This window comes from Vigna unguiculata, chromosome 3, assembly GCF_037176805.1.
Source record: "Vigna unguiculata cultivar grain cowpea cultivar isolate G323 ecotype 2 chromosome 3, ASM3717680v1, whole genome shotgun sequence".
NCBI classification, from domain to species: domain Eukaryota; kingdom Viridiplantae; phylum Streptophyta; class Magnoliopsida; order Fabales; family Fabaceae; genus Vigna; species Vigna unguiculata.
The window spans coordinates 27,385,199-27,449,563 of NC_140794.1; the positions used below are offsets into that span (position 1 = coordinate 27,385,199).

At 31.4% G+C, this 64,365-nt stretch overlaps 3 protein-coding genes and 1 pseudogene across 4 annotated transcripts in view; all 4 read right to left on the bottom strand.

The window, feature by feature from the left end:
* The window catches only part of LOC114179036 (SEC12-like protein 2), a 7,961-nt gene extending 3,943 nt beyond the window's left edge, over positions 1–4,018 (bottom strand). Inside the window, exons 1-5 of one of the 2 annotated variants that reach the window (XM_028065228.2) lie at positions 3,550–4,018; positions 2,354–2,454; positions 1,023–1,176; positions 267–358; positions 7–106 (exon numbers count right to left, since the gene is read on the bottom strand). In XM_028065228.2, coding sequence (XP_027921029.1) covers positions 7–106; positions 267–358; positions 1,023–1,176; positions 2,354–2,454; positions 3,550–3,882 — 780 coding nt within the window. In that variant the 5' untranslated portion in view covers positions 3,883–4,018. The remainder of the gene's footprint in view (positions 1–6; positions 107–266; positions 359–1,022; positions 1,177–2,353; positions 2,455–3,549) is intronic. The other variant, XM_028065229.2, reaches the window with a different exon arrangement.
* A 21,062-nt stretch (positions 4,019–25,080) lies between these two features.
* Positions 25,081–26,561, bottom strand: LOC146887658 (uncharacterized; annotated as a pseudogene).
* Positions 26,562–27,821: 1,260 nt separating this feature from the next.
* LOC114175237 (putative sulfate transporter 3.3) lies at positions 27,822–47,109 on the bottom strand. Its single transcript, XM_028060007.2, has 14 exons — positions 46,833–47,109; positions 32,793–33,222; positions 32,258–32,306; positions 31,937–32,144; positions 31,685–31,856; positions 31,548–31,613; positions 29,971–30,084; positions 29,765–29,881; positions 29,542–29,668; positions 29,150–29,436; positions 28,737–28,927; positions 28,565–28,644; positions 28,403–28,479; positions 27,822–28,317 (listed from the first exon to the last, which is right to left on the bottom strand). Exons 2-14 carry the CDS (start codon positions 33,111–33,113, stop codon positions 28,135–28,137), a joined length of 1,992 nt encoding a protein of 663 aa, XP_027915808.1. The 5' UTR covers positions 33,114–33,222; positions 46,833–47,109; the 3' UTR covers positions 27,822–28,134.
* A 5,387-nt stretch (positions 47,110–52,496) lies between these two features.
* AST91 (sulfate transporter 91) lies at positions 52,497–60,568 on the bottom strand. The gene is made up of 13 exons (XM_028059689.2): positions 60,189–60,568; positions 60,016–60,064; positions 59,731–59,938; positions 59,485–59,656; positions 59,279–59,344; positions 54,466–54,579; positions 54,233–54,349; positions 53,958–54,084; positions 53,578–53,864; positions 53,269–53,459; positions 53,094–53,173; positions 52,934–53,010; positions 52,497–52,838 (listed from the first exon to the last, which is right to left on the bottom strand). The coding sequence occupies exons 1-13, from the start codon at positions 60,480–60,482 to the stop codon at positions 52,659–52,661; spliced, it is 1,962 nt and encodes a 653-aa protein (XP_027915490.1). The 5' UTR covers positions 60,483–60,568; the 3' UTR covers positions 52,497–52,658.
* Positions 60,569–64,365: the final 3,797 nt, after the last annotated feature.

The window sequence follows — 64,365 nt, forward strand, 5'->3', positions numbered from 1 at the left end:
GCTCACATTTTCATTTGGTAGAGAAGATAAGACCATTGATGAAGAAACGTCCCAAACCCTGCATGGGCCACCACTTCCCAAAGAGGCAAGTAATTTACCATCAGAACTGCAACACATGTAAAACCAAAGTGTAAGGCACAATCCTTTTAAAATAGTGGGGTTTAAAGAGATCATTGTCATCTGTCATTTTTCCTTTATGAATTATAAGTAAATGAATGAAAGAGTGACATATCTGTGAAATGCTTATGATTATATGCACATCAAACCTGAAATGTAAATCCTTCACAGAAGAATGAGCATTAGACTCGTTGAGAATGACTTCCATGCTAGGCCACTTGAAAACCCTTATATTGCCATCCTGTACTGCACCAAATTACAATATCATACAGCATTCCGTTCCTTGATCAACAAAGAAATTATCTACTAGTTAATACCTATTTTTCAGAAGAATTAAAGCACTGTAATTCTGAAATGAAGAAACTCTAAAGCATTTATATTATATGACACGCAAACACTGTAATAAAACAAGTTTCTCATCATTTAATATCAATTAGGAAAAAGTGAAAAACAAAGACAACATATCCCATCATACAATGAAATTGAAGAAAATTGGAGAAGCATTCGGCAAGGTTACATTTTAAGATTTTGACAGCTTTTGAACCAATGTTTGACAAATAAATTTGATATTTGTCATCCCTTCAAATGGTTCTCAGTAAACACAAACAACTCTTTGATTGAGAGAGCATATTTTCATTTCAACTTTGTAATACCATTTACTTACATCAAATTCTTCTTAATGAGAATTTCACGTTGGTATCCATTTGTATGAAGCACAGTAAAACAAGTTTGGAATTTGGATATTAATCCATTTGTATATATTCCTAAGTTGAAAATGAAGTGCGGAAATAATTAATTAGTGGAACTGTTTTCCAAAAACCATCTTTCTCCTTCACAATGCCAAAAAATAACATCAATCTTATGTTGTTTGTTTTGACTTAAGTAAATATAAAGGAAATCCATACCTCCCCACCAGCAGCCAGTGCAGTACCATCATTGTTGAATGCTAATGCTAATTGTTGTCCAACATCCTCCAACTGCGTGAGCACTTTATCTGACATCTTCAGACTCAACTTATGAATTTCAGAGCTCTTATTTTGATAATCCCAGTCAAACCATCTACATAAACGAGGCATAATGCTGATCATAGTGTTTTATATCTAGATGAAATTATAGAACAAATAAAATCAAAGCTTCTTGTTAGTCTAAAATATCAGTTCAGCATGTAGATTATCAAATGACAAAAATACCTTTACTTCCCTCTTTTTACTTTATTCTTGTGTTAACTTCATTAAATGAATCACTACTTTCATTTACTTAGTGAAAACACTAGGGAAATATTTGGACAATTTACAATGGCATACACCAAACATCGAGCTACCAATCCCCTAAGAATTTACAAAAATGAAAAGAAAATGATAATTTTATAGATATTTTTGTATATTGACACAACAATGTGCTTTTGTTATTTGCCTTTATTTTGTTCAGAAGTAAACAAAATTCCACAAAAAAGAAAACGAACTAGACAATAGAAACTCCCAAAACTTGGCAGTTCTTTCCATTAAAACTGTTGTCCGGAAAATATGGTATATTCACATGCTGATTTGTCAATCAAACTTTGTACTGATACTAACAGGAGCAAAATTCAAGTTGTCAAAGATTCTCTTGCATCGATTCTATGGTCTTAGACAAAACTACTAAAATACCATACAGTCTATTGGGTTTATCACCTTCCAGTTCAATATTCTGTAATATATAATAACAGATAATGTATTTATGTAAAAATTTCCATAGATAGAGTTGTAGAATTAAATGGTTGAATTACTTCAATCTATTTGAAGCTAAGTCCTTACATAGTTCTATAAACATGAGTTATGTTCACACCTTAGTCAAGTCCAAATTCATTGAGACTAAGAATAATCCTCATCATAGTTGATCAAGGTACAAAAGGTTATATGATATACATAGCTAAACTATATAGGGTTCACACACAGTTCATAACAATCTAGACATTGTAAAGCATGTAAAGCTGACAATTTCAAAATTGTCATTGTATTTCCTACCCTGTATTTCACACCACTTGGTTGGGAGGACGAAAATGAAAATTTATTTGCAAATGGTAAAGTATAGATGAAAGATGCTTTCATTTTCCAATTGATCAGCCAAGCATTACTTCTACATCATGTATGCTCGAACTAGGCCAGGTTCGCTCATCCAAAACATTTGACCCAGGGATTTACAACTAGAAATGAATTCCATATAGATATTAAGAAAAGAGGTGATGAGAAGCAAACACCTGCAAACCTTTGGCGTTTCCATTGCACAAATAAGGCCATCACCCTGGGAATGAAGTGCCATCCTATAAGGCAATTCGGAATCAGTTCCTAACTTAAACACCTGAAATATTTATAAGGTTACTCAAACAAGAGAGTTTAGTATTATAAACACATGAACCGCTTCATTGTACCATCTTAGACAAACAACAAAAATTTGATGCATCATTTGCTCTCAATTCTAACAAATCTATTTCTTCAAAACACAGCACAGAATATCAAAATCAAGCAACTAGAACAGATTCCTCACAGTCTAACAAAAAAACATAGCAGTAGTCCACATTGCATTGCATCACACGAAGAGATTGGTTGTACGCAATGAAGGTTTATTGTAATTCGAGCTGCCATGGAAGAGAGCACCAAAGTTTGGGTTGTCATCCATAATGCACTGACTCATAGTAGGTATTTGATTTATTGATACTTTAGGTAAAAGGATTCCTGTTGAATTTTGATTGGTTTTCTTGGTTTAAATGTTAAGATCAAATTATTGCTGTCCTTTTTTCACTGCATTCAAAATGGTCCACGCTGCCTACAATCCTTTTAGCAACACATTCCCAAATCGCCTCTACTTATATTATTAACTAATTTCAGACATTCATTACCCCTGATTTCAGAAATTAGCATCTCTCTCTCCAAAACAATGCAACCCAATGATCATACAAACTCAAGTAAGCTTTAAGAACCTTAGTTTATTATAATGGGTAGTAGATGATCACCACAATTTCAATTTTACAATATTTTACCAAAAAACAAGGACAAAGAAAGAGGCCCAAAATACGTTTTCGTTTTTGTTTCTTTTGTTCGTTCGGTGAAAAGTGCGCAGATGTGAAAATAGCCATACGAGAAAAAGGTATACAATGTTATAGAGTATTGTTAGAATAAAGAGATTTTCATCTTTTCTTCCCTGCAATTTTCAGATCAATGAGAAGTGCAATTATTGTCATCACATGACTTCTTAAGCTTTCATGAGAATCACATTAGGACAATTTTTTTTACACCTACAAATCCTCAACTACTGAATTTTATTGGTAGAGACATAACAATATTATTATAATGAGAAATAAACTGCGAGTTCAATGCATAATTCGAAATTTTCGCCACAAAAATCAAATTCATAAGAATCGCGTAATCGAGCGAGAAGCAAAAGGAATAGTCGTACCGGTTGGCTAGAGAGAGAATTGGATGCAATATCGAAATGCGCAATAACCAAAGCATTAGGAATACCGCTGCGACCAGCTCCACCGCCACCGGTGAACAGCAGGTAGTTCCCGGTGGTGACCGATGCAGGCTCCGACTCCGCCTTAGCCGCGGGCTCTGACTCCGGTTCGGTGGAGGGCGCAGAGTTGTGATCGGAGTTGGAGGAATCATCGGAATCATGGGCAGTTTGAATTTGGTGCGATTTGATAAGATGTTGAGGAATCCAAGCAACGGAGTAGAATGGAACGCCGTATTTCTTCAAGTTAGGAGGGTCTGGGATTTGTCTTTTCCCCATTCTCTCACTCTAACTTTTTTGTTTTGGATTCAACTGCGCGGTGCTTGTTTTGTCTGGAATTGGTCTGGGATTCAACTGGGGTCGCTCTGGTGTTTTGCCCTTTTTGCTCTCCTCATAAACAGGGTAACCCCTTTTTTTCAATCTTTCAAAAAACGTAAACATTAGCCCTTTTTGTCTGACTAAAGAAAAAAAACGCAGTGATTAGAAAATAATTAAGAGAAATAGGTCAAAACAAAGAGTGAAAATATATATTCTTTTAATGGAAAAAAATTAAAAAGATAATAATAATAAATATAATCTACTACAAAACTAAGAAAAACTACCATGTAAAATACAAAATTAACCCTGTCTATTGTTCTAATATGTGTCAAAAATTCTGGACTTTTAGTCATTTATTAATCATATTTAGTATTTTGAATATGTGTCCAAAAGTAATGACTATTTTAATATTAACGTTTATGTAGTTATTTATTTTGAAATTAAAATCTCTTCAAATTGAAATTTGTAATTGAAGACGAGAACACTGTGGATGAACTACTCTGATTGGACTTTGTCATTATAAATTTTTTTTTTTATTCTTGGATTCAATTTCCAAAATGGTTTTATAATACATTATGATTCAGTTTTTTTTTTATGTCAAATTATGGAAGGAGGAAGATTTATTTCTTTGCTCTTCATCAATTGGGTAAGATTTTTTTTCTTGGTTTCTGTTAGATCCTCTTTTACTACCTTTTTGTTTATCCTTGTTATTTTTTTTTTCGACATCTAACATTTTCATGTTCTTTGGTATTTTCTGGATTAAAGCTTGAACAATGATGATTACGTAGTTTTTTTACTTATTTTTGATCACCATAAGCTTAAAGGTAAGGTTTTTCTTCTTCAACTACATTTTTGTTTCTCTATTATTTTTTTGTTTCCATTTCTGTAATTTCGTTCATCACGTTCCTTCCTTATAGCCATGAAGGATGGATTGGCAATGCTTTTGCATTTCGGCCATCTACACTCATACCTCTTACCAGATCTAACTCCCTCATTGCAACCACATTCAAAAAATCCATGCTTTTTCAAATCCACTTTGTGATTCATCCACATACCGCCACTAAAGAACCCTTCAAACCCTCTTCCACTCTTTTCCATTCTAAACCCTACAAAACACTCTTGTCCATTGTTTTGTGTTATAAGGTAGAAAGTTGTTTTCAAATATTTATATACATATTTGGTTGTTGTTTCATTTCATGTTTGTTCTATTTTATAGGTTTTCTTACTCCCCTAACTTTCATTATTTTTGGGTTATGTTGTTTTTAGAGAGGAGGACCTAATTGTGTGTGCCAAACTCAGGAAAAACCAGGTAGAATAGTATGAAACTTTGTCTCGTTGTTCTTTATTCGCATATATATGAATTTGCCTTCTTTAACAAACCATCGTTGTTATGGTTGTTTTTTACTCCTTTTTTTCTCTTCTATAATTCATTGACCACTCTTTTATTTTTATGTCTCATTATTATCAATATACCATTTATTTATTATGTAGGGTGAAAAACCAAAGAACAAAAACTGTTTTTTTTTCAAAGCCTACGGGTAAGTGTTTCTTCATTCATGTTTGATTTTTATTTCATTCATATTTTATACATTGTTGTCTCATGTTTGTTTGTGTGTAGTTACAAAATCACCAACATGTATTTAGAATTTGGTAATTGCCTATATGTAAAAATTGAAATTTAACCAAAAATTTCAGTATGAGTGTTTCTTTGGAATGATTATGCACTCTGGCACTATGTACAATTCATGAGATTTTGGCATTAGGTTTTATTCTTCTATGAAAGTCATTTGTGCATGATGTATGTTACCTATATACTTTTCATACATAAAGAGATCAATTTTGATCTACATTGGTTTATTGTTGTGTTAAAAAAAAGGTTGATTATTAAAGACATATAACTTTTGTTGATTTGTATTAGAGTTGTGGTTTTAATGGTTTTAAATTATTCTTCTACATTTCTACTTTTGCTTCTTTTTTTACTGTGTGTTCTGAAACTTTTTTTTTTATGTTTTCTATGTGGGGCTTTATTGTTCATCAAAGACTAATACAATGGTATGGTGGTAACGAAAAGGTATGCTTTTAGCATTTTAAGTTTTAAACCTGGGCAGAACTTTAGACTTGGGCATTTCATTTAGGCAAAGCAAGAAGACAAGTCGATCTGGTGACATTTATATGGATTGGTTACTTATGTTCTATATTCCTTTAGTAGAATGTATAGAGCTTTAACTTGACAAAGTGTAATGTATAGAACTTTAAAGAAAGAATAATTAGTGGAATATATCCTTTTTGTAATGTTGACATGGCTCTTTTTGTACTCATTGCAATCAACCTTATTTATATTTTTGTAGGAAAAAATTTAGAGCAATGAGAAGAAGCTATAATGTCATACCTCAAGAATCCTATCGGCAATATCAACAAGGGGTTCTTCACATATGACAAATTTTTTGTATTATTGAATCTATACATTAAATTTGTTGTACTTTTATGAAAATTTAATCAATTTGTTCTATTGTTTGATTACCTGACAGATGGCATCAAGCTCTTCTTTCAAACTTACCCAGTCAGGATTAATGTGGACATGTTCTTCAAAATATGGTAGTTTTCTAGAAATGATTTTAAGCAATAACACTCCAAAGTTATAGACATCGGTTTCAGGATCAATATAGGGGTGGCAAGTCAAATTTCGGTGGCTCATGTCCGATGTGCTAGCTTGTGATGATACATTCTTGCCAAAAGTTATTTATGATATTTGATAACAATAAAATAGAGATGTTACTTTATACCTAACACATTAAAAGGAAAGAAGGAATAAAAATGTGCATACCTTATCAACAAAGTCATTTGTCAATAATATAGCAACTGAATTGAGATTTAAATGAGCCATTGGTGGATTCAGATCATGGTGCGCCCTTATATATGGTGCATTCATCAAAAGTATTAGTTTTGTTGAAATCTTTACAAGTTGTCTCCAACTCTGCCAAATTCAACTTGGGACCCCTACATTACAGACAATGACAAAACACAATCAACATATTAACATTAACTTTTGCTCTTTTTATCTATGGAAGCACATTTGGAACTTTTTACCATTTTGTTTGCTATAACCTCTTTTAGATACCCTAATCGTGATAATAAATATAAGCCCAAATAGCACTTAGCAGGAATTTTGAATTGAGATAACAACTTGAGGAAGAGATTAGACATAATCGATTCATAGTTTGACACTTCTGAAGGTATGTATATTGCATATTGGCAAAGCAAGAAGACAAGTTGGCCTTTGGCAATCATAATCTCAAGATCTTTCAACTCTTCTATTGCAACAACAATATGATCAAATAGAGGAGTTAAAGTTCTCAATATCTTTTCAACAATCTTGATGTCAGTCACTATCTGATCACAAGCTCGCATGGAATGCCAAAATTTGGATTTTTTTTAACAGTATTCTGCAATGTCTCTTGTTCAATAATTGAGAGAAGTTCATACTACCTTCGAATAGATTGCAACTTTACCTTCTTTATTTTCCAAAAGTTTCCATATACTTGTTTTAGAGTAACCCACGTTTGCTTTGAACTAATGACTTTTGGAATTTTTTGGAAAACAATTGCAGAAACACACTGATGCAGAAAAATTCGTGCCTTAGAACCTGTTTTTCACAATCTTATCAACTTCTTGAAACCCAAGAATGACATCCATCTTCACACACCAATCATCATAGCCTTTCTCATCAAATATGGAAACGTTCAAAGGTATGGTGCCCATAACAACCATGAAAGCACACTCACAACAATGATTCAACTCAATAACAATGGTGCTTTCTCCCTCTTCACAAGTCCTTATTCTACACACACTCTTTATACCAACTTGTTAGGAATAACTAAACAAAGACAGAGCACACACAAAAATAAATGGAGACTTTCTCATTCACTTGTAAAGAATACATAAGTACAAGTACTTACATGAAAAAAGAAAAAAAATAGTGTAATCGTATAATTTTGTTTACATCTTAACATAATCGTTTAACTCTAATTTTGGATTATTATACAATAAATTACAATAGTTGAGGTATTAGTTGCTTTGAAGCTCGAAGCTTTGTCATACTTTATATCTTTAAAAGTCATTTTAAAGAAATTAAGAGAACAAGGTATATAGATATTGTTTTTGGTCTTGACTCCAGACCTCCAGTCATTTTGGAACAATTTTTTTCATTTTCCTCAATCAAAAGGTTTAAGAAAATGATGATTAGTCTTTAGAACTATTTTTCCATTCCAACATAAACTGCCAATATTTCAACCTTGAAATTGATTTATGCCTTCGAAAATAAAAGTAAAACAGTAAACATTAAACATAATTCTAATATATATTTCCTTTATAATCTTTTCATCTCCATAATAAATAATTTGAAATGAACTTAATTAATTTTTAAATAATTTTTTATGAATTGAATGTTTGTAAATATTTAGACCTATATATAAAGATGATACACATCTTTTGTGTAAACTTTTACTTTTCTTATTTTACCTTTAATAATATAATTCTTACTTATTTGTTAAGGACAAATAGTTTCGGTTTTACTCTTTTTTTTTTTATCAATTGATTCAATGATTTTTTATTTCTTCATCTTATTTCTTAGTTTCAACCCTTACTTACATTTACTTTTTACTACTCTCATTATATTCGTTCTTTTTTAAGTTATATTTAGCTTCTTCTTTCTTTTTCTAAAATTCATTATTTACTATTGTTCACGCAAGTCTAAAATATGGGTAACATATTCAGAGAGAGAGAGGGACGGTGTAAGGCCCATTAAAAATATTTCCATTTCTCCCTGCCCTATATTTTAAGGGGTTGTCCTGGTAAGTGGGTCTAAGGGCTGGCCCAATAGATAAAACCATCATTCGTTGCCCTAAGCCTCACTTTTCGCTCATTTTCACATAACCTAGGTCTGCAGCCGTCAACCCCTCTACTAGGGTTTGTTCACTGTCACGTTGAGCTAAGGGAGATTGCTACTCCATGTAAGTATTCCTTCTTGTTTGTACTGGTCCCTCTTCACCCTATCGAAACTTCAGTTGAGAGCCTATACTAACTCCATCTCCTGGTTTTGTCCCACTTTGTTTTCAGCCCCATAGTTCGTCCTTAGAGCTGTTGTGCCCGTGGTCGTGCCGCCAGGATCTCTACTAAGCTTTTCTAGGTACGGGGAAGTTAGAGTTTTCGAGTCTTGAACAATTTTCTGGATGGTTTGATATTTGTTGGGTATTGCATGAACTGTATGTCTGTGATGAATGTGTGAACGATCTTGGACTGTTGCTTGGGTATGGATATATGACTGCTGCAGGAAAGGCAGTGGCGAGATCTGTTAATCTCGCCCAGGCTAGAGTAACTCGCCCAGGCGAGACTTGCAGGAGCAACCAGGGTTTCGCGAACCCTCGCCCAGGCGGAGGACTCTGGTTTTGAGCGAGGCCAGTCTCGCTCAGGCGAGAGCCACTCGCCTAAGCGAGGAGGAGTGAAGGCCTGGAACGCTGTTGTGGTCTAGCCTAGGCGAGGGATGCCACTGTTGGGTGAGAGGTTGTCTCACCCAGGCGAGCCAGGACTCGCCTAAGCGAGCCTGCGAGGAAATCCCAGCATTGGTCGCGATCTCGCCTAAGCGAGGGTCTATCGTCTAAGCGAGAATACCCCTCTCGCCTGAGCGAGGGCTTTTGGCTTGAGCGAGATATGCTGCAGGTTGGATGACTCTCTTAAATTGGTAATTTGATTATTGGTTATGATGTATTTTGTATGAGGTATGAAGTTTGTGGATTGAAAGGCATGGTATGATCTGTGTTATAAATTGTATAAATGATTATGCATGTTGGGAGGAGATTATATGTGGGGGAATTGTGAGCTTGGCATGATTTCTACATGAATTGTACATGAGGAGTTGGATACATATGTATGTGCGTGTGGTCACAAACCTGGCATGAGCAACAATGGATCTTGATGGTTGGTAAACCTTTGGTATGGTTTTGGTATGAGGAGAAACACTTTACTCATGATTGGGAATAACGAGTTGGTAATGATTCAACATATGAGAAATGAGGATTTGGTTATGGATTTTGGTTTGAAATCTTATGTGCAATGTATGTGTAAATTATTGGCTGTTTATGTATGTTGGTCCGTGTTAGTGCTTAATTCCTTGGAGTCTCTAGGTGAGACTTTCAGGGTTGCGCTTCAGTGGTCGGGACGTAATTCCATGGCCCCTGTTAGTGGGTGTCCATGGTGGTGCCCCATCTGTATAACTAGGTAAGGATTCAAGGTAAGGTTGCATCCTGACACTCTAAGGAGTTAGTTAGTCTCACCTAGAGCGGACTGACTCCTGTGGTGAGAGTAGCAGGAGGCCTGAAATTCATTAAGGGTTAACCTTGTGGTGAGGGAAAATTGATTCATTGTAACACTTGTAACACATAGCTCGGGGGTGAGCAGAGGTATCCACCACAGGTGCAAGCATCCGCTGAATTCGACCAGGTTATACGTATCCGGATGAGTCGAGTCGAGTCGTAGTTTATTGATTGACAAGTCATAACATACTTGTTTGTTGTATGGGTACTGGATGGTGAAAATATATTTGACTGTATGATGAAAATGTTGTCGGCTCTAGCTTACCTTGTTTGTTGTATGGTTGTATTGTATGTGGTTGTTCTTTCTTGCGATGATCATCAATTTGATTGATGGGAGCAGATGGGCGAGGTTCTCGTGGTCAGCAAGGAAATGGTGATTCTGCTACTTAGCCATCTGGGCTGGATTTATTTTCTTCATGATTTCTTTAGGGCTATGGCCCATGTATCGCTTTATGCATTACTACTCTACTCTCTTTGTTAGACTTGTATCTGGTTTCCCGTTGGCATCGTGGTGTGCCAGGTTGTAGGGGTTGTGTTAAGGGCCCCAAGACTACGCTACTGTACTATCATTGCGTGATGTTTCCTTTAATTTCGTTTAATAATTAAATGGGACGCTATAGACAGAAAATCAAAATTGAAAATGAGATCGAACTTTAGTGTAATTTAGGGAGAATTTAAAAACCATACATCACCATATTAAATGGCAGGGAAATGCATGCCAAATGTTGTCCAAATACAAGGATTGCAAACAAGAGAACATGAATGACACGTTAATGATGTGTTTGGATGAGGCAATTCAAGAGGGTGATTCATTTATTTGAAGAATTTGAAATTCTTTGCAATGAAATGCTTTGTTTTGATAGAGAAATTAAAAAGAATTTAAAATGCATGCATTTTTTTAAAGCATTTCGATTAGCTAAATTAGAAGAAATTCAAATACCCTAAAAAAGGTGGAATTTGAAATTCTTCTCACTCAACCTCACACTCTGGATTCAACCCCAAACAGACCCGACAAACCCGACAACCATGACAGGTTCGGTTGGCCAGATGATCCAGACGGATTGGACCGACCTGACGACATAAACGGGTCGAGTAGGCCCGACAACCCAAACAGTTCAAGTGGGCCCGAGGACCCAAACGGATCAGACGGGCTTGACGACCCAGATGGGTCCGATGACCTAGACGGTCAGCAGGCCCGACAACCCAAACGGACGGGATGACTTGATGACACATAAGGGTCAGACGGGCTTGACAACTCAAACAGGTTGGTCAAGCCCGACAACCCACAACCAAGACGGGTCAGCGGGTTTGATGGCCCAAGCAAGACGGGCGAGCCCGACGATCCACACGGGTTTGGCGAGCCAAACGTCCTATAGGTGTCAGGCGGGCCTGACGACCCAAATGTGTCTGGCAGGCCCAACAACCCGATCGACTCGTTGACCTAACAAGCCTGACCGACCCGTTTCCAAATTTATCATGAACTCAAAACATAATTAAGCCTAAAATAAATATTGATAAAATGAAATTTTATCTCACAAGAAATTCAATTATTTTATCCAAATAAGAAATTGAAATGTAAGGTATTTTAAGTTCTTTATCCAAACTAGTTATTTAGAAAATGAAGGGAATTTAATTGCAAGAAAATTCAAATACAATGCATTTCAATTTCTCAGTATTGTTGAAATGCTTCATCTAAACACAAATGAAGAAACTATTATTGTAAAATCCATAGGAAAAGACACAAAGCAATTACGAAAAAAGAAAGAAAGAAAAAAGTAAATACTTGCGATTTGTTGTACTTTGAAATTTTAATTAAAATTTTTACTAAAAATTATTTACATTTTATTTGATATTACTTCTGTAACTCACATTTTTCACTTTATAATTTAGTTGCTTTTACTAATTTAAAAGTTTTAACCTTCCATATAAAAATTTGTATTTTTTATTTTTAATAGTTTTATTAATTATTCATTATATTTGTTCTGGTACATTCAATAAGTCTCACATCGTTTAGGAGTTGAGATTAAACATAGTTTAAATACTTCTTCCTTCCTTTCTTCCTCCACCCTTTGAGACGTCTTTTAAGGATAAAACCGTAAAGGAGCTCCACGCCCTAAAGCGGATAATAACTCATAAATGCAGTCCACCTTTTAGGGACAAAATCGTGACGGGAACTCCATGCCCCAAAGTGAAACTTTAGTACAAGGATGTAGTAGAAGAAAAAAAAATTAAAGTAAATACCTTATTAAAAATGAAATTATTGAAACAATAAGTGCAAAAGAAGTAAAAATGGGTAAGAAAATTATGATAACTCTTTTGAATGTCCCAATGATTTAGATTATATTTTATAGATAATAGATTTTTTTTTTGTATTTCTAAAATTTATTTTAACCCATAAATACATACATAATAAACTATAATCAAATTTATAAGTAATAATTTATTATATATATTATCTATATTATCATATATAAAAAGATTCCTCCTCTTGATGTACACATTTTCTTTTTTACTTTTATTATTTAAATGATGTAAGAGGATTCCTTCTTTCAGTATACACATTTTCTTTTTTATTTTTATTCTTTAAATGATTACTTTTTAAAATAAAAATAATTATATATAACAAATTATAAAAATTAATTTTATTTGTTTTTATAGTTGTAATAATAATAATTTTATTATTTTTTGTTGTCATAAATAAAGTGAGCATATGTATTTTTGTTAATATAATATTAAATAAGTATGATTCATTTAATCAATTATTTATCGTAACTGATTAAATGTAACAATAAATATAAAAAGTGTTATTTAGAATAGTTAATGATCAAGATAATTAGATGAGTGAATTATATTTAAATTGATTGTGTGGTTTTATTTAATGGATTGCATCTGATGAATTATATCCAAATATAAAATCAATTGAATGAACATGTATAGTTATGAATGCTTAAAATCTTTAGTGGATAATATGCTAAGTGCTTGTGTATATGAAATATCTTTGCTCATTTGAAATGAATTGGATTTCAAAGATATCTATGAAAGTATGAACGAATGAGATTAATACATGAGTGTTTCAAAAGAATTGGAATGTCTTTCAATAACAATTAATAATGAAAGTACAAATTTTATTAGAAGACTTGGTAACTTTAACCATTCTTAGGCTTAGGACAATAGACTAAAGTATACTATATATACACAAATATTAATAAAGAAACAAATTTTATAAAACTTAATGAAATAATATGAAAAGATCATGTGTGAAAAGGTTTTAGTCAAGTGATTATTATGGTATAGAAGATGTTATTTGGTTCAGATATAAATGACAATTAAATTTGTCTTGCACATATTGTTTGAACTATCTTGATTTTAACGAAGAATATTTGTGTTAACTAGATATAAGTATGAATAATACCTATTTGTTCAAACTGAGTATGAAGACAAAGATATATGATATTCTCATAATTGTCTACATTTCATTCTAGCTTGAAATTAGTAAAATACTCAATTTATTAAATAATATTAAAATTTGTCTTCTTCTTTCTTGTCCTTAGTTCTTTTACTTAAAAAATTTTAATTTCTTTCTTTTTTCACATAACTTTTTATTATCTCTCTACTATTATTCAACGTATTTAATATTCACAAAGTTCATTCAAACTTTTATGAATTTTTTTCCCTCTTGTCACAATATTGATTATATATTTTTTTCTTTGTATTGTTTTGTTTAAATGATCACTAACTTCAATTTCATTATAGTATAAATTTAATTATTTTTATTCCATCTTAATATTCCGTCTTTGTATTGGAATATTTAAAAATAAAACCTAAGAACACAACCAAAATCCATGGTAAAATTGATATGTAGGCTTCCAAGTGGAACAGAAACTAAGATGAGACTACTACTATATTTTCAGTGAAACCATGGTGGCATTCTACTATTTGTGTAGTTGCAAATTACAATATATATTAGTTCTTTCCACAACTCCACCATAAACTTTCTATTCGGTGTTCAACATACTTGCATATGCATCGATGCGCAAACCTTCAAAAGCTGCTACAATTTTCGGCTTAAGTAACCTATGTAGCAACTTCTTGACAAACTTGGTTATCAAAGATGTACATAACAAACATAACCTGATAGAGGACTATCTCTAGATTCCATACAAGAAGAACTTGAAGATGAACCTTTACAATTTAAAGGACCTATGACAAGGGCAAGGAGTAAGAGATTGGAAAATCACGTCTATTCAAGGCTCTTAGTACTACAAGCAACTGTAAGTGGAAATTCAAAGGATATGAAGATCATAGCTTGGAGAACTTTTGAAGGATAGTTATTAGGAAATTAGTTTATATTTTTGAACGAGGTTTTCTTTTAGAAAATAGTTATGTTCTATGTTTTTGGACTTTGGGCTTTCTTCTATAAATTAGCTTATGTTTTGGCTTTGGCCTTCTTATAGGGTTTTTAGGTTTTCTTAAACTCGTGTGCCTATATATAGAGGTACCAAAAACTATTGTAGACACTTTTAGTCATATATTGAATTTGATTTTATTAAAGAGAGGAATTCTCTTTGTTCTTGGCTTAGGCCTCCGGTTCTTATCAAAGATTAACATCTTTGTGGCGAATCTTCACTTGACTTATCAATCTGCTAGATTGTGGCGTCCTCCATCTCTGTCTTATTCTGCGTTCTTCTCTGATTTATTCGTGTGTGCCTCTTGAGGATTCAAATTCAGAAACGATCATACTCTTTCTTGGATAGGATCGTATCATCTAGTATCTAAAGCAAGGTTCTGGTTTGAATTTCCTCTTCTATGTTATTTTTCTATCATATAAGAAAAAACTACAATTTTTCATTGTCTGATTGTTTTGTGTTTTGTTTTAAATTTTGTTTGTTTCGTTTGTAAGGAGTAAAACCCCTAAGGTTGTTTCCAATTTGGTTGATTTTTTTTATTTGGCGTTTTTTTATTCTTTTCTGTTCTCTATTTAAATTGTGTATTTCTACATTTAATTCGTGGAAATTATTTGTTTTTGTGTTTGGGATTTGCAAGTGCACTTACTTTGATTTACATGAGTATGAGGGTTTGAAGGTTCAATTGTTTAAGTTTGTTTTTGTGTTGAACTGCAAAAAAAGAATATTGTGGATCAAGTCCAAAGGAAAGAAATATATATTGAAAAAATAAATAAAAAAAGAAGGATAAAAAAAAGGGAGTTCAACACAACTTTTATTATAATTTTATTTGTGGTTTATTGATATCTACGTGCAATCCGTCTTTCTTTTAGAGTGTTGTCTCATTTAAATCTCTTTGGTAGTCCTATTATTTTCTAATTTTAATTTTATTGTTTTGTGTCTTTAAAATTCCTTGAAGTTTTATCTAGAGTTTTGAGTTTTCTTTGTCCTTTTAAGTCAAGATTTAGATTTCACAATATTTTTCACATTCTTTGTTCACTCTTTGCTTAAGCTACTAGAGTTCTTTGCAAATAACTAAAGGGAATTTGCGTGATAAAGGGCAAGAGAATACATTCAAGAAAAAGCCTATAAGTGTGATACACGAGTGGAAAATTGAGTGAAACACTTAGCAGAGTGGTGAGGTAAAAAAAAATATTATTATTGCTAACATTTGCTTGCAGGGCATGACTTCTTCCCAGAATAGTGATCCTCTATCACCTAAGACTGCGACACTTATGGTTGCACTTGATAAGCTCACATTACAAATGAATCAAATGCAACAACACAATCAACAACAGTTCGAAAGGCTCCAAAAGTCTAATGAAGATGTGAGCGTGAGATTAGAGGAGGTCAAAGACGAGAGGCATTTGGGAACCACATGCTTAGGAGGGATAATGATGAAGACGAGCATGGTTTTCGACCAAGACGAGGTCAAAGACAAGAGGAGTTTGGGAACCACACACCTCGAAGAGATAAGATGTGGAAGAAGATTATAATTCCTAAATTTAATGGAGCTAATGACCCGGAAGCCTACCTGGCATAGGAGATAAAACTTGACCAAATCTTCAACTCTTATGATTATGAAGATGATGATAATGTGCTTATGGTTGCCTTGGAGTTTGAAGGCTATGCTATGAATTGGTGGAATCAAATCACCGTGGACATAGCTCAAAGAAGGCGGTTGCCAATTTCTACATGGGAGTAATTAAAGGTAGCTATGAAGGAAAGATTTGTGCCTCCTTATTATAAAAAAGAGATCTTCAACAAATTACAAAGACTTACACAAGGAAATAAGAGTGTTGAAGAGTATCTTCAAGAGATGGAGGTCACCTTAATGGAAGCTGAAATGGAAGAAACACATATGGCTACAATGACTAGATTCTTGAATGGATTAAATAGGAAGATTCAAGATGTGGTGGACATGCACCATTATGAGATCTTGGAGGATCTTATTCACCAAGCCGCCAGAGTGGAATAACAACTCAAGAGAAGAAGCGCCTATAGGAAGTCATCCACCTCATGGAAAGATAAGAAGAAATATAAGAAGGAGGGAGCTACTTCTACCATTCCTAAATCTAAGGAGAAGGAGTCCTCAAATGGTAAAGTAACTTCTCAAGCTAGTAATGATGATTCTTCACGTTCTAGTGCAAAAAAATGTTTTAAATGTTAGGGTAGAGGACATATCGTAGTTGAATGTCCCAATAGAAGAACTATGATGTTGTTGGCGAATGGTGAGTACATTAGTGAGCATTCCATGGGTGAATCATCTGAATCATCTAGTAGTGATGAGGAGGAAAATGAGTGTGAAGTCCCCCCTTTGGAGGGAGATCTCTTGATGGTTAGGCGATTGTTGGGTAGTATGAATAAGGAGGAAGATGAAACCCAAAGAAGAAATATTTTTCATTCTCGATGTATGGTTATGGGAAAGGTGTGTTCCCTTATCATTGATAGAGGTAGTTGTACAAATGTAGCAAGTAAACGACTCGTGGAGAAGCTTGGTTTGGTGACATCTATATACCCTAGTCCTTATGCTTTGCAATGGTTGAGTGAGGATGGAGAATTGGTGGTAGATAAGCATGTGAACATTGCTTTCTCTATAGGTAAATATGTTGATGAGGTAGTCTGTGATGTGGTACCTATGGAGGCAAGTCACTTACTGTTAGGGAGGCCTTGGCAATATGATAGAAAGGTAACCCATGATGGTCTAGCCAATAAGTATTCTTTCCTGTTTAAGGGGCAAAAGGTATCCCTAACACCTTTATCTCCTAGAGAGGTTTGTGAGGATCAACTTAAGATGCGAGTGAAAAGAGAGCAAGAGCGAAAAGAAGGAAGAGAGAAAATTCCAGAAAAAGAAAGAAAAAGGAAAGTAAAAAAATAAAGAGTGATAAAAGTCTTTTCTTGAGATAAAAAGAGCTCAACAGAGCGTTGATTTCAAAACAACCCTTATATTTGCTTATGCCTAACAATATTTGTTTGTCTTTTGTACAAGCTTCCTTGTCTTTAGGTATGAAGCAACTTCTCAAAGAATATGATGATGTCTTTCCTCAAGACATCCCTCATGGTTTACCTCCTCAGAGAGGCATTGAGCATAATATAGATCTCATTCCGGGTGCATCCCTTCCTAATAGGCCAACCTATAGGAGTAATCCAGAAGAAACCAAAGAGATACAGAAACAAGTGGAGAAACTTTTGGAAAAAAGATGGATTCGGGAAAGTTTGAGTCCCTGTGCTATGCCAGTACTTCTGGTACCTAAGAAAGATGGATCGTGGAGGAATACAGTGGCTGTAGAGCCATCAACAATATCATTATAAGGTACCGCCATCCTATCCCTAGACTTAATGACTTGCTTGATGAAATTCACAATGCTTGTTATTTTTCCAAAATAGATTTAAAAAGTGGTTATCATTAAATAAGGATGAGAGTTGGCGATGAATGGAAAACTGCTTTTAAAACTAAATTTGGCTTGTATGAATGGATGGTTATGCCTTTTGGGTTAACCAATGCACCTAGCACCTTTATGCGATTAATGAACCATGTGTTGAGGAATTTCATTGGTAAATTTGTGGTTGTATATTTTGATGATATTTTGATATATAGCAAAACACTTGATTCACACATGGGACACATAAAGGGAGTTCTAGAAATACTAAGGCAGGAAAAATTATATGCCAATAAGGACAAATGCTTTTTTTGTATACATGAAGTTGTTTTCCTGAGGTTTGTAATTAGCTCAAAAAGGGTACAAGTTGATGAGGAAAAAGTCAAAGCTATTAGGGACTAGCCCATCCTTAAGAACGCAAGTGAGGTACAAAGTTTTCATGGCTTGGCTAATTTCTATAGGGGGTTTGTCAAGGATTTTAGCACCATAGCATCTCCACTAAATGAACTTGTTAAGAAAGATGTGGGATTTAAGTGGGGAAAGGAATAAGAAGATGCTTTTGATAGTCTCAAATACAAACTCACACATGCACTTATCTTAGCTTTACCAAATTTTGGCAAATCTTTTAAGATAGAGTGTGATGCTTCAAATGTGGGTATAGGCGGTGTTCTCTTGCAGGAAGGGCATCCTATAGCCTATTTCAGTGAAAGGTTGAAAGGGGCGGTGGGAAACTATTCCACTTATGACAAAAAGTTATATGTCCTAGTTAGAGCGTTGCATACTTGGCAACATTATTTGCTTCCTAAGAAATTTGTAATTCATAGTGATCATGAATCCCTTAAATATCTTAAGACCCAAGGTAAACTCAATAAAAAACATGCTAAATGGGTAGAATTTATTGAACAATTTCCTTATGTTGTTAAGCATAAATCATGTAAGGCAAATGTTGTGGTTGATGCATTATCTAGGAGGCATGCATTATTATCTATGGTTGAAACTAAAATACTTGGTTTTGAACTGTTTAAGAAATTGTATGTGGATGACCATGATTTTGGTGAAATCTATAAAAATTGTGAAAAAGGAGCTTTTAAAGATTCTTTCAAGCATGATGCATTTCTTTTCAAAGGAACTAAGTTGTGTGTGCCTAAAGGGTCAATGAAGGAATTATTTGTAAAAGAAGCTCATGAAGGGGGCTTAATGGGACATTTTGGGTTGCATGATCCTTTCTTTTGGCCTCACATGAAACATGATGTGCACTCTTTTTGTAATAAAGGTATCACTTGTAAGCGTGCTAAATCTAATTCTATGCATTATGGGATGTTTATGCCCTTACCCGTTCCTAACTCTCCTTGAACTGATATTTCTATGGATTTTGTTTTGGGTCTCCAAAGGTCCAAAGGGGGAAAAGACTTTGTTTTTGTTGTGGTTGATAGGTTCTCAAAGATGGCCCACTTCATTCCTTGCCACAAGAGCGATGATGCCAATCATGTGACCAATTTATTTTTCAAAGAAGTGGTAAGATTACATGGCCTTCCATGGAGCATTGTCTCCGATAGAGATGTCAAATTTGTTAGCTATTTTTGGAATGTCTTGTGGGGTAAGTTAGGTACAAAACTTCTCTTTCTCTATAACTTGTCATCCTCAAACAAATGGCCAGACAGAAGTGGTAAATAGAACTCTTTCACAACTCCTTAAGAGTGGTTACCTCATGTGGAGTTTGCTTATAATAGGGTAGTTCATTCTACTACTCAAATGTCTCCTTTTGAGATAGTATATGGTTTTAATCATTTAACTCTATTAGATTTGTTACCTTTACCTGATATTGATTCTATGACTAACAAAGATGAACTTGCCAAAGCAAATTTTGTCAAGAACTTGCATAAAGAGGTAAAGGCCCAAATAGAAAAGAAGATGGAGAAGTTAGCCTCTAAGACTAACCAAGGGAGGAAGCAGATCAAGTTTGAACCTGGCGATTGGGTGTGGGTTCACTTTAGGAAGGAAAGATTTCCTTCTAAAAGGAAATCTAAACTTTTACCAAGAGGAGATGGACCATTTCAAGTTCTTAAAAGAATCAACGACAATGACTATGTTGTTAATCTACCTGAAGATTATGGGGTAAGCTCTAGTTTCAATATTAATGACTTGTCTCCATTTGATGTAGGTTCGAAATTGAGGACAACTTCGATTTAAGAAGGAGGGAATGATAGATGACTATCCCTAGATTCCATACAAGAAGAACTTGAAGATGAACCTTTACAATTCAAAGGACTTATGACAAGGGCAAGGAGCAAGAAATTGAAAAATCACATCTATTCAAGGCTCTTGGAACTACAAGCAATTACAAGTGGAAATTCAAAGGATATGAAGATCATGGCTTGGAGCACTTTTTAAGGATAGTTATTAGGAAATTAGTTTATATTTTTGAACGGTGTTTTCTTTTAGAAAATAGTTATGTTCTATGTTTATGGGGTTTGGGCTTTCTTCTATAAATTAGTTTATGTTTTGGCTTGGGCCTTCTTATAGGGTTCTTAGGTTTTCTTAAACTCATGTGCCTATACATAGAGGTACCAAAAACTATTGTAGACACTTTTAGTCATATATTGAATTTGATTTTATTAAAGAGAGGAATTCTCTTTGTTCTTGGCTTAGGCCTCCAGTTCTTATCAAAGATTAGCATCTTTGTGGCGAACCTTCACTTGACTTATCAATCTGCTAGATTGTGGCATCCTCCATCTTTGTCTTATTCCGCGTTCTTCTATGATTTATTCGTGTCGTGCCTCTTGAGAATTCAAATTCAAAAATGATCATACTCTTTCTTGGATAAGATCGTATCATAACTTTAATACCACCAAAAGAAAAAAAACAAAGCTCATTTTCAAGCAAAAAATGTATTTTTAATCTTTTGGCATGCCATGCACACATGCCTTTGTGTTTGTGTGTGCCCACATTTCTCGTGTTCACATGCATCAAAAAATGATACACATGATGCAACTCAAGTCAGAAATAATCATTGGTAAGAAAAGAAAATTTCCACATATTTTTTTTATTCATTGAAAATTCTATCAGACTGTATCAAAAAGTTTTGGTGGGAGAATTTGTGATAATTTTATTATCAATGAACCAGCTATATATATACATATTATAGCAACAATGTTTACGAGAACAAAATATTTACATATCAATTAACAAACATGATTCCTATAAACATGCTAAATAAATCCCTTGATTGGATTTGATTTGTCAATCAAATCCCATTCTGGATTAGCACCATATCAACGTGAATATTGTGCTGATATATTTCCATATTTATGCTGACTCCAATACCCCCCTAAAGTGGGTGCATGAAGGTTATGAATGCCCAACTTGCCAATTAGGAAATGAAATTGATTTCTTCCAAGAGCCTTAGTATGTAGGTCAACCAACTGAGTCTGAATAGAAACATAAGATGGTTGGATGACACCAGCAAGGACTGCATCACGCACAAAGTGACAATCAACCTCTATGTGTTTTTTGCGTTCGTGGAAGACGAGGTTCTTTGCAATGTGTAATGCGGCTTGACTGTCGCAGTAGAGGTGAATAGGTGAGCTGTGAGTTATCCCAAGATAGTGCATGATGCTTTTTAACCATTTAAGTTCACACGTAGTAGTGGCTATGGATCGATATTTAGCTTCAGCGAACGAACGAGACATTATGTGTTGTTTCTTGGTTTTGCAAGATATTGGAGAATTACCAAGGAAGATGATCCAGCTTGTGAGAGATCGTTGGATGAGAGGGCAACTAGCCCAATCAAAGTCCCACCATGCTGAGAGAAGAAGATTGTTGTCTCTATGTACAAGAACTCCTTGCCCTAGGTTGCCTTTTAAGTATCGAACCACATGGAGAGCTGCATTCCAATGAACTTCTTTTGGTTGCTGCATAAACTGTGATAGCATGTGAACATAATAGGATAATTTCGGTCTCGTGAAACATAAATAAATAAGACGACCGATAATACGACGATAGCAGTCAGGATGGGGAAAAATTGGTCCATCGATAAGGGCAAGGTGGTGATTTTGTTCGAGCGGGGTAGCAGCAGGTTTGGCACCTAAAAGACCGATTTCACAAATGATGTCTAAGGTATATTTCCTTTGGCAAAGATAAATTCCAGAACTAGAGTGAGCAACCTCAACCCCAAGAAAGTATTTCAGTGGACTCAAATCCTTCACATGAAAACAAGCATGTAGATAAGACATGAAATGTTTAATTGCATGGCAATCATTGCCAGCCACAATAAGATCATGCACGTATACTAGGACAACAATATTTGTCTTGAACTTGTTCAAGACAAATAAGGAGTAGTCACAAAGGGATTATACGAACCCATAGCCTTTAAGTGCTTGAGACAATTTAGCGAACTAGCAACAGGGTGCCTACTTAAGTCTGTAGAGTGACTTACGTAGTTTGCAAACTGGTCTAAGTCGAGAAATAGTGAAATTGGGAGGTGGTTTCATAGAGACTTCTTCTTGCAAATCACCATGTAAGAAGCCATTATATATATCCATCAGGTATAATTCCCAGTGTTTGGCAGCAACCACCGTGAGGACGATACAAATAGTCACCATTTTAGCCACTGGTGCAAACGTTTCCATGTAGTCGATCCCTCCAACTTGATGATTTCCGAGAATGACTAACCTTGCCTTGAACCGTTCCACCGTCCTATCCGACTTTCTTTTTATTTTGGAAACCCATTTCGATCCAAGATCCTTTTTGTCAGGAGGGAGCCTCACTAACTCCTAAGTTTGGTTGTTCTCTAGTGTAGAAATTTCATCTTGCATTGCTTTATGTCACCTAGCATCTTTCATAGTTTCTTTGTATGTCAAAGACTTAGTTTCCTGTTCAAGAGCAGCAAGAAAACTACGATGTGCTATGGAGAAGTTATTACGATTCACATATTGCGTAATACAATAAGGATTACCTGAGAATGAAGGTGGTGTGGGAAAACATGCAGATGGGCTTATTCGATGGATAGTGTTGGTCACGTAGTCCTTCAATCATGAGGAAGGCTGCCGGAGTCGCTGCCCGCCACCTAATCGGTCAGTTTCTGTAGTCAGTAAGTCTCGTGAGTTGTTGGGTGAAGAGGTCACGTGCATGTCACTAGCTTGGGGCACATCATTAATATGATCATCCTCAATATCATGAGCTATAGGTGTTGTGTCGGGAAGTTTAGTGGATGAGGGCACATCATTCGTGGCCTTAGGAGTTGTGTCAGTGGTATCATGCCCCCCCCCCCCCCCCCACTTCGAAAGACCTACCATAATAGAAACCATCTTCATCTTCGTGAGAAATTTTGGTTAAATGTGGCAGATTCCAAGCATTATCTTTGTCCTCTATATGTGGTTGACTGAAGGGAAAAACATTTTCGATGAAGTGTATATCTCGAGAGACATAACTTTCTTTTGTTTCCAAATCAAACACTTTCCACCCTTTTTTCCCATAGGGATAGCCGATGAAAATACATTGCTTACCTTTGGGAGCAAATTTGTCACCTTGTCTTCCTTTATTGTGTGCATAGCATAAGCACCCAAATGTCCGCAAATGCGGAAGAGGAAGAGGCTTTCCATAGAGTACTTCAAAGGGGGTTTTCCCATTCAGCATTTTTTAGGGAACTCTATTAATTAAGTAACTAGTAGTGAGTATACATTCTCCCCAAAAATCAATTGGGAGATTACCTTGAAATCTTAGTGCACGTGCAACATTTAAAATATGCATGTGTTTCTGCTCAACTCTCCCATTTTGTTATGGTATGTGGACGCAAGAGGTTTGAAATATTATTCCTTGATCCAAGAAGTAATTTTTCAAGCCAAGAAACTCAGTACCATTATCACTTTGAAACTCTTTTACACTTTTATTAAACTGTCTTTTACACTTTTATTATCACTTTAAAATTAAGGAGGAATTTCGATACTTCGTTTTTATCGACAAGTAGGTAGATCCACACATTGCGAGAAAAATCGTCCACTATAGTCATAAAATAATAAGCACCACATGAAGATGAAGTTCTATAAGGACCCCACAAATCACAATGTATCATTTCAAAAATACCACTGGCTCTTTGTTCCCTAATGGGAAAATTTTCTCTGCATTGTTTAGCTCTAAAACATATATCGCAATTCTCAAATTTATTTTTACCAAATCCAGAAATGAGTTCTGTAACTTTAAAGGATGGATGCCCTAAGCGCTTGTGCCACAATTCCATACAATCCACATTGTCTGCCTTTTTAACTTGTAGTCTCTGAGCACCACAGAGGTAATAAAGCCCATATTTATGTTTACCCACTCCAATCACCATCCTCGAAATGTGGTCCTGCAATACACACAATTATTAGTGAATTGTATAACACAATTTGACTCATCTAACAATTACGATACAGATAGGAGATTGCAGTTCAAATTCGGGACAAAGAGAACATTGGCAAGTTTCAGCTGTCCCCCTAAATACACAATTCCTTCTTTTGTTGCATTTGTGTGTTCTCCATTGGGCAATCCAACTAGACATGGCAGAATATCATGTACATCAGGCATTTCTTTCATGCTTCCAGCCATATGATTTGAGGCTCCTGTATCAATAATTCAGGATGCAAATTTGCAAATACCTGTCATCTTTTCATTATTTTCGCCTTTGTTGAGCATGTCTACTAACTTTTGCCATTGATAAGTTGTTAATCCAGCAAGACCATATTTGTCTGCGTCTGTCATTAGTTTGACTGCACAACCGATTACATGTGCTTGTGCAACATTGGCTTTCAAACTTGCTCCTTTCCCTCGTCCTGCACCAGATCGATGCAACATCTTGGTCTTTCCACTAGCTTTTCCGTCAGTTTTGGGTCTTTCCCCCCCACCATTCGGATATCCAATCAATTGGAAGCAACTTTCAGCAGTGTATCCCAATCTGCTATAGTTACTGCAAGTTTGATTTTTGTCCTTGGTTTCCTAACGATTTCTTCCCTTTGCATGTGCCATAAGACCCATAATTTCACCTCGTTCTTCTTGTGTTCTTGTAATTATTCGGACATGTTCCTCTTGGATTAGGATCGAGTATACTCGATTCAAAGAAAGCAATGGATCGCATGTGAGCAAGCTTGAGCGCACCGTTCCATCTGTGGCATCATCTAACCCCATAAGAAACTTGTGCACCTTTTCTTCTTCTTTTCGTTTTTCCAGCTTGGTGGACAGATTACAAGTGCAGTTGGCACATGTGCATACTGGGACTTTCTCATAATTAGCGAGTTCATCCCATAGCACTTTCAGCTTTCCATAGTATTCAACTATGGCCATCCATCCTTGCTTGCAGCCTGCCAATTCTGATTTAGGTTGATGTATCCTTGGGCCATTTGCAATTGAGAGCCTTTCTTGGATATCGCTCCATAGTTCCTTTGCATTTTCTGCATACGAAATTGTAGAGTGCAACCTTGGCTCTACAGTATTCAAAATCCATGAAATCAACATAGATTGGACTGTCCACCAATCTTCGAGTTCCACTGTTCCTTCTTTGGATCGTTCAACAATGCCTTCAACAAACCCCCACTTTCTTTTAGCATGTAAGATGTTCGCATGGCACAAGCCCATTCCTCATAGTTCTCGCCTCGTAGTTGAACTTGAGAAGTGATGTTTCTTGGGTTGTCATTTGAATTGAGGTCATAAGGAGAAAACACATGTTTCCCTTTATCACCAATCTTTGCTTCACGTTCACCCTTAGGTTAATCAACTTTTCCTTCTTCCCATAGATCTTGCTCTAATGCCATATCGAACTATATTAGAAAGTATTAGTGAAAGAATTTGTGATGATTTTATTATCAATGAACCAACCATATATATATATATATATATATACATATTACATCAGCAATGTTTACGGGAACAAAATATTTACATATATCAATTAACAAACATGATATAAACATGCTAAATAAATCCCTTGATTGGATTTGATTTGTCAATCAAATCCCATTCTGGATTGGCACCATATCAGCGTGAATATTGTGCTGATATATTTTCATATTTAGGCTGCCTCCAATAAATTCTAAAGTAATTTACATACACCTGAGTAATTTAATTCCTTAACAATACAAATATATTTTACTTTTTAAGATATTAAATAAGCTTATTATTTATTTAATATATTTTTTTGTAAGAGAGACAAAATGTTTATAGCTAAATCAGTGGAGGATATTGAATTATTTAACTTCAAATATATTTTATTATTTGTATTTATTAAATAAGAATAGAATGTAGCAATTTCACAGAAATAGAACAACTGACAGAGACTGTTCCAGTTTAGTTCATGGATATGATTGCACCCAATCTTAGTTTCTATAACGCGCTCCTTTATTCTCATCCAGAACACACTCTTATTTATGTACATACATGTTTATATTCAATGGCGGAGCACTGTTGGTGCAGGGAGGGGCCATGGCCCCCCAAAGTTTTAAATTTTTTTATATTATAAATATTAAAAAATATATTATAATTAAATCAAATATTTTATTTCTTTTATAAACTTAATAATTAATGTTAAGAAATAATAAAATATAAAATTAAACATAATAAAAAATAAAGAATAAAAAGATTTATCAAGATATTTTTTATTTTTTTATTTATTATGGTTTGAGTTTCTCACAAATTGTTCTCATGTTCCATTTTCACCTATTTTTTCTTATTTTTGAAGAGAAAAAAATTATTATTTTTGCTCTTATTTATCCTCTGTCCTCTTCCTTCCATTCTCATGGAAGTAAAGAAGAAGGTAATTCTTTGGTCAGTTGATAGTGAAATATTAGTTTAATAATTTATTTAATGATCCTCTTTTATATTAATTGTTTATTTCATGAATATAGAAAAAAATATATTGTACTGTGTGTTTTTTTTATAACCGAATCTTAATTGTGGTTCCATTATATGTCTTGAGTTTCTCACAAATTGTTCTCATATTTCATTCTCAACTATTTTCTTTTGTTTTTGAAGAGAAAAAGATCTATCATTTTTGCTCTTATCTCTCCGGTGTTCTCTTCCATACTCGTGGGAAAAAAAAGAAGGTAATTCTTTGGTCTCAATTGATAGTGAAATATTAATTTAATAATTTATTTAATGAGTCTGTTTTATATTAATTTTTTATTTTATGAACATAGAAGAAAAAAATATTATATTGTGTGTTTTTTTTATAACTGAATTTTAGTTGTGGTTCCATTATATGTCTTGAGTTTCTCACAAATTGTTATCACCTATCTTCTTTTGTTTCTGAAGAGAAAAAATATTATTTTTGCTCTCATCTTTCAGCGGTTTTCTTTCATTCTTGAAAAAATAAAGAAGAAAGTAATTCTCTCTTGTCTCACTTGATAGTAAAATATTAGTTTAATCAGCCTCTTGTATATTAATTTTTTATTTTATGAAAATAGAAAAAAAAAACATTGTACTTTGTGTGTTTTATAACTGAATTTTAAGTGTGGTTTGATTATTATTAAATTTTCTTTTGATAATTTTTTATATATGTGTGATTTCTTTTTTAGTTATTGTTATACTAAATTATATATTTAATTTTATTTTATTAGTGACAATAATTAAATATATAAATTTTTGATGTATTATTATATTATTTACCTTTCTACTGCTTTTTTGTGTAACCAACTATTATAACAGATATCTTAAACTCAATTAAAGCTTCTATGCAGTTCAATTTAGCTTTCCTAAACAATTTTATTTCAGAAGTGAATGTTATTTACATTGACTTGAGTAGCATTGTGGATTACTCTTTTGGGTTTTTTCTTTGCATGGAAATCAACTTGATTCTTGAATGTCTAAGTTCACAGCCAATAACTTACTACCACTTCAATTCAGTATCAAGGATTGGTTTAGTTTGAAGAGAATCTAGGAAACAGGGTTTCAATTACATGAGGAGATAATAAACAGTTGAACCAACTTTTCTATTCACTCTGCCACTGTTCTTTTTGAAACTTTTTTTTTCTGCTATCTTAAGTTCAAATCAGTCCTCGGTCACAATTGTAAATCCCCCCTCGCGTCTTGCACGGTTGGTGTTTGTCTCTTCATTGCTGATGAAAGTGATGCTACAGCCTCTCCAACTGTTAAGAAAAGGAATTCTGCTCGAATGAAATGATGGGCATCATCTGTTTTTTGCAGCTTCTCTATCACCTCAGCTAGAGGATTCACCAACACAATCTGTCACAATTCATTCAACTTACTCATCACACTTGACCTTTAATTCCTATCTATGAACTTCTGTAATCATCTTTAGCGTACTTACCGAAACACCCTTCATTGTCAATGCGTTTTTCAAGTCCTTGAAAAGTGATACTCCACTTGTGTCTATGGTACTCACAGCTGAAAATCCCAACATCATATCATTTACTATTCTCTGAGTATCCCATTTTGCAGACAAAGAATTATAATTAACTCACTTAGTTACCTGACATGTCAAGAATAAGAAATTGAAGGCAGACGTTTTCGTTTATCGTAGCTTGTTCTTCTTCTACCCACCGATATATTCTGAGAATAAAAGCAAATGGTTGAACAACAATGAGAACAATGACCAGAGCAGAAGTTTCACAAAGTCATAAATTTGTAGGTATGAAATCAACCTCTCGTTGAGATATGTGATGTTTGCAAAGTTGATGGGAGCCTCTATTCTTAAAATAAGAAAACCAGGTACTCTTATGGCTTCCTTATAATGATGAATATTTCTATATATGTTTGTCGCAGGTATGTTCCCCAACATTGATGTTTTAGGCCTTGTAACTTGCAGGAGTATCCTTAAAACTGATAATGCGACCTGATCAACAAGATAGTATTTCTGTTGTCAATCACAATGATTAATCTAAGAGCTCTTAGAATGTTAAATCAAGAAATTAGAAATTAAGTTTCATCCAACCTTATCGATTTATATATTTTAAATTGACGTGGACTTTCAACAAATCACTGGATTTATCATTGAAAAGTCTATAAATTCTAAAAATGCAGAATTGTAGACAAATTGGTGAAACAATGAGCTTACTGAAATAGCTAGGCCGACTTGGACAGAGATAAAAATGACACCAAGGAATGCTGTCAACATGACAATGAAATCGAATTTGTCTATCTTCCAGATGAGATAAGCAGAAGAAATATCAATGAGGCCAATTACAGCAGTTATTATGATTGCACCCAATATAACATTTGGTGTGTATTGGAACAATGGCATGAGAAACAGCAGTGTCACCAAGACCGTCACAGACATTACAACGTTGGACATTCCAGTTTTAGCACCTGCGTTGTGATTGATAGCTGAGCGAGAGAAAGATCCTGAAGTTCATAGTTTAAATGGGTTAATATCATTGATTTTGACACCTTTATATACAAGGGCTTCACTAATTGACAAGGCTTTTTAGGCTACGAACTCCAACCAACCTGTTGTAACATAGCAGGATGTTGTGGAGCCAACCACATTCATGAATCCGATTGCCATCATTTCCTTATTTCCATCCACTTTGTAGTTTCTTATGGTAGCAAATGTTCTTCCAACTGCAATTCCTTCCTGTTTGAAAATACCAAGTATCATTAAAACTTATAACCATGTTATTGACGTGGGAGATATGGAAGAAAAAGGTATTTGATATCGAATGAAACTTACTGTGAGGGATAAAAGACCAGTAATAAGGCCAGTTTTGATGGCCAGACCCAGATGATCACCTCGAAAGAGTAGCTTATCTGCTGAAGGAGGATTTACTCCTCTAGGCAATTTTCCAATCTAGCAACCACACTGATAGTTATTAGTAACATGTAGCTCTTAAAATTCATTGATAGTGATTACAGAAGCAATGTGATGGAGAGAGTTACCACACTGATGCCATGACGTTGAGCCTTTATTGCAAAAGCCAGCGCAGTAGAAATGATGACAGACAAAAGCGGAGCACCAGCTGAGACCCAGAATAACTCTGGTTTCTTCATGCTCTGCACAAGTTTATTTTTCTACAAGTTAGTACCATATATATACTACCCTCACCCTATTTAAAAAAATAAATAAATTTTGTCAAACTTTATAAAAAAATAGTTTCTCAAAGTATAATAGTCCTTAAAAAAAAGAATATTATTTTCACACCTCACGAATTTTTACACACATTTTATTATTTATTATTTTTCTTTTTCTTTTACAAATACAAAAAATCTATTTATTTAATGACTAACATACTTTCAAAAGTGGATTGTCAAGTGACGTAAATGGTGTCACAAAAATATTTTTCTTTGAAAAAACCTTTGCCTAAAAGAAAACAAATTAAAAAGGAAAAAAGAAATAAATTTTTTAACAATATAATAACGACAAAATTATAATTATGTTAATATTAAAATAAAGTATAAACTAAATTAACAAATATTTAAATAATAAACATTGATTAAATTTTTAAAAATAATACATATTCTTCGTTACTTTCTAACTTTAATATATATATATATATATATTAATGATTATTATTTAAAAATTTCTAGCAATTAGTCTATTTGATACTATATAGTATCTTATCATGGAGTTTGTACTAGATCATTAGGAATTCACAATAGTTGAATCACTTACAGAATGTCACTACTACTCTCCTACTTTGAGATTATGTAAGAAAAGAAACAAGCGATTGATTACTGTATTCAATCTATTTTCTGTTTGTAATTGATATTACAAAAATATTATTAATTTATTTTAAAATAAATATTATAGATTAAAAATATTAATTTTAAATTTTGAAGAGATATAAGTAAAAACATATTTTACGAGCTCTAAAATACAAATTGTTATATTTTATAAAAATGAAATAAAAGTTTCAAATTTTATAAAAATAAAACGCAAAGAATATTCTAAGAACCAAAGTCAAAAAGTATTAACTTTAAAGAAAATAAAAGATATTTAAGAGATAATTTCACTTTTTTCTCATATGGACCCTGTACTATTGGTATGCGATTTTATTATATTGTTACGAAAATGTAAGATAAGGAAAATTGTAAAATTGGTGTTATTAAAGTATACTTTTTTATTTAAAAAAATTGATTTTTTTTTTTTGAAAACAATGAGCATAAAAGCATTGTCGAAAAGAAAATTATCTTTTGACTGTGTTTTGATGTTTTGACAAATCGACAAACTTTCCTTAAATAGAATTAAAATAAATTAATTTTTTATTTTTTAACTAAAATAAAATAATATATTTTTACTTAAATTAGAACTTTGTCAAAAATTTGTAAGAAAAAAGTTTGTTAACTTATTATTTTCCTTGTCGAAACATATAAGTTAGTAAAATTGGAAAATTGGTGTTATTAAAGTATACTTTTTTATTTAAAAAAAATTGGAAAAAAAAAAATTTGAAAACAATGGGCATAAAAGCATTGTGGAAACATATAAGTGAGTAAAAAGATGAGAAATAAAAGCATACCACGTGTCTTGCACCTAGCAGAAACACGAGGAAGCAAATCCCCATGACTATTGTTTGCCAGGACCACTGCAAAAATATGACAACATTTTCCGTTAATAAAGTAGATAGAGCAGTGAGACGAAGAAGAGAGGAAGAACCTCGTCGATGTTGTGAAAGACAGAACTCAAAACAGGAATGATGGCCATCTTGCTGGTGAAATGTTTGATTCCGAGAAGACCCTTCAGCTGTTGCAGACCTACAATTACAGCGGATCCACCCATGAACCCTATAAGGATTGCCTTTGATAGAAAATCAATGATAAATCCAAGCCTGCAATCATTTTTGTTCTCACTTTTTAAGCTTTGAATTTTAATGGAGATAAAGGTCAAAATCAAAGTGTGATTGGTGACCTTAGAATTCCAAGGGCTGCTTGAAAGAGCCCAGCGAAGAATGTTGAAGTCAAGGCTAATTTGAGAAAGAGATCAGGTTCTTCGGTGGCAGAAACTTCCTCATTGATCATGGATCCTAGCACTAGGGAAGCAATGGAAACGGGTCCTACTGCAAGATCCATTGAGCTTCCAAGAACAACATACACAAGGGGAGGAACAAAACTAGAATCTGAAATATATATGCACCAAAAATAGTTCAAGCAACACCACTAGTTAGCAAGGTGCTCATTTCTCAACTAAAATAAACATAGCCCACACTGCACCCAAAATCAACACACTCACAGAGTCCATGAATTGCAGGAAGATTTGCAAGCTTAGCATAGCTGATTCCCTGGATCACAACACACAATTTAAGAACAAAAGCAAGTAAATACAAACATCAATTATCTTTGTGTACCATATCTTTAAATGTGAACCTCATTATTACAAAACTGGATCGTAAGATAGGTTTTTATCCATTTATATATTTTCAATTGATTTTATCTAAATATTTCTAATACACTTACTCAGCTATAGTATATATACAAATTGAGCATGGTACTAGATATTAATGGATGAATCGATGATTGATTATAGGTGGAACAATATATCTAACAAACAATAAATTTCGCAAAAGTAGGCTAAGACTCATGACTATGATACCATATTAAAAAGTAGACTTTAAACTTAATTCAACCCCACAAACATGACTTATAAAATAAGATTTGTATCCATTTATATACTCTAGACCATAAAACAAATTGAACTTGATGAAGGTCCAACGTGGTCACAATTTCAAAACAAATTGTGAAAGTTAAAACTTTTGGAGATGGCTAACCTGAGGGATGGCCAAACTTGCAATTGTGAGACCAGAAATAAGATCAGATTTGAAGAGATTGAGGTTGTAAGTAGGAGCCCATTGAAGCAAAGGGAATAAATATTGAGCTCCAAGGATTAGTTTTCTGGGAAGAGGTTGTCCCTTAAATTGGCGAAGGGGATCATCAGGGAAAAAGGTTTCCTTGACCTTGGCGAAGAACTTTTGAAGGCTGCTCTTGTAGGGTGGTGGAACAACTTTGTGTACTTTGACGGAACCCGAGATTCCTTCCTCCAATGTCACTTCCACGAAATCCGTCTCCACGGGGCTATTACTATGTTCCATGGAACCAAACTAAACTGCTGAAAATTTTGTGATGCTCCTTTTCATGTCATGTCAGCAATGCTTCTGATTCTCCTTTGTTTGTTCCATTAATTTGCACCATGGACAAATCCTACACAACAAGAATTGCATTGTTATAGAAGAAATAGAAAGAAACTGCAAGATATTATTTTTGGTAACTACATTAGATATTATCCACTTATAATGTAAAGCGCAATGTTGCACTTGTAGAACTTGTAAGTAGATATATAAACTTAATAATACTTTCTTTTCATATTTTCTTACCTTAGAACTTTCTAACTCAATATTGAAGAATCAATTTATTTATTTATTTTAAAATAATTTAACAAACCTGACTCAATATTAGAAAATAGACTTATTTTATATTTATATATAACCTTATATATAGACATGAGAGATATATGTTGTTATTTCATGTTTTAGTTTTGGTATAAACTTCATTTGGGGTGCTCAATTTTTTTAGGGGCAGTTAGCTCACACAATAAGCATTTTGGCTGATTTCTCTCACAATAAAACTGAGTTGCTTAATTTCTAATAATTTTCGCAGTTCTTCAAATTATATATGTTTACGTATAATTTTTTTATGACTATTTGATATTTGAACTTCTAAACCTACTTTTGCTTTATTTTGATATAAAATTATTTATATAAAAATAAATAATTTTTGCAACAACATTTACCAGAAAAAATTTAATCAAATATTTATTTTTCAAGAAATTATTCACACAAAAATTTCAATCAAGTATTTATTTTTAAGCACCAATTTAATATTTTATGATACTTTGCTAATTTGTTAAGATTTTAAATTTGACTTATTTTTAGTTTGGAAAATGAGAGACTTTTCACTCCTCCACGCTATAAAGTCTACTTTTAATGTGTTTATGCAATTTTTTTAATGACTATTATCTTTTGGTATATATGAGATTGTTTTGTTAAGATTAACCGTCCTATTTGATGTATTATTTATTCTAGAACTTAGAATTTCATAACAGTTTTAAAAGGACAACTTGAAAGGTTAAAGGAGGAAAAGAATATTTTTCTTGAATTCTACTTCTAACTCATGTGAGACTATGTAGTGTATCAGAACAAGTCCATCAGTAAGGATTTTTCTATGAAACAACATTTCCATTTTGCTCAATTTAGGACAAAAAGAACTAGATGTTGTCTTTAGAACACTTTTTCTATTCTCCTATAGAACAAGAGTTTGTCTATGAAACCACTTGTTTATTTCCACATACAACACCAATGTTCAACCTCAAGTTAGTTGAGATAACATTGTTAGGGTTAATGACCATATTTGAGTATTGACTACTTTCGAGCTAAGAATTCCATCACAATTTGTCCTTAAAAGGCCTCGTGAAGGGTTGAGAGATAAATTAGTATTTTAAAAGTTTGGAGTTTGAAACTCTATCATGATTTTGTCCTTAAAATACATCTCGGAGGGTAATATGATCCTAAGGATGTCAATGTCATTTTTATCTGATAATGGGTATTAAAGGCAAGATAAGTGTGAGTTAATTATTAGTGAATATTTAATATTACTTATTAAGAATCAATGTAAAAATCAAAAGGTCTTACCTTATTCATCCTATGAAAGAATGAACTTGTAATATGATTGATTATATATATATATATATATATATATATATATTCCTAAACAAGTTTAATTCTCTCTTTGTGAGACCCTTTTGGACTTATGACTTGTAAGAACCCAAATTTGATCATATTAGAGTAACCTAGCTATTGTGATTAAGTTCATGACTTATCACTCACATTTGGATCTTTCTTGAGTGTGGTATCAATATCATTTCCTAAACTGAATAACATAATGGCCCCCTTGTTTTCTCATGAGATGGTTAAGGGACGAAGGTGTATTTAAATTGTCTTTGACCTCGACTCCTAGTCAATATGGGACCAATGGATATACTGGAATAGGCTCCTAATACGTGTCAAGAATAAATAAATTTTCCATCTAAAATTGACACTTATTATGTATCAAATGGTGCTATTTGTGTATAACACGAATCTCCTTAAGCTTAAAATACAAAATGAGGTATTGAGAAATATATTTATATGAATTGTAATGATATTTTATTGCTTTGCAGTAAATATAAAAGAAAATATCAAGTATGCAGTTGAACCACAATACTGGAGCTTAGCCATGGAAGTAGAAAAGACAAGACAACATATTTTGACTTTTTGGCTTAGCACAATAAATAGAGTTGAGTCTCGTAAGGAAACTTTTTGCAAGGAAACCTAGAGCACAAATCCATGAGGCTGAGCAACCAAGAATGCCCTTCCAAGAAGAAAATGTCCCGTGCTAAGCATCAGGACAAGGGGTTGAGCTGAGAAGGAAACCCACTTGTGAAGAAACCATTTGTGTTTGGGCACCAAAAGTTCGGCTGAGCACCGCCCAAAAATTCCTATAAATAAAGACTTCATGTCTTAATTTTAGGAATTGAAATGTGTTAGAAATGTAGCAGTAAGAGAGAATATGGTCTGTGAGGCATGAGGGAGATGCTCTTAATGTAAATCTTATGTGTAGATGTTGTTGGAATTGCATTGTAAAATTCTATGAGTAGTTGCACTCCCTTGTGTCCAGGTTTGATGTAATCAATTCTGATTCTATATACTTCTACTTATTGGATATTTATCTTTTCTTTCATTCAATTGTTTATGGTTTGATTTATGCTTAATGATGACTTGATCATTCATCTATTTAACTGGTTTGGATTGAGTTGGGAAACTGGTCTCAAACTGTGGTCCAATCAGATAATCATACCTATATTGATGCTTATTTAAGTAGCCAGAGGGGATGTTGGATGAAAGGATCCTAAAAATGCAAGGATTCATTCAATGAGTCTTGCACATTAAAGTAATGATTCATTCTACCAAGAGTTGAGGAATCACATTGGGTTTGAAGTCCTTAGGTTATATGGATTTAGGGATGAACCTAGATCTACAAAGAAAGAGTACTCCAGGACATTGAATAATTTGCATAGTAAGTAAACAAGATGGTAGTGGTGTAATAGAAGAAGATGAGATGAAATCAATTCATAGCACATACTCCACTCAATCTATCTAATTACTACTATCTATTTTTACTTACACTCTTTATCACAACCAAAAACCTAGAAAGCAAACTACCAATATACTTGTTAAATCCCTATGGATACGACACTTGTTGATACTACTACGCACCAGTGCATGTGCTGGGAAATGATTGTTGAGAAACAATCATTAGCTCCCAATCGAGGTCTAAGAGGAATGATCGTTCATCCTCGGTTTATTAAAATGCTCTTTACCTCGACCCTTAAGTAATCTAAGATTATTGAATGTACTGGAACAAACCCAGGTCTAAAGGGAACAAGGGTTCATTCCCCTCTCTGAAAACTAAGGAAATGGGAGTTCATATTTGGAGTCACTTTTCCATTCTCATATGGAACGATAATTCATCTTTGGAATTGCTTTTTTGTTCCACATATGATACCAATTATCTAACCTAAAATTCATTAAGATAACATTGTTAGGTTTAGTTACCACATATGAGATATTGTCCAATTTGAAATTCAAAGCTCCATCATAATTGTGTTGTTAGAAGGTATTTCAAAAGATGAAGAGATAGATTTAAATTGTTTTTAATCTCAACTATTAAACTGTGTGTAATTATTGGACATACATATAATAATTTACAAAATGATCATCTTTTATCATGAGTATTGACTTTTTGATGAATTTGGATTTTTTGTTGGATTTTTTGTTCCTTTACTATGCCTTTAAAATATATTAAAGACCATTGATTTTGAAGTTTTAAAATGTATTAGAAGATTTTTAAAATATGAATATAGTGTATTTTTAATCCTAAGTAGAAGACAACACAAAAAGCCCTAATAAAAAATCTGGACATCTTCTTGAGTCAACCTTATAGAAAATTGTTATTTAATAAAAATTAAACATGCATCAATTTATATTTGGAACTATGAATATGAAAATAGTATTTAAATTAAATATTGATTAAAATTTTGAAAATATGCAGGTATTTGAACTAAAATGAGGTAATTTGCTAGAAATTATAACTAGATAAAATTCTTTATAAACACTTCTAAGAATAAAATATAAATGACGTTTCCATTAATTAAAATTAATTATAAAATTATTTCACGTAAATTTAATTTGGGGATGAATTATTTTAATTATAAAAGCATCATTTTTTTCTTGTTGTTTTCTTTTAAAAGGACTTAGAACAAGAAAATATTTCATTAACAACCAATTTTAGTGACCAAATATTATTAGTCACTAAAGCAACCAATTTAGAAACTAATTTATGAAATAAAAAATTATTAGTTACTAAAATAGTCATTATTGTAAATAAAAAATTATAATTGGTCTTTAAATTGGTTTCTAAAATTTAGCTACAAAGGTTTTGGCTACCAAAGAAAATTTGTCATTAAACATTAACTACCAATATTTTTGCTACCAAAGGAATTAATTTCTAAATTAGTCTTTAATTAATTAGTAATCAATGACCAATTATAATTTTTTATTCATAATAGTTACTATGTTATTAACCAACAACTTTTTATTTTTTAAATTGGTATCTAAATTGGTCATTGTAGTTACTAACAATTTTTTGTTACTAAAATTGATTATTCTTTAAGAGTTTTCTTGTAGTGACATTTATACTACCAAATTAGTTCGATTATGTATATTCAGTTTTTCTTTAATAAATTTTGACTTTTCTTATTTTATGTTTTAAAAATTTTAGTTAAGAATTATTTGAGAAAAAGATGTGTATGCATTTTCACACAACTATTCTACAAACTTTTATGTTCACTCCAAGAAAATTCCTAATTAGAAACTCATATTTCCTGCCAATTTTGTTTTGAAATTTTTTTTGTAGGAAATATTTATAAATTTTGTTATGAAAAAAAAATTATAGGAAATTGCTATCAATTTTTTTGCAAAATATTTTGTATAAAACACTTTTCGCAACAAATTTTGTAAGAAATACTTGTGAATTTTATAATTTTGTAGGAAATAATTATCCACGAAGGATTACTTTCCAATTAAAATTCTTAGAAAAAATAGCAGGAAAAAGCCTTTTCTTGCAAATTTTTTTAACAAATTTGCAAGAAAATTCCCATGTAATATGGGAATTTGTAGTAGTGTAATTTACAAAACTAAAAATTATTGGTTATTAAAATAATTACTATTATGAATAAGGAACAATGGTTGGTCACTAAATTGATCACTAATTAATTAGAAACTAATTTCTTTGGTACCCAAAACTTTGATAACTAATTTTTAGTGATCAATTTAACAACTAAATCAGCCAAAATTTTGGTAACTAATTTTAGAGACCAATTTAGTGATCAATTATAATTTTTTATTGATAATAGTGACTATTTTAATAACCAATAATTTTTAGTTTCGTAAATTGGTATCTAACTTTGTCACTATATTTAGTTATTATTTAGGAGTTTTCTTGTAGTGCTTGTGTGAAAATTCTAGAACACTAGAATAAAATCCTTGAAAAATTACCAATTTTAGTAACAAAAAATAAATAGTCACTATGATGACAAATTTAGATATGAATTTATAAACTAAAAATTATTGGTAACTAAAATAGTTTCAAAAAATTATAATTGGTCTCTAAATTGGTAATATTTTATATCATGAATTAATCTCTAAATTGGTCACTGACTCACTATAGTGACAAATTTAGATATCAATTTATAAACTAAAAATTATTGGTAACTAAAATAGTTTCAAAAACTTATAATTACTCTCTGAATTGTAACTAAAATAGTTTCTATTATGAATTCATCTCTAAATTGGTCACTAACATTAGTTACTAAGGTTTTGACTACCTAAGGAATTGGTCTCTAATTAGGAAATTGGTCTCTAAACATATATTTGGTCACTAAAATTGGTCATTACTTAAGAATTTTCATGTAGTGTAAACACAGGTCTTGTTTAAATTCAACTCATCAATTCTATTTTATTTTTTCAATCTTTTAAATTGATTTTTTTTAATTAAAGATTTACTGTCAAATACTTTCGAAATCTCATTACACTATAAAAAAATATCTCATTAACAACCAATTTTAGCGACAAAAAAATTGTTAGTCACTATATGAACCAATTTAGATACCAATTTACAAAATACAAAATTATTGGTTACTAAAATGGTCACTATTATGAATAAAAAATTATAATTGGTCTCTAAAATTTAACTACCAAGGTTTTGATTACTAAAGGAATTAGTTTATAAATTGGTCACTAAACATTAACTACCAAGGTTTTGGGTACTAAAGAAATTAGTTTCTAAATTAGTTTCTAATTAATCAATGACCAATTTAACGATCAATTATAATTTTTTATTCATAATAGTGACTTTTTTTATATAAATTGATATCTAAATTGGTCACTATAGTGACTAACAATTTTTTGTCACTAAAATTGATTATTATTTAAGAGTTTTCTTCTAGTGTTAAGCAATTATTATTAGTTGAATTGTAAATATTACATAAATTAAATAAATAATTTATTTTAAATGATTAAACATTTGTGGTAAGAAATTTCTTTAGCTTTAATTAAGTTTTAAGTCTCCTATAATTTTTTGTATTTTTAATTGAATTCCTATTATTATTATTTTTGTTTATTGGTTATTCAAATTTTTTATATTTTTCAATTGAGTCTCTATCATTTAATTTTTCATTTGATTAGATGACTTGATTAATATCTTACCTTGTCATTTTGTTTCCTTATCTTCATGTGTTAAAAAAATGAGATTTTGTCATGTGTAAAGTATAGGGAACTCTATTGAATTTATAGAACAAAGAGAGAGAAAACAGGGAGTGCAAGAAAGGAATCTAGAAAATGTTATTGATTTGAAATATTGAGAAAGAATACAAGAATTAGTTACCATGTATCACTAGAACTTTATTTCCATTTATAAGCTCTAGCTAAGTGGGCTTTTATGCAATTTCAATCATTTAATATGCACCATTAAAACGACCTATATCCATTCCCATTCCATCAAAAAGTTTGTGTACTCAAGGATGTTAAAAATTAAAACACCCTTCCCCTATAAATAGACTTGGCCTCAAGGCTTGAAGTGAGAATATTTCTATATTTAACCATAATAAAACTCCTAGCTTGCATATTCTACTAGTTGATGCTTCGATTTCACCAAGACCATTGTGGCTAATTACCTTTTCTTTTTTTTTGTCATCATGTCTAATATCATCTCAGGGTCTTTAACTAATATTAGATCTTCATCACTAGTTGAAAGTGTGCTTGAGATGATACTTTCTCCAACATGTCTCTTCAACTATGAAACATGAAAAATATTATGAATCCTTAATTGAGGTGGCAACTACATCTTATAGGCAACTTCCTGAATCTTCTCCAACACAAGAAATTGACCAAAAAGTTTATAAGCCAATTTAGCATTACTCTTATTTGCAATCGAAACCTATTTGTAAGGATGCAGTTTCATGTAAACCAAGGTTTTAGGTACAAATTGTATGTCAGATTTGTGTTTATCGGCCTATTATTTCGTTATGCCTAAAGCCTTTCTTGGATGAAATTTAATTAACTTCAACAATTCTTCCATTTTATTCATGTTGCGATCTATAATTCAACTATAGAAGCACCCAGAAAGTATGGAAGGTGAGCTAGTTGAGGTTGACCGTGAACAACCTAAATTAAGTAATGAAAGGAGGTTTATACCACCATTCTGTTAGGTGTGGTCATTTCGACCATTCTTAAAGGTTTTCTACGCATATGTATCTCAAATATGTTTCTAAGCATATGTTAACTACTTTAGTTTGATCATCGATTTGGAGATGGTAGTCGAAGATAGGTGGATTTGTACACCTTGAAAAAAAATCAATTCTTACCAAAATTTACTTGTAAAAATTGTGTCCTCATCACTTGTGATAGATTTAGGGAAACCATGCAATTTAAAGAATGTGTCCATGAATACTTGAGCCACCTCACCAACACTATAAGGATAAGTAAAACTCATGAAATATTCAGTCTTACTTAATATATCAACCACAAGAAATTTAACTTGTATTGAGATATTATAATTATGATTGTTTATTTTATTATTAATTAGGAGAATATTCTTAGCCTATTTGATGGGTATAATTATGGACATTATTTGATGAACACTTTTAGGAGTGATATTTTGGCCTTTATTAAGGTGAGTGTCTTATGATATGTATATATATTAGTGGCTTTCAAATAAAAGAGACAATGAGTTTTCTTGCAGTAAAACTTATCATGGTATCAAACCTCATAAAAATCCTATGGAAAACTAAAACATTTTTCTCCACAACCAAAAGAGATTATGGTGGAAAATAATGGTGGGCAGTCTGATGCTCTATCAAACCTAGGTGAGTCAATAGGAATATTTAGCATCACTCTAGTACAATGGCAATGACTTTTTGACATTTTGAATGTTTTCAACACTAAGGATCGTTTTCATGGTAAGAATGACATTCCTTGGATTATTGATACGGGAGCCTCACACCATGTGACGGGAAATTTATCTTGTTTGATAAATGTTGAAAAGATTACAACCATACTAGTGGGATTGTAGAATGGGAAAGATACCATCACTACAAAGGAGCGCAATGTGAATTTTGATGGTGGTTTGCAGTTTGACAATGTCATTTTTGTGACTCAATTAACTTTAAACTTAATTTTTGTATCACAATTAATTAATGCCTCAAATTGTATTATCTAGTTTATGTTTTGTGTGTAATATAGAACTAAAAGATGAGGACAATGATTGGAGCGGGTGAACAGACTAATAAACTTTGTTTTTTTTATTTCAAAGTATTATGAAGATACATGCATGTACGTCATATAAGGATTCGTCAATGATCTATGACATAAACATTTTGGTCACCTATCAAAAGAGGTGTTAAAGTTCATCCCTCATAAGAGTCAATTTAGTAGAAGCAATAATAATAGAATTTATGATATATGCCCCTATGCTAAACAATATAGGAATCACTTTTTATTAAGTGAGCATACTACAAGTAGTTTGTTTGAATTAGTTAATTGTGATTTATAAGGACCTTGTCCCATTCCTTCATCTTACGGGCCACTATATTACTTCAAAATTGTTGATGATTATTCCCGTGCAGTTTGGATTTATTTGTTATGCAATAAAATTGAAGTTATGTCTATGTTTATGAACTATTTTGTCTTCGTTTATAGATCATTTGATATGAAAATAAAGAAAGTATGAAGTGACAATGATACTAAAAGGGATTAAAATTTTATGATTTGGAATCCCATGAATTCCTTGTAAGAGATGTGAAATTTTATGAACATAAATTCATTTTGTTGGGTCACCAGACATACTCTTTATACTCCTCACATTCATTATGATATTGAGTATGTTGACAATTATGTTGGAGGGGAAACTTGTGATGCATCATTCATAAAAAAGGTGCATATGTGGCCTTGCAAGGAGAAGAACAGTCACAACTTCAAGGGAGGTTGTATGGAAAATATAATGGAAATGAGGGAGAAAGTATGAGTGGTATGGATGGTGAAGTAGTCTAATAATGGACCATTAGAAACCATTAAATGTGAGGTGTTGTACTTATAGAGAATAAAAGATCATATATTCACATATTGAAGGTTAGATGAAATAGAGATCATTGGGTATATTGACTTTGATTTTGTTGGATGTCAAGATAATATGAAATTCACACCAGGTTGTATATTTGTAGAGATGATATCTCGTGAAAAAGTATTAAAAGTCTCTTATGCCTTTTCTACTATGACAATTAAGTTTGTAGCATGTTATCACCAAAATTTAGCAACAAAATTTTGCTATATAGTGGATGGTATAAAAAGACCACTTAAGTTTTTTTTTTTTAACAAATTAACAATTGTAATTTCCAGCAATCAAATTCTTACTTTCTTAAAAAAGACTTCAAAGTAAATAAATGCCTATAAAACATATAAACACAAATTCCATGGTTGTGGATTCGTTCACTAAAAGGATTAATGTTAAAAGGTTTCATGAGCACACTTTTTGTACGGGTGTTATCTCTTTAAGTGATATTTAGTTTTAATGGGAATTTGTAATTTTGGATGTTTTCATGATATAAACTTATATAGTTCAAGTATAATTTATGCAAAAATAAAGTTTTAGTATATTTAAAATATGATTTTATTTTTTGATCTTAGTAAACTTTAAGGAGGGTCTAATGGGTATGTTAAGATCACATTACATAAAAATTCCATATTGGACATTCATATCATGATACATGTTATTCATTTGTGTCAATATATGTGCCATGAATGGGTTTAGTTACGATAAATGAAGCAAGGACCGCTTGATTCTGTTTTGTCATGATAATTGGAATGAATTGATTAAAAATACATTTAGTAAATTATATAATTATAAAGTTATACATATATATATATATATATATATATATATATATATATATATATATATATATATATATATATTCCAAGTGGGAGATTGTTGGATCCTTAATCCAATATTGCTCTTATATATGAATAATTATGTATTAAAGTTATTAAAGACACCTATTGTTACTGTTGTGTCATGTTAAAAGTGATCAAATGTTGTTAAAGTATTTTGAGAGTTACTATTAAAGATATATTGGTCTTATATATGAATAATTATATATTAAAGATACTTATTATTACTATTGTGTCAAATTAAAAGTGATCAAATGGTATTAAAGTATTTTGTCAATTAACTGAAATGTTATGAGACCTTTAATGTAGGGAAATTACGTAGTAATTCTATTTTTTAATGGGTAAATAGATATACCAAAGGACAATTTCATTTGTTAATAAATAGGTTAGGTTCCCATGTTACACTATATATTGCTTTTCTATTCTAATATTACCTTATCACTATCACTAAGAAGAGAGATGGTTAAAGAGTTCTCTCAAGAAAGTATGTGTTGATTTAGAACGTCAAACCATCCCACTCTGTTATCATTTTGAATTCAGGTATGCTTTTACATTTAGTTATGATGATTAATATGATACTTTTAAGATTTATATAGATGATAATTTTTCATCCAAGAAGTTTAAGTTTGATTCTAACAATTGATTTTATAGTCAAATCAATATGTTTTTGTTTTTGTCTTATATCTTAATTATAATTTTTTTTATACTTGTAGTGTGTCTCTAGTTAAAATAAAATCACATATGTGTAGCTTCTCATTATTACATAGAAAAAAAAAGATATTAATGATTAGATGATTTATTTTATTTTATTTTTATAAATATTTTGATATAACATAATTATATTTAAATATCTTGACAATTGAATTGAGTACATGTATGTGTTTTAATTGAAATATGAAGATATGATAAAAGTTTTTTTCCGATCGTGAAATCAACCACTCAATCATTGTATTATGTTCTTATCTTGGTGTTTTTTATTTATTTATATATTTTGAGATTAAATAATTGAAACATTATATCACCAATTTTTTTTTATTTATATATCTTGTGTAAATTAATTTATTTTAAAATATAAAAAGATTATGAGCTTAAGGTTCGTGTATTTATTAGTCATCCCAAAGGAGGATTACTATTGCATATGCAGCAGTAGTAGTAATAAATTTGTAATAATTATTTAGTTTTTTTCATATAAAATATGAAACTATCTTGAAGAAAAAATTCTATTTGATGGTTCTTATTTTTAGCATTTTATTATTTTGAAAAAATATCACTAAATAATTAAAATTTTATTCAAAGATAAAATTTTAATGTATACTGATAATATCTTGAAATGAAATTTATGTGTATTTTATTTTGAAATTTATGTGAGTGTATTTTGTGTTTGTTGTTCTCAGTTTAATTAATAACAATGTTAGTATCAATATAAATTTTATTTCTGTTTTAAATGGTTCAAACTTGAAGTCTCAGAAGTAAAATGTAAACCGACTTTTATCGATAAATTTAATTGATTACCTTCCTTTTTTTATAGAGTATTTTCTCATAAGTCTAAATTATATATTTTGTATTTATAAAAATTAAATTCAAAATCTTCTTCAAAACATCTAAGTTATTTTCACTTGCATTTTTTTTTTCAACAAAGATGAATAAATTAAAGAAGAGCACTTATGGGGTACTTTAACACTTTTAAAAAAAATCAATAATCTGTATAAAAGAATGCAAAAACTTGACATCCAAACATCTAAGTTATTTTCACTTGCAATAAAAATTGTTGACATTAAAAATATGGTTTTGTCTATAAATTATGTTTTATAATCTATTATCGTATTCGTTCTATTTTTCTCATACTTCTAACTTAAATATTTTTAAATAAGACTACTCTTTTTGTTGTACACTTTTCTACCCAAAGAGTTTGAATAATGCCACGCAAAACCTAACTTCATTAATTCAGCCTTTGGCGTTGGCATTACCTAGGTAGTAGATATTAATTTTGATTGATCTCTAAGGTCTCCCACAAGTGTATTTAACACCACTTAGGTTGTATTTAGAATTTTCTTTCATAAGTTAAATATTACTAAGAAAAGTAAAAGAGATTCTTAAGGTGATTTAATAAAATCTTGATTTAATTGCCATATTATTTTCATCTTCATCTTTTTTTGGTTATATATGGTACCAAAAGCTCTTATTTAGAGCTTTCTTTCGCAGTTTAACCATGCTAATGAATCTTTGTAATTCAAGCGATTCATAATGAAACTTCTTTTAGAAAGAGTGAAGATTAGATGTAGTATAGGTTTTATGAAACAATATTAAACCTATTAATTTTCCCACTATTGTATAATTTTTTATTTATCATAAGATTAAATGATAATTTTGTAAAAGCAAAATCATTCTTTAAGATCAAATAATTGTTTGTCTATAAGAAACAAGGCTGCCCTTTACCTTGAATGGAAAAGTACTATTAAGAAGAAAAGTACTTCTCTTCTATCTTCATTCACTCAATAACATAAAGCACTTTCCCCACCTTTTAATTTAATAGCCTCCTTAAATTTGTTATCAAAATTGGATATGTAGGATGCTTATTAGTCACTAGTAACTAATCTATATCAAGGTTTCCATAGATGATGTGCCAAGTTACTAAAAGTCAGTTACATGTTTACTTTTCAAGTCAAACATGAATGACATATTCCAACCCTAGATTTTAGACGAGTAACTCAAAATTAACCCATGAGAGTCACAAACTTCTAATTCTTGTTTAGAGACTAATAATGAAAGAATAGTTGGCTTTGAAACCAACTCACCCACGTTTTGACCTAATGCTAAAAATTTTTGCAAATTAAAAGTATAGTTTTGTTAAATGATAAACTTTAAACTATTACCTTACCAACACAAATAAAGGAATACAAATTCCTTAGACATGATATCCTAAATTTGATTTAGGGATTCGTGTATTACTGGGAAAACTCGGTCTTTAGTGTTAAATACTATAATAAATTAGTATTTTAAGTGAAGATACTCTGACATGAAAAAGTGTAATCAAAATTGAACTAGTATTTAAAGATATGTGGTATCACATTGGTTATAAAATTGTGTACATGCATTCTCTTCAAATGATGTTATATTATATGAAGATATAAAATAATTGAAGTAAACAAAACTAAAGTTGTTTATAATAATTATGGACAGAGTCATACAAGCATGCTTGAGTTTGAAACTAACCTGTTTTATTTTGCTTCAACAATGTTGTCTTCTTCAAAGATCATGAGATAGAACCATTATTTCATCACCCAATTAGCTATAACACCAGAAAGACCATTGATGGTCACAAGTTTCAAATTGTTGTCCTTGTTATTAGGTTTTCAATGTTTGGCTAAGGAGATTGGCAGAGAAAGGGTTAGAAGGGTGAAGGTGAAGATGGTGTTATTTTGAGAGTTGGAGAGAAGGAGATTTTGTGTAACATTTTTTCTTGTGAGTAATTACTTGTCGCACATGTTTGCTTCAAGCTTGAACCACACAAATGTTTTCTACACTTCACAATTTTATTGACTGGCATGAAGTCCTCTTTTGACCAAATTTTTACCACACGTTGTCTTTCCTTTTTTTGCATTAAAAATTTTGATATTTTAAGTTGAAGGGAGGAGGTAGGAAGGGGAATCTAAGGGAGGGAGAATTTTAAGGGAGTTGAATGCATTTTTCCTTTGCGATCAAGACGATGGTTAAGATTAAATTCAATTACACGTTAGAAATAACAAAGTTTTTTTTGTTAATTAAAAAAGAAGTGCATGTCTTCAATGATCTGGTATTATAGGTGATTTTAAGGCTTTTTATTTTTATTATAAAACCTTGAAGGATTGATAATCATGTATATAATCAATCTCAATAATATAATTATGTAAGAAGTGTGCTTTAAGTCTAAACCAAGTTTACAAAATTGGTTACGCTATGCGATAGTTCTCAATATTATTGAATGGTACAATAGTTCTCAATAACGAACAACATAATAAGTTTACTAAACAACAAAAGTCTTACTAAGATAGACTTCAAATGACTTTGATACTATTTTGAAAAGTAAATTTTAATTCTAACTCAATCTCATAAAACTGACATGTAAAGTAATGTTTGCACCCTACTAGATATTAATGGTGGTCTGATAGCAAATGACACGATATGCCTAATAAATAATAAATATTGTTAGGATAAACTTCGCATGGTTCTGATACTATCTCAAGAAGTGGACTTAAGTCTAGCTCAACTACATAAAGTTGACTTATAAGATGAGATTTGCATCCTTTCACGTTGAGACATATACATATTGAACATGTGACTAGATATTAATGATGCTCTGATGGCACGATAAGTCTAACAAATAACAAATCTGAATAGAACATACTTCAGATGGTTCTAATATCATCTTAAGAAATGAATTTCAAATGCAACTCAATCTTACAAAATCAACTTGTAAAGTGAGATATGTAATCACTTATATACTATAAATTCATCTTAGCTCTAGTCGAAGTGAGATTTCCAAAAATTATAAAATTCAATATTGGGACCAAATTTTAAAGGTTCAAATAACAAGGTAAAAAGTATAACTAATGAAATGTGAATAAAAGGAAATTTAGTTGAAAAGGAATGTTTCTTTTTTGTTGTTTAAAGGATGTTATTTGTTTATGAAAAAATTTGGTTCAAAAGATGGACCTTTTTAGATGTCTTCTTAAAGGAATGAAATTTTGGTAAAATTAACTAAAATATTTAATTTTAACAAATTAAATCTAGAAAGGTGATTACTACCATTTTATTTTTAAAGTTGAAATTCATAACGATATTTATTTTAATAATAAGTACAAAAGGCAAATGTGTCAAACTCAAAATAAGTACAATATAGTTCATGCATTAACTTGTTAGAACGTAGTTTTACGCCTTTCAACTCTAATAAGCAAGCAAGTACTAAAAAAAAGTTAGTTACAATGATTTCAATAAAAATGTTAAAAAGCTTAATTTATATAAATTATAAACTTCAATCCATTACATAAAGTAACTTTTTAAACCTAAAACAAACCCAATAATCAAAAGTGTCAAAATTTACTAAAAGAAGAAAGTTAAACACACTTTACAACTTGACATGTGGTTAAATATGATATTGACATTTGACAATGTGTGCTTTTAACCAATGGCATAACTTTGGACAAAAAATTTAAGAGACCAATTTTTTTTATATATATAAATTTTTTTTTCTAATTAAATTATTTTTTTCATTTTCTCTCATCATTTTCTTATTCAAAACAAGCACACATGATATAGAATCCAAAAAATATGGCAATAATATATATGAAAGTGTAACATAAAGTTTATCATCAATAATATTGTACCTGATCGGTACTATTTTAGTATGGAACCAGACGATCTCAAGAATCCTCTATGTCGAACCTCCTTCTGATTACTTTACAATGGGAGTGTTAAGGGTGCTGAACGTAGCACCTAGTCAACTGCATCCTAACAGTTGGGCATCCCTTTAGGCGTTCTGACTGATCTATCGAGTGTTTCATTTGAAACCTACCCCGTAAGTGCCTAGTGGGTCAAAACCATCAGTGCTTGCTTGCGTCCTATAAGACTGGATTCTTTAAGGTAGTCATCCGATCCGTGGGGACTGAATATTTTTATTTTGACGATGGCGAACCCAAATTCCCTTTCTTCTGGACTAAATATCCCACCCCTATCGAGTTTGGCCGAGAACATCCCTCACCCAGGAAGACTTGTATGTGTTGTCTTATTTGGACCAATTGCCCAAGAAACTCTCCTCCAAGAAAAGTATTGGTGTGTTTAGGTCCTCTCATCTGCGCGATAATTTTTTCGGTATGTACGTTTGTCTAACTACTCGTACATATTCGTCTGTTATGTTTTGACTAATGCTTATTTTTATTTACATATATCATGGTTGCTGCTTGTCCCTCTAGTAAGGAAGTGTTTCTAGAACTGAGGAGGAAAAAGCTGGAGGAGGAGAAAAGGAAAGGAGGTGAGAGTTCTCGTCGTACTCCCACAAAGTTGCCCTCTCAGCGACCTAATGCCTCATGCTGCAGAGAAGAATAAAAGCAAGCGCAAGGATCGCGCTGCAAGGCCGAGGACTCCCCGACCATCTTCTCCAAAGAAGTCTCGAGGCACTTCGTCTATCAATAGTGCGGCTGACTCTTTGGCAGCGCTGTTTGACTCGCAACTTAAAATTAACCAAGGCATAGAGGTTTCCCTATCATCAGAGGAGGCTGAGATTGTTTTAGCCATGCATCTTGAGACTGTGTTGTATGCGCTAAATGAACTCCATGCCAGAGCAATGGTGATGGATCGCCATCTGGACATAGTGTTAAGCCAACTGCCAAAGACAGGCAAGCTGACTGCTGAGATAGAGAATTTACAGAGGGAGTTGACTGAGGCCAACAACAGGAGGCAGGAGGTTTCCCTTTAATTGGAAAATGTGAAAAATGAACGATCACAGTTGCTGGCGAAACGTAACGCCTTAAAAGTATGTTGTAGGGACTTCGAGAAAAAAGATGAGGAGTCCTAGGCGGCCTTGGAACAATTAGAGGGGGAGCTGGCAACATCAAAGAAGGAGAATGTTGAGAAAGTTGGTCGAATTTATCAACTGAAAGGGTACGTGATGTCTCAACACGAGGAAGGTTTCTACAAGGCCTTGCGCCAGGCTTCACATTTGTTCAACTTCAATGCGAAGGATGAGCGTTTTGACATTGACAAAGATGTGTACGAAGACTCTTTCATGGTTGTTGAGGAGATCCTTGTTGTTGGGCAACAGAAACTTGCTACTCCTCTAGAGAATTGACTTGTCATTTATATTTTCTTGTTTTATGAATTGTATTTTGAGCTTTGGTATTCACCCTTTGGACATGTATTAACGCACATTGTATGCTTTAACTTTATATTTTGAACTTACTTGCTTCCTTAGACTTTTGTGTTTGTAATTGTTGCTTGTGCCTCTTTGTATGTCGTTGGCTAAGTTTGTTTGCAGGTGAAGGAAAGTACGAGGTGTACCCGGCCACTCCTGGTCGTGATGTGGTCAGCCATTCTTGACCGAGATGTACTCGGCCACTCGTGGCCAGGATGGTGCCAGCCTTTTGCCTTCTAGTTTTTTGGATTTGTCCTTGTGTATTGTTATGTGTTATTTTATTTTTTGTTGGTGTGGGGGGATCATCTAGGGCGATGAAGCTTTCTTTCCCATTGATATGGATATGGGGAGATCATCTAGTTTGATGAAGCTTCCTTTCCCACTGATATGGATATGGGGAGATCATCTAGTTTGATGAAACTTCCTTTTCCATAGAAGAGCGTGAAATACTAATTGTTCGTTGTGCTTGATTGAAATGTATGCGCACTTTGGCAATAGATAGTGTAATCATAGGATGATAATAATCAATTTGTTTTTTCTAAAATTCAAATTCATATTGTGAATGAGAAATTTGAAATTTAGAATATACGGTAATCAAGTTTAAATTTAAAAATTGAAATTACAAAACAATGTAAAAGTGTAATAACAAAATTTGCATTTGAAATTCAACATAAAAGAAATTTGTAAAATAAGGCTTCTTGAGCAACTTTCACATAATAATGATAAAATTTAAATATTATGTAAAAGAATAAATAAATAACTAAATATTGACATAAACTCAAAATAAACTAAATAATTAAATATTGAAAATAATATTTCATGTAAAATTTAAAATTCCAATACATTAATTATGCCAAATTTAATATTTTTTATCCAACAAAACATTATTAAGTTAATATCTCTTATTTTAAATTATATTTATTCTCATAATTCAAAGTATACTATTTATTTTAAACTTATTGATTTACTCCTAATTGTAATAAAGTTAAAATTCAGTAGTCTTAAAAAGAACGAGTCAAAATAAGAATACTTTTAATATGAAATTTGGGTTATATTGCTTAGGACAACAAATATAGACAATAAGGAGTTGCTTTTTTGTGGCGGATGTAAAAAGTTATAAATATATATAGACCAAATTGAGATTCAGACAATGATTTGACACGTGTCACCTTACTGAATTGACATGTGGCACAATACTGACGTGACACATGGCATGAATAATTTTCAAAAAATTTTTTTTAAATTTAAAAAAATTTAAAAAAATTTAAAAAATTTTTAAAAAAATCAAAAAAATTCAAAAAAATGTGGAGTTGACATGTGGCACATCTTTAACACCGTTAACTCTATACTAACGGAATGGGCCTAATTGTTACACATTTTCAAAAATATGGACCTAATTGAGACTAAAAAAAAATCTTAGACCTATTTGAGATTTTTCAACAAAAACATAGACCAAAGGAGTATTTTAACCTAATTTATATGCATAGAAATTTAACATGTGAATATATTTTTATCTTTTAAAGTATATGCTCAAATAATGTTTTATTTTATTTTGATAACAAAAGTATAGTAGTTTTGATAATAAAATATGACTTACGGTCGGTGAATATTTTTTGTTATATTTAAATACTTTAGTTTTTTATTGAATAACAATTACGAATAAAACTAACAAAATTCAATGATATTTTGATGCCACAATCTTTCTTATTATCATTTAATACTACTTCTTGTTACTATTCTCTTTCTCTTTCTTCACTTTCTTCCATGAATCTTATTTCTGTAAAATTTGTCTAATGGCAATGAAAAGCTGTCAAATAACCTTTTCCCAATTCAATAATTATATATTGATGAGTTCTTAATTAATACGATGAGATGTTTGCAAATTTACGATATTTTCGAAAGCATTTCTATTGAGTCAAATGTATTAGATGCTTGAAAATCAACTTCAACTATTGAATTAACAAGCAACTAGTAGTAAGCGAAGGCACAAATGACAAGGATTCATCTTAATTTTGTCGTTTAAACTATATTTAACAATTACCAGTTTTACGCAAATTCTCTGAAAATCTTGTTGTGGCTACATCTTCTATTTTTTATTTTTTTTTCTTTTCTTAACTTTGGCTTATACATTCTGCCTCTTCCAAATCTAGCAATTACACAATTGTGTGTGCCCCTCCAAGAAAAGTTGGTGATTGACCCTTCATTGTTGGTGAAAGTGAAGCCACAGCCTCTCCAACAGTCAAGAAAAGGTTATCTGCTTGCATGAAATCAGAAGCTTCATCAACTTTTTTCAGCTTCTCAATGACCTCAGCCAGAGGATTCACCAACACAAGCTGTCACAACTCACATGAATTAGTTACCATTCATAATATTCCAAACATACACAAAGGTATGTAAACTATGCATATGTCGAAGTTAGTGTTCTTGCCTCAACACCCTTCTTTTCCAAGGTTGCTTTCAACTCTTTGAAAAGTGAGATTCCACTTGTATCAATGGCACTCACAGCTGCAAATTTCAAAGTGACTAGTTGAGAATCGCATGTGGGATAAATAGGTAGATGAAGTATCATCAATATATAACGACATTACCAGACATTTCCAATATCAAGAATCGAAGGCTTGATTGTTCTTTTATGTTGTCTTCCTCTTCTTCCACCCAGCGCAGTGTTCTAACATAACATGCCAATGTTTTAGTCATAGGAGAAACAATATCGGTGTAACAAAAGAAAACTTGTGTCGTAGAATTTACGAAGCTCAAACTAACCTCTCGTTAAGATATGTTATGTTAGCAAAATTGATGGGAGCCTCAATGCTTAAAATAAGAAAACCAGGTACTCGCACAGCTTCCTTGTACTGATGAAGATTTCTGTATATGTCTGTTCCTGGAATCTTTCCCAACATCACTGTTTTCGGCCTTGTTATTTGCATCAATATCTTGAAAGTTGATAACCCAACCTAATCAATAGCATTGAAATCAAAGAAAAAAAAGCATTTTAGTGCACATGGGCAACATGAAAAACAGGTTTTGCACCATGTTGATATTTGGAAAAAGCAAAGAAATAGATGAACTTACAGCAAGAGCAAGGCCTCCTTGGACAGAGATGAAAAGAACACCCATGAACGCAGTTAACATGACAAGGAAATCGAATTTGTCGATCTTCCAAATGTTGTAAGCAGCAGGGAGATCAATGAGGCCAATCACTGCAGTGACTATGATCGCACCCAACACAACATTGGGTGTGTATTGGAACAATGGCATCAGAAAAAGGAGTGTCACCATGACTGTGACAGACATCACTACATTTGACACAGCTGTTTTTGCACCTGCGTTGTTGTTAACAGCTGACCGAGAGAAAGCACCTGAATTTCAATAAAGGGCAAGTTTTATCCTTAGATTTTGAGTTTCTACGACAACATTTTCAACTGGTTTTTAGTTACCAAACGAACACAAACCTGTTGTAACGTAACAGGAAGTGGAGGAGCCAACCACATTCATAAACCCAATTGCCATCATTTCCTTGTTTCCATCCACTTTGTAGTTTTTCAAAGCTGCAAATGTTCTTCCCACTGCAATACCTTCCTGTTAAACATAAACAAAAATTACTAATTCATTGTGTCAAATAAAAGATGAATTTCACATACCATTTTTTCAGAAAGTTTACTACTGATTATTACTCCGAGGTTGAAAACAATTTGAAAAGAAAAGGGAAAGAAAATATTAAGCTTACAGTGAGAGACAAAATGCCAGTGATAAGCCCTGTTTTCATGACTAGGCCTAAGTGACTTCCATGAAAGCGCAGCATGTTCCATGAAGGAGGATTTATCCCTTGTTGCAATTTTCCAATCTAGTAACAGCATCAATATGAAGTTCATAATGTTTTTGTGGAAAAAAAATTCCAATTTTAAGGTAATGATGATTTCAAAAGGAAATAATAAAAGTTGAAATTCAAATAATACTTACCACACTAATGCCATGATTTTGAGCCTTTATTGCAAAAACTACAAGTGTGGAAATGATAACACACAAAAGAGGAGCTCCAGCTGAGACCCAAAATAACTTTGGCTTTTTTATGCTCTGCATGTATATTTATTTGAATATATGTTAGTCAATAATAATAATAAATAATAAATCTAATATTTTTTCAGTATAGGAAGATTTGGAATTTTCTGGATTTCATTTTCAATCACAAAATCATTAATGGTTCTTTCATAAAGATCACATCTGATCATGCAAATTCAGATACACCTTTAAAATCAGAGCTTTTTTTTTAAAGAAACAGAGTAATGCTAATTTACATATGCTATTAAGACAAAAACTGATAATAAACCCTTTAATATAATTTTTATAATGCATGTGGTACATTTTGAATTAATCTTACGTCACTCGTACTACTAAAAAATATTTTTTCTTGTATTAAGGAAATAAATCCTAAAAGTTTGGGTGATTATCATCTTTAACAATTGGATAGTTCACAAATTAATGTCTTTAACATGAATAAATAAATCTCTATAGTTACATAGATTAGTAGGATCTGTGAAAAATAAATTCGTCCAACTTTCTCTAAATTTTGTATCGGGTTAAATGCGATGATGGGTCATGCAATTTTTTTTTATCGGGTTTTTTTTTTTTTTATTTGTTGCCATAGTTTAACTGGTGATCTTGCACAGTTATAAACAATTATGGATGATAATTTTTTTTAAAAAAATATTCTCATTGAAAAAGTGAATATGATATCATATGGATACTCATTTGTACACTTTTATTTACAATGTGGTTTGGTTAAACTTGTAGAGAAAAAGTCTTTGAAAAAGATATATAGAACTAATATTCAATTTGAATTGGTTCAATTAGATGCAGCATCATATATACTCAAACCAAATCAATAATTTTGCATATTTGTTTGGTTTTAGTTTTATAATTTTCTTTTCATTCTAATTAAAATATTTTGGTTGAAAATGTTTATTTTCACTAATGTTTAATTAAAATTATTGATTTGATATTGTTTATGACATAAAAGTAACTTTTGGAATTTCAAAACTAAGAAGTAAAAAATCAATACTAACTAATAAAGGAGAAAAAAAATATCCTTTTAAACCCCTTTCGAAGAGTGCATTAAAAGTCACTTACTATGACTTTCATAACATTAAGCATTCGTGTTGAATTTAGAGTGGTTTAGGTTGGTTGAATTTTTGCAACAAGAATTAAAAATTGATCTCAAATAATTGTTCGAAATAATTCAAATATGAATTTAAGTCGTGAAATGACAAAATTATACACAAAACAAAAATATTCATAAATCTATTATTTTAAAATTTTAAGTTAAAAGTAGTATCATTTACAAATGTTAAATTTGTTCACTTACTTACAAAATTGCTACCGGTCATTTTTTATGTGGGTGTTCTTTTGAGCAGATGTTAAACAGGTGACGTTGAAGGCCTTTTTTGTGTTAGTAGGTATGTTAAATTAAAAATCACATTTATATGATGTCTCTCTAATCTCTTTTGAAAAATAAAATCTCTCATAACTCACAATTACTCTTAATAATATCTTCCTAATCCCTTCTAAAAATAATCTCATCAATGATATCAAAGCTCATTATTTCTCTTAGTGACTGTTTAAACTGATTCAAGTCACTGATGTCAAATATCATATAACAAAAAAAAAAAATCTAATACCTCAATATTTTAGATTAAAAGTGGTGTTTACATGGGTTAGATTCAATTCCCAAATATAATGTAATCACGTAAACTATCCCAAAATAAATCACATCAACACTTTTTGGGTTTGATCAATTTATAGTATTTTTGTTTCAATTTCAATTAGTTTGACAATTTATAATAAAAATTCGTTTAGTTTTGAACATTTCGGGAAAAAAATTGATAAAAATATAAGTATATTATTAACTAAGTTTCTATTTGTTAATATGCAGTTAATATTTTAATTTCATATAAAAATTTAATATTTACACTAATTGAATTTCTAAAATTTTTCATTACAGCCTAAAACTTTATTTTAACGAGTTAATCTTGCCATTCTAAAATTAATGAGAAAAAATCTTATCATTATAAAATTGAAAAATCTTATTATTGTTGTCTCATCAACTTTGTAGTGTTATTATCAAGATATTCTTCAAGTTTGCTAATAAAAAGACATGGTTAGTAAGTCATCTATTTTTTTTATTTTTTTTTATTTAAAAAAATATTATACAACAAAATTTCATTAAAAGAACAATATAATAAATTGTGTTTTGAGAAGTAATAGTGAAAATTAAGTCATTTGATCCATTTTAGTGTATTCTTCACCAACTAATTAAACATTACTAGACTAGACTTGCTTCCTACTAATAAATTAAAAATCATGACTTCTCCTACAAATTGACATATTAACCCACTGAAAAAAAAACTAAAATAAAAATAAATAAATTTCTTATTTTGTAAACTAAAAACAATTAACAAAATTAATTAAAAACTTAAAATATATAAATAGTTAATTAGGAGATATAAGGTTAGTTTCGCATTAAAAGGTGAAAATTGACTTTTGAAAAAAACAATTCAAAAATACATAAAGAAATTCTAATCTTAATTTTTTTGTTTTTATTTGGGTTCAATCATAATATAAAGACATAAAGTATATTAACTAATGTAATCATGACTATAATCCTAAACTATACTATACTTTTTGTTTAATAAAGTAAGGGTAATATAAAGAACTATTTATCTATATAAAATGCAAGCATAAGAATGTGTAACATTCTTAGCTTTAGTGAACATTTAACTTCAAAAATAAGAATTTCTGAATTATCTTGATAAAATGATTTTATAATTATTGCTTTACACAATTAATATGACATACATATATCTATACTTTAAAGTAAAAATCACAATTGATTTCACAACAATTAATATTATAATTAATGTTTGATGTCATAGGATGCCTAACATTATGTAAAAAATTATGTTTTTATCTTTTGCATAATAATTATGTTTATTTTTTGTAATAAATAAAATGATAAAACTCTTGCAATTTAATTATTAATTCTGTTATTACGTCAAAAGTTATAACTATATCTTAAAGGTCAAAGTATAATTTATCTATTTTATAAAAAAAAAAAAAACTTATATTTTATTTTCTGGGCACAAATCCAATAATATAAACACAAACAACTATAAAGTGATTATGAAGTCATTTAAACTTCCAATTATTAGCTTTGAAAGTAGAGCATATATTTTATTTTAAAGTATCATTTCATTATTTACAATATACATCTATTTATTTAATTTTCTTTATGTTAAATATATTTAACATAATTCACTTTAAAATTTCATTAAAATACGATTGATTTCTCATACATAAATGTTTTTTTTATTTTATTTCAGAACATATATCCCAAAAACTTGTATATATGAATTAGATTAGTATTTCTTCTTAATGTAATTATTTAATCAAATAAGACATTTAATAAATAAATTATTAAATGAATATTTATCTTCTTTTAAAAAATGTTAAATATAATATATAACATATTAAAAAAAATCTACAGTTATATCCTATCAAATGCATTTAAATTAATATATCTTCTTAATGTAATTATTTAATGAAATAAGATATTTAATTAATACATTATTAAATGAATATTTAGCTTTAGGAAAACTATTAAATACAATGAATATTTGAAAATCATCTTTAAAATATCTATTAATTAACTAATTAAATTATTAAATTATGTATAACATATTAAAAGAATTACAGATACACTATCAAGTGCATTTAATTTCAGTTATTTTTTATAAAATATTTAATGATTAAAAAATATTTGTGTTAATTAATCTCTTCAATATATTATTAATATTTTCAAGAGAACTATCCACTTTTTATTTATCCATTAATATTCAGATAACCTTTAAGAAATAAAGTATTATTCAACAAATTTATGTTATATAATAATTCGTAATCTACTTTATATATAATATGTTTTATTTGTTAAACAACATTTTAAATATATTTTAACGTAAGACTATTGACTACATTTTTACTTGTATGCATTTACTATTTATTTAATATTTTGTACAAGTAATAGATGATAAAATTTGTGTGGGATGACTAGTTTGTCCAACATTATTTCTCTCTATATATAGAAATATATATTTCAGAAATTTAAGAATATTTTTTCAATCTTACCAAAATCTTCAAAAATTCATAATATTGCAACACTCGTATCCCTTATATTATACTAGGGGATTGTTTCCGCTAACCAAATAAAGCAATATATACAAAATAGTTTTAGAAATGAAAATATATAGCATGGATATTTTAAGTGTAAAAATGCATTAAACATATGAATATTATGTACTAATGGAAACAGTTTCCTAAGAATTTCATTGCTATATCATATTAAATAGTTTTGTTTTAAATTTGAAAACAATTGAATACATTGATTTTATTTAAAAGGAGTTAATGAAAACAGTGATTGTGGGTGAACTTTAAGAAATGATCACACCTATCTATGACTATGACTGTGAATGAAGTGTGTCAGTGGTTGCTGGGATGCAATGCAAACCTGAGCCCAGACCATGTGTTTGACAATTGGTGCATGTGAAACTATATTACATATATAATGTACAGTAGTTGTGTTAATGGTGTTTGTCTTATTTCATGGAAGTTAATGGTTTCTTTAGACTTAAAGTGATTGTGATAAATGTAGTAAGACAAAAAAAAGTGCAAGTTAAAAAAAAAACAGAGAAAGAGAAAGAAATGATTGAAGAGAATAACATACAACGTGTCTTGCTAATAGTAGTAGCACTAGAAAGCAAATCCCCATCAGTATCGTTTGCCATGACCACTGCAGAAAAACCACAGAAACAAAACCTGAGATAATAATACAGCGGTAAAATCGATTCTAGCCTAAAGACAAGAACAGTTATCAGAATTGAAATTCTGTGTGCGCGTGTGTTTATGAGCAAAAGTTAAAGGGGAACCAACCTCGTGTATATTATGGAAAACAGAAGTCATCACAGGAATCAGGCCCATCTGATTAGTGAAATGTGAGATTCCGAGCAGACTCTTAAGCTGTTGCAGGGAGACAATAATAGCAGCTCCAGCCATGAACCCAATCAGAATGGCCTTGGACAGAAAATCAATTATGAAACCGAGTCTGCAATCATTAATAACACATCAGAACACTTTCACATATTGCAACAAATTTTCAGCATGGTTTCATATTACCACCTTAGGATCCCAAGTGAGGCTTGAAAGAGACCAGCAAAAAACGTTGAAGTGAAAGCTAGTTGAAGGAACAGAACCGGGTCTGCTGTGGGAGACACTTCCTGTCTCAGCATCGATCCCAGCACCAGAGAAGCAATCGACACAGGTCCTACAGCTAGGTCCCTCGAGCTCCCAAGAACAGCATAAACAAGCGGCGGAACAAAGCTGGAATCTGAGTTATGCAATACAACTGGTTAACATACAGCACACAGATCACCACAAACTATAGAGTTCAATCAATCTACTCACAAAGTCCCACGATCGGAGGAAGATTTGCAAGCTTAGCATAACTGATTCCCTGTATATTATAAGATTGAATATGAGTGAATATTATTTTTTCCATGATCATGCAGAAGATATATAAAAAGTCTTTGCTTTTAAGCAACCATGGAAAAGAGTGAAAGAATGGAGAAGAAAGAAACCTGAGGGATGGCCAAGCTAGCAATAGTGAGGCCAGCAACAAGATCAGATTTGAAGAGTTTGAAGGTGTACTTAGGACCCCATTGAAGAATAGGGAAGAGATATTGAGCTGCAAGAATGAGCTTTGTCTTGAGTGGTTGACCCTTGAATTGACGAAGAGGGTCATCAGGGAAAAAGGTTTCCTTGAGCCTGGTTTTGAGTTTGGTGAGAGTGGTCTTGTGGGGTGGTGGAACAACCTGGTGCAGTTCCATGGTCATCTCTAGGCAATGAGAATGCTGCACTTCATTAGGGTCCATTTGAAGAGAAGAGAAGAGAAGAGAAGAGAGAAGAGAAGAAAAGAGAAGAGTGTGTTGAATGGTATGAGCAATGATGGGTTTTATGAGAGTCCCCAAGCCCTGCCCCAGTAATGAACACGTCTGCAAAACCGCTATAAAACAAGATGGCACCTATGTGCGGTAAAGTACAAGAGGATAACAACAAATATGAGATGTAATTTCAGAAACCAAAACACGAGAAGGGATAGCCTTAGTATACGGTTCACCTAATATTATACTACACACTCTTCTTACAAATTTGGACACTTCTTTTCAACAGGTCCCACTATGGTATTTCTTCAACTCATGTTACCATTTCATAAGACTTCTACGAGACTCTATGCTTAAGTTGAAGAAGACTCAAATCACCTTCAACCCCCACTCATGACATCACCAAAATTATTTTCGCTCACCAACTCCTGCCACCATCACCTTCATCACTTCACGTCGAATCATTCTTTACATTGAAATTTGGTTTCAACCATTGCCGTATTTAACAAGGAATTTTCACTCCCAGTACACAAATTCACCTGCTTCCAATTTTTCGTTACTTGCATCGATTCTGTTTTTCTTTTTCCAAAGTATGTGTTAAGACCAATTCCATATCCTTTGTTTGGGGATTTTCTTCAACCATATAAGTATCTTTAATTCAGATATAAGCATCATATAAATAATAAACACATAATTTAGTGTGTTTTTTCTTATGTGTATATACATAGCTATCTCTTTCGGATAGAATCCGAGCAGGACCACTATGCATGTATTACAGAAAAATATTCTTTTCGTTATTTTAATGACCAAATTTTTTTGTACACGAATACTTTGGATTGCACGTGTAAGTTTCAAGTACATAATAATAGCCCGAAATATACGTATAGTAATTTAATTTGAATTCATTTTCAATTTTCTATTTGAATACAGACATAAGTTGTACAGCACAAAATGTATATTAATTTATTATATTTGTGGAGTGAAAGTAACTTTGGATATTTGTGTATTGAATGTCCTTTGATATAACTTTGAATTTTATTAGTCAAATTGAGAATCGATGGTCCTATATATAAATGGTGACATCTATTATACATGCACAAACATTACTACTTAAGTTTCTAATTGATAATTCAAGTGATACAAACTTAAAATTATACACTTAATTAAGATAAAGATTCACCGAAGTTAGATTTCATGAACTCAACTCAATACACATTTTCCAACCAATATATCTTGAACACAACTCCAATATTCACACAATAAGTTCACTGCTCCTAATTCTAAACTAATTATAAACCTTAATGAGAAAATATCAATTTATTAGTTTTTTTTTACAAAAGATGTGCATGAAGGATTAGTGTTTAAAATGATCAAGAGATATAAAATTATATCTAGAATCATATTCCTTCGTTGTTTAATCTTGAGGACCAAGTTTTAAAAGCATTTCCCAATGTTTAGAAACAACTCAAGACATAGTTTAGTTATAATTATTTACTATTTTTAATTATATAAGTTAATAATTTAGTTTTCTTTTTTTCAAAGTTCAGCATTTTTAATAGTATTTAAATGGTTTGAATGCTTAATTTATTTGTTTCTCCCATTATATAGTTAACACTCTAATTTATTGTCATCTTTATAATTTCATATTGTAATTGTGGTTAATATTTTGTTAAATATATAGGTGAACACCATGTACTGCTATAAATATGTGGGTTGAGTTTAGAGTATAAAAATTGATTAAAATATGTGAGCCAACTAGACTCACTACTGGTTCAAGCAAAGTTGAATTTAAAAAAATAAAATGTAAGTCAAGCTGAAACTAATCGAACTTAACTCAAGTTAAATAAGTTCAAGCTGAGTCGGAGATAAGTTGACTTGTAATCCACCAATAATAACCCTTTTATCTTTTTTTATCAATTTTTTTGTTATAGTAATTGTTTAGTACTTCTAATTATGCAGTTGATAATTTGGCCATTTTAAAAATTAAAATGATATTCAATAATGTTTTGAACGATGACTTTGATGCTTGACTTATTTGTCCAAACACTTTTATTTTCACTTATTATCTTTATAATAACGTTTTTGTGAATTAAGTTAACATTTTGATTGTACAACAAGAAAAAAGTTGACTTGTCTAATCCACTAATCTATTGTCGGTCGAGTCAAGTTAAAATATTTTGGCCGACTAATAAATGAATCAACTTAAGTTAACTCAATTTTGACACTCTTAGTTAAGTTAATTGACTTTAAATTACACAACAATAAAATGTGAAACAAATTGAAGGAACAAAATATAATTAAATGAGTTAACTCACCAATTTATCAACCCGATTATAAAATTTTTAACTCAACAAAAATGAATCAGATTGAGTTAACTCATCTTTAACATAACACATGGTAATCTAACCCGACTTACATATATCGAATCACACTAATCCTATTTAACAATAATTTTTAAAATGTTTTTATTAAAATTTTAACCCTTACAATATCAAGTTGTTATTTATTTTCAACTTTACCTTTCATTTTACTTTCATCTTTCTCACTTTTAGCAAATAAGTATAATTATAATTAAATGTAGCTATTTTATTAAAAATTGAAAGTAAAATTTGACTTTTTGTAATGAATGTATTGTCCTAAAAGAATTAAAGGCATCATGAATGTCGGTTACATCTAATATAAAAAATAAACCTCGTGGAACATTTGAAAAGAGCATCCTAGTCTAGAGTTAGATAGAACAAAGAAAGGAAAATAAGTTGGGTGAAGTGTATGGTGAAAAAAAGGTTAGTACCTTTATGCAAAGGTAAAGGATAATGTGACCAAACATAACACATGACACAATTTACCTCAAACCACCAACTTCTCACACTACAACTGCAACTTCCTTCTAATTTTCCTACTTTTGCCAAACAATTTTTCCAATTTCCTAACACTACCTTCTTCATTTTCTTTTCCTTAAATTTTTCTTATCACTAGCCAATATTTAATCATTATCTCTGAAAATTCTACAAAATAAATTTACAGTATGTAAATAAATATATAAAAAGTTTGTTTTTTAATATGATATTCGACTTATGTAGAAACTTATTTTATTGAGATTTGTTATTTGTTATTTGTTGGACATATTGTATTATTTACTATCAAATTATTGTCGAAATATCATACGATAATATTGAGTGTACTGGAACAAGCCCCCACAGTCGAGGGCAAGGGAAGTTCTGGCAGTCAGCGTTAGGAACGATGACCGCGTTACCAAGGTATTATTCGCTTTGAAGCGTTTGAGCTCCATTAAGGTTTTGTCTTTAAAAAGGGTCTTGAAGGGTAAAGGGAGATAGGAGTATATAAACTTCGTTTGACCTCGACTCCTAAGCGATGTAGGACTTATTGAGTGTACCGGAACAAGGATGATAGAAATCCTACATTAACTAGAGAAAAAATAGATTGATAATATATAAGGTTGTACAAATTTTATGATTTGATTTTATAATAATTAAATTAAGTTTAAAATTTATATTTTTTAATTATGACCTTATAGATTAATTTGTAAAATTAAGTTGGAAATAAACCAATTTTGTACAGGAATTTTTTGCCTCGAAAAGAAAATATTGAATAACTTTTCCCTGAAAAGGTCTCGTGATATTTTTGGTTTTGTTGGTTAACTTTTAAGTGTTAGCAGGAGAAAGAGAAAGTATACAGCAACCTATTCTTTGATGCTAAATATTGGACAAAAATGAATCCTTACTCACATGAGTAAGATGAATACTGATTATATTCTTCCACTAAAGTATAGAGATTTGTGCAGAAAATGTTATTCTTAATCGACAGCATAGAAGTCGTGCAAAGACTAAACACGTTATTAAATTTTTCTGAAAAA

Bases quoted from the DNA above. Each gene is read 5' to 3' on its own strand.
- LOC114175237 (XM_028060007.2), bottom strand. From the start codon at position 33,113: ATGGAACATAGTAATAGCCCCGTGGAGACGGATTTCGTGGAAGTGACA. The intron at 29,882-29,970 runs GTAACTCTCTCC...TGTGGTTGCTAG, and splicing joins AACGTCATGGCATCAGTGTG to ATTGGAAAATTGCCTAGAGG. The intron at 28,318-28,402 runs GTAAGTACGCTA...GAATTGTGACAG, and splicing joins TGACAATGAAGGGTGTTTCG to ATTGTGTTGGTGAATCCTCT.
- AST91 (XM_028059689.2), bottom strand. From the start codon at position 60,482: ATGGACCCTAATGAAGTGCAGCATTCTCATTGCCTAGAGATGACCATG. The intron at 59,939-60,015 runs GTGAGTAGATTG...TGCATAACTCAG, and splicing joins TCCTCCGATCGTGGGACTTT to ATTCCAGCTTTGTTCCGCCG. The intron at 53,865-53,957 runs GTTTGTGTTCGT...ATTGAAATTCAG, and splicing joins TTCCTGTTACGTTACAACAG to GTGCTTTCTCTCGGTCAGCT.